This window comes from Lepisma saccharinum, chromosome 19, assembly GCF_977018435.1.
Source record: "Lepisma saccharinum chromosome 19, izLepSacc3.1, whole genome shotgun sequence".
Lineage (NCBI taxonomy): Eukaryota > Metazoa > Arthropoda > Insecta > Zygentoma > Lepismatidae > Lepisma > Lepisma saccharinum.
The window spans coordinates 54,569,627-54,641,715 of record NC_139247.1 but is presented as its reverse complement, the minus strand read 5'-3'; the positions used below and the strand labels follow the sequence as shown (position 1 = coordinate 54,641,715).

At 38.7% G+C, this 72,089-nt stretch overlaps 1 protein-coding gene across 1 annotated transcript; it reads left to right on the top strand.

The window, feature by feature from the left end:
• The first annotated feature begins 41,316 nt into the window (after positions 1 to 41,316).
• On the top strand, positions 41,317 to 65,605 carry LOC146003165 (uncharacterized). Its single transcript, XM_083141351.1, has 2 exons — positions 41,317 to 43,182; positions 65,504 to 65,605. The coding sequence occupies exon 1, from the start codon at positions 41,493 to 41,495 to the stop codon at positions 43,179 to 43,181; it is 1,689 nt and encodes a 562-aa protein (XP_082997477.1). The 5' UTR covers positions 41,317 to 41,492; the 3' UTR covers position 43,182; positions 65,504 to 65,605.
• The last annotated feature ends 6,484 nt before the right edge of the window (positions 65,606 to 72,089 follow it).

The following is a 72,089-nucleotide window of genomic DNA, read 5'->3' as shown; positions in this document are numbered from 1 at the left end:
CAGCTTTGCTGAGTTGCGCATAAATTTAGAGCTGTGAAAAAATACTGGGTCTCAAGTTCTGACAACTTCTGACAACATCATTACTGTAAAATTTTCTACATGCACCTACACTTTGTTTCGGGAATCTGTGGAGCATGGCCGCACATAATGGTAGCGAAAGGAAGAAAGCAAGTGGGAGGAGCAAAGCGGTGCGTGCTGCTGGAAACGGCTGCCCTGCGGGTCCGTTTCCCCTCCATGCACCAAGTTCCTCTCTTCATTGGTCGAGCCCTCTCGAGATGGGCCATATTGATGGGACACATTTCAAATGCATATGTGGAGCATGTAGGGAGCAACATTTTATTACCAAATATATGGAAAACACTGTTTGAAGATTACATCCCTGAGATGGATACCACCTAGACGAGAACATTCTTTGGCTGTAACAGTCATGTTCAGCATAGTTTTGTGCAGGGTTTCGGCTGGGATGGCCGCTATCTCCCTTCGGATGTTGTCGTTCAGTTCATTGATGGTAGTGGGCCTTGTGGTGTACACCTTGTCATTTAGGGGGAAGGGACACTTGCCCTCCTTGAGATTTCTGGAAAGGCTTCGCATAATAATTTTGAAATTGTAGCGTGAAAACATAATGTGAATTGCCGTGAAAGACAGCAGATTAAGTGCCTATGAAAACATTATTCACACCCGAAATGAGACGGCTTGGCCTAAGGGACATGTGGCTGCAGCAGGACGGTGCCACTAGTCATACAGCAGTAGTGTCAATGACAAGCCTTCGACGACACTTTCCGGGACGACTCATCTCGAGATTTGGTGATGTCCATTGGCCATCTAGATCCCCGGATCTAACTCCACCGGACTACTTCCTGTGGGGTTACCTAAAGGACAAGGTGTACAGCACAAACCCCACTACCATCAATGAACTGAAGGACAACATCCGAAGTGAGATAGCGGCCATCCCAGCCAAAACCCTGCACAAAACTATCCTAAAATATGACTGTTAAGAGCCAAAGAATGTTCTTGTCAAGGTGGTGTCCATCTCAGGGATGTAATCTTCAATTACTGAACACAGTGCAAAACTCCCGTTCTTTGGCAGTGTTCTTCATATATTTGGTAATAAATGTTGCTTTCTACATGCTCCACATATGCATTTGAAATGTGTCCCATCAATATGGCCCACCCTGAACTTGAACGGAGACTTGTTGGCATTCGCTTCCTCCACAGATTCCCGGGATAAAGTGTAACCGCTTCTGTGGCCGAGCGTGTTGAGAAGTCTATTTACTATCTCACTATAGAAAGTTCTAGATTCGAGTCCTGGTATTGGCGGATAGGCGTTCCTTTGTCGTTTACGAATTTCATCTAAGCACATCCTCAAAAGGCAAAGTATGTCAAAAGTACACTCTTTAGTAGTTGTATTGATACTATTATAAACCCGAGAAAGTATGAGCACCCCTCAGGCAGATTTGGCTACATTTAAACCTAGCTCAAGATGTGCATATGAGCTTATTGCTCAAGTGTGGTACTCTGTCTAATCCAAGATTTTTGTAAAAATGCCCTCGGGAATTTCCCGTGAAAGTATGACCCCCCTCAGATTGATTTGCCTACACTTACAAAAGCTACATCTGTGAGATTGTTGTCCATAAGCTTGTCAAAAATATGCCCCTTTTGATATTTTTTTTGGCTACACCTAAAACTAGGCCAAAAAGCCACCCACACCCACACCCACACACACACACACACACACATACACACACACACACATACACACACACACACACTCACACACATGTTTACTTCTGGTTTATTTCTCTTGCATCATGTTGTGCAACAAATTATTATCCAATATTATGCAACAAATTATGATGCAAGAGCTTTTGCATTATGTTGTGCAACAAATTATTACCCAATATTATGCAACAAATTATGATGCAACAGCTTTTGCATTATGTTGTGCAACAAATTATTACCCAATATTATGCAACAAATTATGATGCAAGAGCTTTTGCATCACATATCAGTTAGTATTGTGAGAGTGGCTGAGGAGTACAGATGTGTTGTTGCATTGCTCCTCATACAGGTCTGATATTTGACACATCTTGCTTGTTTGTTGTAATCCACTCATATTTGGAGTCAGGCTTATATCTGCCCCAGTTTGTTATACATGACACATGGTATTAGGTCTTTTTTTTCTAGGACATGCCTGTGTAGACATGCATTTGTGCTAGGGCAGTGCTTCTGTACTTATTCTACCTTTGTGCATGTAGGCTATCAGCTTTATACAACCTGTCATAGGTTTATTAAGTATAGAGTTTTGATTTGAACCCCAAGAAATTTTATATAAATACCAAAGCCAAAAATATTAACACACATACACACACATACACACTAGGTATACAAAGCACACTGCTGAACCCAATTGATATTTTTATTAAGTATAAAGTTTTGATTTGAACCCCAAGAAATTTTATATAATATACCAATAATAAAAATGCCAAATCAAAAACATTGTATTCAATGCAATAAGAATATATCCAGCCCCAATTGGGCTAAGCATCAAAAGAATTGTAATCCAGAAAAATGCAGAACACCCACAAAAATATGCCCAAAATGCCATAGAAAATATAGCATGGAATATTTCACATATAAACATATGGGTACTTGTTCTGCACAGTCATCAACATTGCCCCCACAACCATCTACATCTGGTCTGAGAAGGAAGCATGAAGCACCTGTTAATGCTAGAGCAGCAAAGCAGCCACGCTATGAACCCATCCATACCAGTTTTAATGGCCAACTTAGGGATTACCGGTTTGTATGAGAGCAAAAATGTGACATTAAGAATTTTTTGAACAGTATAAATCCTGATGTGCAGGCAATTCTAAATGCACAAAATGGCTCTTATAAGCTGTCACTCAAATTGTTTACACAATATAAGAAACCAAATGGCACAAAATTTACACAGCCCCACATAACAGAAACTGTAGCTGTATATTCAAATACAAATTCAGACAAAATAATAAGCAGTTTGATAGATCAATTGAATATTAAACACTCTGAACTTGCGGCAAAAGAATCGGGATGGAGTTTATGCGGAACTCCACACAAGCTCTATGTTAATATTTCTGAATTCAGCCCATTACAAGGATCTACATATCTGCCATTACCTGCCAATATTAAAAACAAAAGAGCCGTGGTTAACATAGAAAATAATGATGAGAAATGCTTTCTGTGGTGTATTTTAGCTGCTTTGTTTCCAGTTTTAAGGCATCCTGAGAGAATAACTTATTATAAACAACATGAACATGATTTTGATGATGCAATGGAGGGCTTAGAATATCCAATGTCTGTTCAGAATATTGATAAATTTGAAAAAAAAAAGGCCAGTGATATCAATGGTAAACAATTATCTATTAATGTATTTATTTGTTCTACTGGCCGTGGCAACTGCTTGATAGCACCTCTCAGAATCAGTACACTTGCTGATGATTCTGCTGTTCCGATTGATCTGCTCTTAATTGAAAGGGATGACACATATCATTACACTCTGATACACAGTCTTGAAGCTTTAGTAAGAAAACAACAAGGCAAATCCAATACAATATTCAAGTAGTGCCGAAGATGTTTAAGTGTATTTGATGGTCAAAAAATGGTGAATGGGGTTCGTGAAAAAATTGCAGAAATTGCTAAAAACAAATTAATTGAACATTTAAAATACTGTGGCATTCATAAACCTGTTCATATGCTTATGCCTAATCCAAGTGAAAATGCCAAATTCAAAAAATTTGAAGCCTTGTTGGAACACCCAGCATATATAGTCTGTGATTTTGAATCAAACCTCAAACCCCTTGCATTCTGCAGCCCAGATCCTGATGAATCTTCAAGTACATCATACCAGCTACATGAACCTTCTAGTTTTTATTATGTGATTGTACAGGATGGTGTGGTTAGTAAAGAATATTTATACATGGGAGCAGATGCCATCAAAGAATTTGCACATAGAATAGAAAATGAGTGCCATGACATAGCATCTAATATCTTATTAAAATCAAAACCTATGTTGCCTTTAACAGAGGATCAGATTGAAGATTTCAATAATGCAGAAAAATGCCCGGTTTGTGATTCTGAATTTTCAGATACAAATATCAAGGTGCATCACCATTCCCATACAGATGGTAAATTCTTAATGGCCCTGTGTAATAGCTGTAATATTAAGATCCAGAGACCAAAATTTGTCCCTATATTTTGCCATGGTGCATCCAATTATGATTTCCATCATCTGATCAGGTACGAGGGGTTTGACAAGCAGAATTTAAATATTTTAGCAGAAAATAATGAGAAATATATTGCTATTAGCAAGAAAATTAAAGTTAATGGTGTTCCCTTTCACTTAAGATTTCTTGATTCATACAGAATTTTATCGGCTAGCCTGGCAACACTGGCCACTCAATTATCTGATGATCAATTCAAAATCACATGTGCTTTGTTTCCAAATCAGGACCTGAAATTAATTAGGCGGAAGGGTGTATATCCATATGATTATGTTACAGATTTTTCTAAATTTGATGAGTGTTCTCTGCCACCACAACAAGAGTTTTACAGCAAAATCAGAGCATCTGGAATCACTGATGATGATTATCACCATGCCCAGTTGATGTGGAACAATTTAAAATGCCAGATATTTGGTGATTATCACAAGGCTTATTTAAAACTTGATGTCACTCTCTTTAGAAAATCTTCCATGGAAAATTATAAGCTGGATCCAATGTATTTTTACAGTGCTCCAGGCCTAGCATGGTCTGCAATGTTTTTAAACACTAAAATGCAGTTGGATCTCATTCAGGATCAGGACATGTATCTGTTTATGGAACAATGTATAAGAGGAGGCATGGTGCAATGTTCTCAGAGATATGCCAGAGCAAATAACAAATATATTCCTGATTATGACCCAGCACTGCCATCAAATTATATACTTTAATGTGGATGCAAACAGCCTGTATGGTTATGCTATGATGGATAAATTGCCATATGCAGGGCTTGAGTGGGTTGAAGATTTCAACATTGAAGATCTTCAGGATTTTGATGACAATGACTATGGGCTGTTCTTAGAAGTTGATCTGACAATTCCTGATGATTTACACAACACATTTTCTGATCTGCCCCCAATTCCTGAGGATAAGTGTTCACCTGGCTCTAAACAGAAGAAATTGATGATGACTCTAGAGCCAAAACAGGATTATGTCATATATTACAAAAACCTCCAGTTCCTGATGCATCATGGTGTTCAAGTGAGCAAAGTTGGAAAAGTTTTGAGGTTCAGGCACTCAAGATGGTTGAAGCCATATATTGATACAAACACAGTGCTTCGAACATCTACAATGAGCCAATTTGATAAATCTTTGTTTAAATTGATGGTCAATTCTGTGTATGGCAAAACCATAGAAAATGTCAGAAAACATACTGATGTTAAATTAATTACTGACCCCAGCCTGAGCAAAAAATTGATAGCAAAGCCCAACTTCAATTACAGAAGAATTTATGATGAGCATATGGCACTTTTCAACATCAAAAAAACAAAGATTAAGTTTGATAAACCTATTTATGTAGGGGCTGTGATATTGGAATTGGCCAAATTACACATGTTAAAATTGTATTATGATGTGTTGAAGCCTTTTTATGGTGATTGTGTAAAACTGATGTACATGGACACAGATAGTTTTATTCTTGATATTCAAACAGAAGATGTTTATCAAGATATATCACAGCCTGCATTGCTTGAATATTTTGATACCAGTGAACATACAGAGATTCAACCCCACAACAAAAAGGTGCCTGGCAAGTTAAATGATGAGACACTTGGTGATGTTATTGTGGCATTTGCTGGGTTAAGGGCCAAGATGTACAGCTTTGAAACATGTAGTGGTGTTGTTGCAAAAAAGGCCAAGGGCATTGGCAGAGTAACTGTTGACAAAGAGCTTGAATTTGAAGATTACAAAAATTGCCTCAAATCATGTAGCACAATCAGAACATCAGAATGCAGAATTCAGAGTGTGGATCACTTGTTGACTACAAATGTTGTAAGAAAAGTGGCTCTGGACCCACATGATGATAAGAGATGCATTTTGTCATGTGGCATACATACTTTACCATGGGGTCATTGTGATTTGAAAAGTGGTAATCAATGCCCAATTACAGAGCATGATTTGAAATAAATAAACATGCCTATGAACTTATTTGGGTTCAAAAAACAGGCTATTATGGACCTGCCAACACCACAACCCTCTTCTGATATAATATCTAAACTAAGTGCTTTGTTAATTATTCATCTGAACAGCATACTTACATATGTTGTTGATGAAACAGGTAAAACATTGTACATATTTAACAATAATTTAAATCATTACCAATTACCTGTAGGTGGTCAATTACAATTTATTGCAACTCCCGAGGGTAATGTCAAGGTTTCAATAGGGAGAAATATTTATAGAATAAAGCACTCAAACATGATTTCTGGCACTGTATATACTGTTTCTGCTGGTGACTGCTTATATATTGAGGTCCCGGGATCATATGACAAGCTTATACCTTTTTTTATAGAATTAAGAATGAGATATTCAATAATAAATAACCACTAAATCAAAATGCCTAATGATATATTTGGCCATACAAGGCATGAAGATCACAGTGATGAGATTCTGATGCTTGATGTCAGAGTGAAAAGATTAAGAAGTGATTTACAAGCTTTACAAACCACACTCAATGCCAGTCTTCAACTAGAAATTACAAATTTACAATCATAATGCATGGACCATCTTCTTAAAATTGATTCTGAACTCAAATTGCTGCTTCAGAAATATACTGATTTGGCTACATTGGATAATTTTCAAAATTTAGAGGAAGCTGTAGCAGCTCTTCAAGCCAAATTTAAGACCCAGGCCACCAACTCTGAGCAATTGAAACAACAATTGGAAGAGCAGATAAATAATGTCCAGACACAGCTCCAAACAATTGTCAAAAGCATAAAATCACAAGAAGATTTTGATCTAGTGATTTCCACTCTAAAGGAACAGATTCAATCACTCCAGATACCTAATCTGGACCCTCTGAACAATGCCATAGCCGAGGTTAAAGAAAAAATTGAGACACTTGAAAATTTTATGAACAACTTGCCATCTTCTGATGCTTTGAGTGAAATAACTCGGAGTGTTGCCAATATTAAGCTGCAACTTGAAACATATGAAGATTTTGGAAAAATTCAAAGTACCATAACCCATCTTGAGGGTACAATAGCAGCAGTGCAAAGTGATTTGACAAATGTACAAGAATCTCTAGAATCCCGCTTGCCTGGTATTGTAGACACCCTTGTCAGTGTCCAGCAACAGATCACAAAACTTGAAAACCTCAACACTGAATCTGAGCTATCTCATTTTCATCACTTGATCGATGATATCCAAACAAAACTTGAAATTTTACAACAATCAACACCCACTCAGGCAGATATAGCCCTGCTCCAAGATGCTATGCAAAGTGTGGCTGATGCTTCTGAATTAAATGATGTAAAATTGGCACTTGAATCTTTGCATAATACTGTATCAAATCTGCCTACATCACAGGAACTTAAAAATATTAAGAGAGCTGTGAATCGCATATTGAAATCAGAAGATATCAAGAATATCCAGACAAGGGTCCCGGGTTCGAATCCTGGTCGGGCTTGGTTGTTTGTGAATGTCCATTCATCAATTTCATCATTTCATCACTCATCCCCATCTTCGCAAATTAGCCAAGAGGCACAAAACGCGAAGTAAAATAAACTAAATCAAATCAAATCAAAAAAAAATCAAGAATATCCAGACAGAGACCAAACAACTCACTCAGACAGTGGCCACTCTACCAACTAATCAACATATTAATGAACTGCATGCCCTGTTTGAGGATATCAGAAGACAAGTCCATGATCTTACTGCTCAAAATTCAAAATTGGCAGTTGTTGAAAATTTACAGCAAATTGTAGCTAATATCAAGCAACAGCTAGGGACCATGGAATCCAATCAAGCAAATGCTTTGTCTGTTTTTGCCACCCAGCTACAAGAAATTGTGCAACAATACAAGAAACATGTTGTGGACATAAAGATCAAGCCAGGCCATGATGATGTTGTTAGGACTATCAATGAGCACCTTGAATCTGTAATAAGCAGATTGCTTACAGCAGAAAAAGAAATAACTGGCCTAATCGAGAATCCTAAACATACAGTAATTCTTGAATTGTACAGTATCCCCAACAAAGAATATGATTCACCATTTACACCAGGAGGCAAGATATATATGCTGTCCCCTGCACAATTTTATTACCAGTTTTTTGTTGGGGGCACACTTAAACCAATCAAGATCAAATATTGGCTACAACCACAGGCACACCACTACCCTACCTTATCAATAACAAATGCTGATAACAAAGCAAAGGTCACCAGTGTAGAGTTAGAGGATTTTACAGACCCCAATACATTAGAAACATCTTATGCTGAAGATGATGGCTCTCTGGAATTTAATATACAAATAGGAGACGAACTGTATTTAGAAAATCCTGTAGTATCAGCTGCTGAACACCCTATAGTTGCAATATTCTTGTTTACATACCATGTCTAGACAAATTATTGTTGATGAATTACACAGACAAGCCAGACATAATTATAAGAGACGCCAGTGGTTACAAAAGGCATAGATGATTTATGGCAGTGCGACTTGGTGGAAATGGCAAGTGGACAGCTGAAAAACTTAGACAAAATCAACAAGGGCTACAAGTATCTACTCACTGTCATAGATACATTTTCAAAATTTGCCTGGGCTGTGCCACTCAAATCAAAGACTGGAAAATGTGTTACAGAAGCCTTCAGGACAATCATCAATCTGAGTGGAAGATCATCGCGCTATTTGCAAACAGATAATGGCAAAGTATTTTATAATTCTGTGTTCCAACAATTTATTAAAAGCCAGTCAATACAACATTACTCGAGTTACAGTGATCTCAAGGCCTCAATTGTAGAAAGATTCAACAAAACCTTAAAAAATCATATGTATAAACAATTTACACTTCAAGGTAATTATAAATGGCTTAATATTCTTCCAGAACTTCTACATAAATATAACAACTCGGTCCATTCCACAATCAACATGAAACCCTCTAAAGTAACTTCATCTGAGGAGCAAAAATTGATCAGAACTGTTTATTATCCTAGATACCAGCCAACAACAAGAAAAGCCAAATACAGGGTGGGTGATCAAGTAAGAATCAGCAAATATAAGCACTTATTCAAAAGAGGCTTTACAAGAAACTGGAGCACTGAATTATTTACAGTGGTTCAAGTTAAACCTGCGACCCTTAAAACATATATAATAAAAGATCACCGAGGAGAAATTCTCAAAGGCAGGTTTTATGAAGAAGAACTCAGCAAAACTAAGCAGCCTGACACATATCTCATAGAAAAAATCATCCGCAGAAAAGGCAACAAGATACTTGTCAAATGGCTAGGACTCCCAGAACACAGCTGGATCGAGGCAAACAAAGTGATACTATGAGCACCTGGGATGTTATAAAGAGGCTGCCAGAGCCTGAACAGCAGAATAAGAGAAATGGAATGCTGCTGCCTGATAATATTAGATGTCTTATTGTTGGGCCATCGGCTTGTGGTAAAACTACACTAATGATTGATATTTTTTTATTGGCACCCAACTGGTTAGATTGGAAAAACAGGCACTTGTATGTCTTCTCTAAGAGCTTGGAACAATTAAAATATCAGCAGCTGATGAAGCTAGATGATGGATTGGATATAGCCACTTTTGAACCAGATGTTAAGCCACTCCATGAATGTCTTGATAACTCTGTTGTTGTGTTTGATGATATTATACTGGATAATCAAAACAAGGTTAGAAATTTCTTTACACAGGGCCGACACAAAAACATTGATCCCTAATATTACACACCACAACAACACAATTGCAGTTGGTGATCAAAAAATTGTCATTACTCCAGGGCAATATAATCTATCTACTCTAAATGCTCAGTTACCCAGAGGTATAGTTTTAACTCAAAATTCTGTCACTCACAGAGTAGAGATTGTGTCTGCTACAGAAACAGTGGATCTGGGTACTATAGGAGAGCTGTTAGGCTTTGAGAACAACACAAAACTTGAACCAGCCATCAAACACACTGCTATTAATATACCTAAATTCTTAGCCATAGAGACTCTGAATATTCACTGTAATGTGGCCGAGGGTATGATCACCAAATCAAATGGCATAGGCACTCACAAACAAACTGGCATCATTGCAACATTCAAACCTAATTCTGAATTTATGGAGCCCATCATCTACACTCCATCACCAACATTATATTTTCCTGTGTGCCATAATAGAATAGATTACATTGAGTTGATGGTCACTAATGAAAAAGAAGAATTAGTTGATTTTGCTGGAGCCACAACAACTGCAATCATAGATATTAATATTTAAATAAAAATACATACAAAAAAAGGAAAATATTGAGAGTTATGAGCTACAATCATTCCCCCCAAACAGGAGGACCTTTGCAAATTTAAATCAACCCAACACAGTGATTGAGGTTGATCTTGATGTAGGGGATGGCTTTATATACCCCCACAGAGCATATCTATACATCAAATTTGATGTTGTAAAGCTCGATGGTACAGATTATCCGGCAAATTCAAATATAAGATTGGTAGACAATTTTGTGCCACATCTATTCTCTGAAATTGAGATCAGAAAACATGGTGTTGTTATAAACAGGGTAGATTACCCCGGCATTACCTCCACAGCTTTGGCCACACTAAAATTATCCAAGATCGAGGCTTCTTACTACAAAATAGGTGGATTTGAGGCTGGTGATAAAATTATATCTAAAAGCCACACAGTGCTGTTCCCCATGCGCCTGTTGCCAGGATTCTTCTCAGATTACAAAGATATTAAAGGGAAGGGTGGTTTAAGAATTACATTTAGAAGAGCTGCCAATGATAATAATGCTTTGATGAGGTACAGTACATTAAACCCTACAGGGAAAGCTCTGCCTAATACCCTACCTGATGAAGGCAAGTGCATTATTCAGACTATGGAGCTAAGAATGCCAGTTGTTGAATATGAAGCCAGTTATGCTCTTAAATACAAAGCTGATATCCTAAAAAATCCACAGGTGCCTTTACAATTTTATACATATCAATGTGTGCAGAAGCCTGCCACTGGTAGCTATTATGAGTTTGATGCTACAAATTCATTCTCCAGTATACAATATGACATGCCAGATTTTGTTTCAGACTGGAAGACACAATAATCAGGAAAAAAATTCAAGTAAATTTGATAGCTGCAACATCAAGAACATATATCTTAAAAATGGCAGAAATGAGGTGTTTCCTAGAGAAAATTATAATTTAGACATGTCCAAGGATGATTTTCTTAAATTATATGAGGCATTTACAGCATACAAAAGGGTCACTACTGGCAATACCGACATGTATTACACACCAGATGAATTCAAAGCACAGAGACCCATGTTTGTCATCAACACTTCAAAAAGGAAACAAGTTGTGGTTAATGACAGGACAAACATTAAAATTATCTGTGAATTCCATGATACACTCCCCGATGACACCATATGTAGTGTTATTCTTAAAGGTGAAAAATCATATATTTATGATGTAAGAAATGAGAGGGTCACAGAGCAATTCTAGAAAGCCTCTGCATATTGCATTGTCTTAGTACTAGATATGCAAGTTGAGGCTGGTGTTCAATTGAACTTAAACCAGAAGTAAATATGTGTGGGTGTGGGTGGGTGTGGGTGGCTTTTTGGCTTAGTTTTAAGTGTATCCAAAACAATATCAAGAGGGGCATATTTTTGACAAGGTTATGGACAACAATCTCACAGATGTAGCTTTTGTAAGTGTAGGCAAATCAATCTGAGGGGGGTCATACTTTCACGGGAAATTCCCGAGGGCATTTTTACAAAAATCTTGGATTAGACAGAGTACCACACTTGAGCAATAAGCTCATATGCACATCTTGAGCTAGGTTTAAGTGTAGCCAAATCTGCCTGAGGGGGGCTCATACTTTCTCGGGTTTATAATAGTATCAATACAACTACTCTCTTTCTCAGATATGTTAGTCGGGACTGGATCTGATGATTAAATTGGGATCCTAACCCCTATATGCTTCCACTGTGAATCGAACCCGCAAACCCTTGATTGCATGGTGAGAGCGTTACCATCTTCGGGAAGTTCCTTATTCATCCTTGTCGCAATCAGATCACTTTAAGGAGACATTTCCAACCCTGCCTAGACCAGACATCATACAACCGAGGAACGGTGTAGCACACGCACTAGAAAAAACGTATGCGCACAACCATTCAGGAACTGACTGTTGCACTCCACTGAAGGAGACTTAAACGTAAATTTTTAAGTTGGTAACTGCAAGATTCAGCCCCAAAATTCCCACATATACAGTGCGTTCAATTTCTGGCGAGGTCGAGAGATCGGGAGAAGAGTGTGGCGGGTGGCGCTAGCGGAGATGCCGACATTTTCGACCAGTAAAGCCCCGCTTATTTTTATGGACATATCTTTAGCATGCAGATATTTATACTATTATTGCAAAATTAACACTAACATGTGTTATGAGAGTTGTTCAAAGTGAAGTCCACCTACATTCACACATTCCTGGCATCCTTTCATGAAATTTTTGCTTGGGTTCTAAAATTTAACGATACAGTTCTTTGTTTTAACGTGAACTTTGCGACTGGCATTTTAATCGCCTCACTTACACTGTTACGTGCCAGTTTCACACGACACAATGAATGTTGCAAGGAGGAATGGTTTCTCGGAATCGACAAGAGATGGCAGCACGCCATATAAAGAGGATCAGAGCTCATTGTAAAAACTTGGAGCGGAGAAGAAGGATTATATATATTATAGTAAATTGAGAAATATATAAAAGAAGAGTTCAAATACTATAATAGAAGTAAATAGAATGATGTATATAGTAATTTGGAAGAATTAAGAATATAGCCGCATATGAAACGTTTAGGAAAGTTATTAAGTGAGCAAATGAATTCAGAAATGTATTCTCATCTCAATTTCTTTTTGATTCTCTGACGAGGAGAACATCGTCAGCTTTTGCATTTGTCCGTTCCCCGGTGGCTGTGTGTCAAATTAGACGCCCCGAAGCACTTTTCGGTTGCGCTTCTTTTTTAGTCGCACTGGGCCATTGGCAGCGCTCGTTATTAGCGATCCTGGTTATTCCCCTTTGGTCGTCAAATAGGAGGTGGCGCTATTGTCAGTTTAGTCGACCCTACTCTTTCTACAAGTATAGCTTGTATTGTTTGACAAAGAAGCGGGGGGAAAGCGAGCACATAAATAAGATTACGCTTTAATAAAAGAAGAAGAAATTCAAAGAAAAAGAAGAAGAAGCCATTTCCATATTAAAAGAAGAAGAAGCCGTTTTCATAATAAAAGAAGAAGAAGCTTTTTCCATATTAAAAGAAGAAGAAGCCTTTTAGAAGAAGAAGAAGCCTTTTAAAAGAAGAAGAAGCTTTTTAAAAGAAGAAGAAACCTTTTAAAAGAAGAAGAAGCCGTTTCCATAAGAAAAGAAGAAGCTTTTTCCATATTAAAAGAAGAAGAAGCCTTTTAAAAGAAGAAGAAGCCATTTAAAAGAAGAAGAAGCCTTTTCGATTATACATATACATACATTTTCTCTGTATTTTGTTAAGTTCTCAGAATATAGATCCGCATTTCACTATATCCTTTTGGCTATAAAACGCTTTCTTATTTGGAATTCTCAAATAAAGAACCTATCCCCCTGAGATTAAGATATCTGTAGCCGTGGTAAATAACATGTAAGTACGTACCCACGAGGGACGTTGCATTACTGGCGCTCCTAACGTGGGGCATTACATAAGGGCGTAGCATTAGTGGCGACCAACGTTGCGGCTAGCAGAATTGTGACTGAGAAAGCAAAGAGAGAGAAAGCCAAAATGGAGGAAGAAAATAAATTCGAGGACGAAAACGGAGAAACTATAGTGGAGGAAAAACAAGAGAAAATAGAAGAAATGACCGTGATAGAAACATGCCGGAAGTTATATAGAAGGATGATGGAGATGCTTGACGGCAAGATAGAAGAAGAAGACGTTTGCAGAATAGAAGAAAACGAAGACAAGATAAAAGTAGCTGTTTCAAGAATGGAGGAAAATGACAGCAAGACAGAAGTAGATGTTTCCAGAATAGAAGAAAACGAAAACAAGATAGAAGTATCGGTTTCAAGAACAGAAGAAAATGAAAACAAGATAGAATTAGCCGTTTCAAGAACAGAAGAAGATGACAGCAAGACAGAAGTAGATGTTTCCAGAATAGAAGAAAACGAAAACAAGATAGAAGTATCGGTTTCAAGAGCAGAAGAAGATGACAGCAAGACAGAAGTAGATGTTTCCAGAATAACAGAAAACGAAGACAAGATAGAAGAAGCGAAGGTCTATATAGAAGATAGAAGTTGGAAGATGAAAGAGGAAAGTTCCAATGACGAGCAGGACAGCAAGATAGAAGAAGAAGTTATAAAATTAAGCGAAGTAAACAAAGAAGAGACAGAGAAGAAAATAGAAGAAAAAGAGGAAAGTTCCAATGACAAGCATGACAGCAAGATAGAAGAAGAAGTTATAAAGTTAAGCGAAGTAAACAAAGAAGAGGAAGATAAGAAAATAGAAGAAGATGAAAGAGGAATAGAAAGTGAGGAAAAATTTAGTTGTCAATGTAACGATGAAGAAATCCATGTCAAAATGAATATAAAAGAAGAAAGTTCCAATGACGAGCATGACGGCAAGATAGAAGAAGTAGCTATAAAGTTAAGAGAAGAAACCACTCAGGAACTTAAAGAGGTCAAAGAAGAGGAAGATAAGAAAATAGAAGAAGATGAAAGAGGAATAGCAAGGGATGAAAAATGTAGTTGTGAATGTAATGATGAAGAGATCAATGTCGAAATGAAGATGATAGAAGAAAGTTCCGGTGACAAGTCTCTGACGGAGGAAGAAAATAAGCATAAGCCGAGCAGAAGATGTAAACAAAGAAGAAAGAAAAGTAAAATGAAATTTAGATATATTTACGTAAAGACATGGAAGAAGAAGAAGAGAAAGAAATTAAAAATAGAAAAGAACCTGAAGAAAGTTAAGAATATGGCAAGAGGGGTTGACATAGATCGATGTAAACAAAGATGGAAGAAAACTAAAATGAAATTTAGATATATTCACGTAAAGACATGGAAGAAGAAGAAGAGAAAGAAATTAAAAATAGAAAAGAACTTGAAGAAAGTTAATAATATGCTAAAAAGGGTCGACATAGATCAAATGGATTTTGATGCTACTTCGCCAAAGAGAAGGAAGAAGAAGACGAGACGGAGAAGACAAGGAGAGCATGCATTTTATGAAGATGTAGAACATAAGAAGAAATCTTGGCAGAAACCAGATTGGAAGAAGAGAGAAATGAAAGTAATTTCTTTATTGGAAGAAAGTTGGAAGAGGAGGAAGAAGAATCTTGAGAAGAATAGAAAAGAAAATAAAAGAAAGAGAAGAAAAAGGGGAAGAGAAAGAAAACAAGATAGTGACAAGCATCGAGTATTTGAAATCATTGGAAGAAACAAATAAGACTGACTAGTGCAAAGGAAGGAGATGTTATGATTTACAGACTGGGAAGCCCACGTTTCTAGAATAATTAAAGTTGTCTGAGAAAGTTCCAGTTCACCAGAAGAAAAATTCGTGGCAGTATTAGTTTCGACAAATATTGATGATCTATTTGAAGGAAGAAAATTTTAGTTCTTTAATGTTAGTTCCTGTAAGAAGATATATAGATATGATAGTCATCGTTGGAGGAAAATCTATTCTGCAAGTGATATCTTAAAAAAGAATAATGACTGCTAATTTATGTCACCACCCCCATTGAACAATGAGACTGATAGTGAAAGATTAAACCTGTAAAAGAAGAGAGGCCAAAGAAAGTAATATGGAAAATGGATGTAAACTTTTCAATATACGAACAGAAGAGAAAGAAGATAGAACAGTTAAGCACAGAAGGAAGTTAATTACGAAGAAAACTCTCAGGAAAAAGGAGAAGATAATATGAAAGAAGATCGAATAGTATCAGTAAAATGAATTCTTTGTAAGCTTAGACGACTAAAGGTCATCGTGTATTTAGAAAAGTGTAAAACAAATGGGTTGTAATCCCAGAAGATAAAGAAAAATCGGTTGTATTCCGAGAACGGGTTGTAATCCCAAAAGTTAAAGAAGAATCGGTTGTATTCCGAGAAAAGGGTAGTAATCCCAGAAAATAAATATATCTAGATACATGCTGATATGAAATTAAGGCTGATGTGAAGAATTAGTGTAGCTGATAAAAACACTTAGATGGTCAACTTAGAGAAGAGAGAGAGTTCTTTGAAACGGAAAAATCTGAGCTAACTGATAATCTGTAGAGAGGTTGCTGAAAGAAGAAAAGAGTGAAACGGAAATTACTATTTTGGCATGACATCGTCAGGTAAGGACTATCTTGGATAAATTAGACGAGCAGACTTGCAGGAGGTGAACTATTGAAGAATTATATTTTGTATTTAAAAATAACTTTGGAGGTCACGAATATTTCAGGAACGTGGTGATAAGATATCTAGAAACGAAAATAGAAAGAAGAGAGAAATAGAGAGATGAGGAAAAATGCTGCATGCCACGAGATATAATTGCACAGAGAAAGTGAAAAGCAATGTAAGCTGTAGAAATGAGAACCAATGAGAAAAGTCAAACGAGATGTAGAGAAAGTGGAAAAATTTATCTATTTCCAAAATATTTTGTTTTTCAATATATAAATTTTTATCCTCAAGGAGGGGGATATTGTGTTACGTGCCAGTTTCACACGACACAATGAATGTTGCAAGGAGGAATGGTTTCTCGGAATCGACAAGAGATGGCAGCACGCCATATAAAGAGGATCAGAGCTCATTGTAAAAACTTGGAGCGGAGAAGAGGGATTATATATATTATAGTAAATTGAGAAATATATAAAAGAAGAGTTCAAATACTATAATAGAAGTAAATAGAATGATGTATATAGTAATTTGGAAGAATTAAGAATATAGCCGCATATGAAACGTTTAGGAAAGTTATTAAGTGAGCAAATGAATTCAGAAATGTATTCTCATCTCAATTTCTTTTTGATTCTCTGACGAGGAGAACATCGTCAGCTTTTGCATTTGTCCGTTCCCCGGTGGCTGTGTGTCAAATTAGACGCCCCGAAGCACTTTTCGGTTGCGCTTCTTTTTTAGTCGCACTGGGCCATTGGCAGCGCTCGTTATTAGCGATCCTGGTTATTCCCCTTTGGTCGTCAAATAGGAGGTGGCGCTATTGTCAGTTTAGTCGACCCTACTCTTTCTACAAGTATAGCTTGTATTGTTTGACAAAGAAGCGGGGGGAAAGCGAGCACATAAATAAGATTACGCTTTAATAAAAGAAGAAGAAATTCAAAGAAAAAGAAGAAGAAGCCATTTCCATATTAAAAGAAGAAGAAGCCGTTTTCATAATAAAAGAAGAAGAAGCTTTTTCCATATTAAAAGAAGAAGAAGCCTTTTAGAAGAAGAAGAAGCCTTTTAAAAGAAGAAGAAGCTTTTTAAAAGAAGAAGAAACCTTTTAAAAGAAGAAGAAGCCGTTTCCATAAGAAAAGAAGAAGCTTTTTCCATATTAAAAGAAGAAGAAGCCTTTTAAAAGAAGAAGAAGCCATTTAAAAGAAGAAGAAGCCTTTTCGATTATACATATAAATATATTTTCTCTGTATTTTGTTAAGTTCTCAGAATATAGATCCGTATTTCACTATATCCTCTTGGCTATAAAACGCTTTATTATTTGGAATTCTCAAATAAAGAACCTATCCCCCTGAGATTAAGATATCTGTAGCCGTGGTAAATAACATGTAAGTACGTACCCACGAGGGACGTTGCATTACTGGCGCTCCTAACGTGGGGCATTACATAAGGGCGTAGCAACACACAACACACACTGCAATTATACAAAGAAGTAGCACGGCAAGTATCCAAAAACCACACTCTTTCACACAGTACGAAATTAACACGCTCTTGGTTGAAGGTCTGTTCCTCACTCCATTCGCAGCTCTGTCCAGGGTACCTGTAGTCGCGAACGAAAGAACAACTCAAGCTCGGAGCTTTCAGATTGCAAACAACGCTCACGAAAACCATTGACTTTTAACGGTTTAGCCTGCAACGTAATTTTGATACAGTGTTGCACATTCGAAACCTCCAAACGATTCCGAGCGAAGCAAAACGTTTTCGAGTGTAAACTTAAGCGGGACTCTACTGGTCAAAAATGTCGGCAACTCCGCTAGCGCCGCCCACCAAACTTCTCCCGATCTGTCGGCCTCGCAAGGAATTGGACACACGGTATAATACTCCCTGGCACTTTACATCCCCAATACATGTCTTGCCCGAACCACTAGACGATGTGGAGCGTTGGCCATCGATAAAATTTCCTCTCAGGACCAAGGCACTTTCTTTATATCAAATATTTAAACACATTTTGATGCCTTCCCTGAACGTTCGGGGAATACTGATAAATGGCAAGGTAGAAACAAATACACGCCCTGAGAACGGAAGAAGAACCAGTCTCTGAAACAATGGTTAAAAGTCAAAAAATTCAATTGCATAAAGTGGTCATCATGTACTGCAACTCAGTCCTCATAACGTGAAATAATAGGAAGTATGTGGAATAAAATACCTAGGCCTATAGACATTCGTGTTCTTATACTTTTTTCAAAATGTTACATAAAATAGTTCACCTCAAAAAGTAAGCTAAAGTACATGAAAAAAGGTAGTTTATTAATTAGAAATTATATTGCCATGGCATCTTTTAAATGTTTTGTTTTGTATTTTTCTGCTACTTTTGGCTGACAGCGACGATGAAGATGATAAAATTGAGGAAGATACACTCACAAATGCCTAACCCTGGATTCGAATCAGGAACCCTTACTGTCGTAGCGTGCTGTGTTAACCACTCCGCCACGGAGGTCGGCTCCAAATCCTACTCATTATTAAGTAATTAGGTATATCAGCAGTGATGTGCCGTACACTACGTTTACGACTACATGCGTTGTCTACACGTAATCTAAGAGTAGATTACATAAGGTTGTAGTTTATATAGACTACGTAGACAATCTAAAGTACATTAAAATTAATTTTCGAGGATTTCATGAAAGGAAAGTGACATTTTCAACTATATTGGTTCCTAATGAACTTAAAAGAATCTAATTTATAACAAAATTTCTGTTCTCTTCTGTCATCAACTATGGAAGAAGATAAATAGTATGCAGAAAAAAACAACAGATGGCAGTCGTGAGGCAACATTAGTCTTTTTCCCATAAAACACTAGAATATTTCTATTTAGGATTTTTCCTAGATGAGAAAGTGTTCGAATTTGGAAGGTAGCGTATGAAAAGTTCTCCTCACACATAAGCAACTGATACGCAGTATAAGTTTGTTTTACGTCCGGCGCCCTTCACTAAGTTATTACCTTTCGCCATGTTGTTTACATAGATTACGTCATCTATGTGTAGAAAATAGTCTACGTGTAGAATGTAGACTGGTTGTTTACGCGTAAACGCACATCACTGTATTCCACCAAACTTTGTCATTGGATTGTGCATTTTTGTTATTTAAAGTCGCTTTTATGCCGTGGTAAATCGTGACGATGAGGATGAGTGATGACTGGATGAAATAGATCAATTGAAACACAAATAACATCAATGCCCAGGCTGGGAATCGAATCCGGGAACTTCGATGGCGAGGCCGACACAAATGCAACGTTTTCCTGCCTTGCTAAGTAGTGTCTAAACAAGTTGTAGGATAGCATTCAAGGTGAGGTCAGGAAGATTCTAGCTTAATTATGCATGAAAATTAGTTAGCTTTGAAAATTCATAAATAAAGTTAGTTCCAGCACAGACGAGCATGGCCACTTGTCATAATTCATTCGCATTTTTTCCTCACGGGTGAAAAATCATGAAAAATTAGGTCGACTTGTTCATTACGTACCCGCTGCGAAAAAAGAGAAATATTAATCTTTCTTTTTTTTCAGGTATTCCGGTAGCCGGACACTTTCATGCTTTCCCTCCGGGAGGCAATTTTCCAAGTATCAGGAAAGGGGAGGGGGAGAGGGTAGGAGGGGAGCAAAATGTATAGCGTTGCGAACATTCCTTTCATCACATGAGAAGTCCTTGGCATCGAATAGATGGCGCTCATTAGTTTTCCTTCTTGCCGGTTGTTGATTACGGCGTCAGGCGACCAACGGCAAATTCATTTACAATGCGATCAAAAAGTGCTTCCGTGTAAGCCGGGCCTGATTAATATGTTTATCCTCGGAAGGAAAGATTCCATGGAGTGGGGGGGAGTTAAACGCAGCTCGACTTGAAACAATGACGAAGAAGTGTATGATTGTCGTGCTTTGTAGGGTGTGGGTGTTTGGCACCATTTGCTGTTTTGTACCGATTATGTTGACATAGGTGGTGGCGATATCTCTCTCACAGGTAGAAGCGCCCTCACTGGTCACTTGAAGCCCACTAGAATTTGTTTTCCATTCTTTTTATTCATTTCCCCCCGTTTCCTTTTTGCTGCCATTCTTTATACCTTTCGTCTTTGTTCCTATGTCGTAGGGAGCTTTCAGATAGAAGCGACAGAAGACAAGCTGCAAAGATATTTAACGGAGATTCAGGCTGGAGCGACAAGCGACGTTGAGAATTCAAACTGAAGTACCTTCAGTCTAAAGCAAAACATTCACCACGCATGCGCGAGCAACAGACCAAGGCGACACGATGTACGGTGTTGAGAAAACTACCCAGTCCGAGCGACTCGCAAACGTCAAGCGGCAGATGCAGCTTGTTGTGTCGCTTCGGTTTCACAGGTTACATTTATTTCTGTGAGTTAAACGCTTGTCGCCTCGGTCTGAAAACTTCCTAATAGAGCTTGCTTGAATTGTTGTTTTAAGTCCAATTTATTGCACAATTAGTCTAATTGGCACTGGACCTACAGTTTAAAGTTGGATCCGAACCACTATCCAATGTGTCTTTACCGGGTTTCGAACCGCGACCCCTTGATTACAAGGCGACGACGTTACCACTACGGCATCGGGGAGGCCCCTAGTGGAGCTTGCAGACAAGAGACACGTAACATGTGCCACGTGCGAACAAACCTTCGGAAAAAAATGTTGCACGTGTCGTTCGGACTGGGTCTTTTTCTCAATAGTGTGCATCGTGTCGCCTCGGTCTGTTGAGCGCGCATGCTCAGTGATTTTTTTTCTACAAACTGGAGGTGCCCCGTGTTGCTTGTAGCTTGTCATTTTGGTGTGAAGTATCCATGTCGAGCGCTTTTTATCTATGGTCGCTTCTGTCTGAAAGTTGCCTTGGAGTTTATTTCTTCTTGCTTGCAATCTCGCATCCTGCTTATTTATTTTGCTACTTTTGTCTTTTTTGTCTTGCTTTCTACTGTACTCTATCAAATGTATAACAATGTGTCGCTCGATTATTTCTCTATTTCTCCCTTTATTTCTCTCTTTCTCTCTCTCCCCTCTCATATTTCCTTCTCTTCCTTATTTCTTCTTTTCTCTTTCTATCTTAGTCTCGCAGTACGCACTCACTTCTCTCTCTCTCTCTCTCTCTCTCTCTCTCTCTCTCTCTCTTTCGCTCTTAAAAAGTGTACTCTACGATGACCCGAAAACATTAGTCCGTGGTGACTGATTTCAGATGGAAATTTTTCTAGCAATGTCCATGATTGTAGCAGCTCTGGGGTTCACCCAATTTCTAAATAAGTGAATACCTGAGAGCAACTCAGGAATAAAGGCGACCGGAGCTTGGTGATGATCACGCCACTTGCACAAATTACCGAGATTGTAATAACAATTGTAGTCACAGAATCAACAGCCAGCAATGTTCAAATTGCCAAAATTCTAGCAAGTGATAAATTATACCGCCCTTTATCACGGTTAAACCGAAATAATTGCACTAATAAGATTAATAATGCATTTGTCAGCGGAAATGTTTAATATATGTATACGCAGCGTTATTAATTGTTATGTCATTGAAACTTCCGTTCTTGGCAAAACAATTAGGCAAGATCATGTCTTAACTTCAGCATAAGTTGATATCGGAGCAAGGCGAAATCGATTACGTCGGTGTGTTCCTGTGAAGGAAATCTTGCAAGACGGCGCATTAGTTAATTGGCTCAATGGCTCTTTGAACTTTGGGAGTGGAGACTTAGTCTTGAGATGTTTGGAGCTCCTTGACGATAAAAAATAACTGGGTGCTCTGTTCCTCCATTAACAGTAGAGACTTGGTAGAATCACAGTCCCCTCTTGACTTGAAAATTCCAGTCTAGTTCTTGATCTCGTCTCGAGTTATAAACATGTCTCGGCCAGTTTTACTCTCGGTATCCAAAAATACCGTGCGTTCATTTCGATCTTCAGCCGAGAGATCGGGAGAAGCGTGGCGGGCGGCGCTGACGGAGATGCCGACATTTGCGGCCTGTAATGCCCCCTTTTTTTATGGACATATGCAGACATTTATATAAATATTGCAAAACGAGAACTAAATTGTGTTATAAGAGTACGGTTTTAATTATAGTAGCTTAGTGGCTGTATGTGCTGATGATTTTGACACGTTCATCTCCTGTGAAACACGGCGTAGAGGTTTGTTTGGAGAACGTTCTAACGCTGCACCAATTTCATCGAGTTTTGCTTCGGTTAGAATCCGTCGTTTTTGCTTAAGTGTTTTAAAATTTAACGATCCAGTTTCTCGTAATTTAAGGACAAGATGTCTAACCGTATCTCTATGTGGAGGTGAAACGCCTTGGAATTTCTGTACAAATTGCCTACACACGTCTCGACACGAGTCTGTTTTCACACGTAAGTGTCATACATAAAAATTCTTTGTTCTAACGTGAACCTTGCGGGTGGCATTCCAATCGTCTCACTGACACAACACACATACACACTGCAATAACACAAACAAGTAACGGCAAGTAACCAAGAATAACACTCTTGCGAACAGTTCGAAATTAACACGCTCTTGGTTTACATCTGCTCGCCACTATATTCACAGCTCTGCCTTCATCTAGTCGCGAAGGAACAAAAAACTCGAGCTCGGAGATTTCGGATTGCAAGGAAGCTCACGAAAACCATTGACTTTTAACGGTTTCGTCTGCAGCGTAATCTTGATACAGTGTTGCACATTCGAAACCTCCAAACGATCCCCATCGACACAAAACTCTTTCAAGGATATAAACTTAAGGAGGACGTTACTGGTCAAAACTATGATGAAAATGTTTTATTAACATTGTTTCTAAAGCGTATTTATTTGTGTATATAAGGGCAGAACTTGGATGATTTACAGAATAACTTTTGCGTGTTATAACACAGGTTAGTACTCGTCTTTTGCAATATTTATATAAATGTCTGCGTATGTCCATAAAAATAAGCGGGTATTACAGGCCGCAAATGTCGGCATCTCCGTCAGCGCCGTCCGCCACGCTTCTCCCGATCTCTCCGCTGAAGATCGAAATGAACGCACGATATAAGAGTGCGGGCAGATGTAAAGAACATGCTCGTCTGATTGGCTGCTCCGTACACCTGGCGTTATTTCTGGCTTCCAATAGAATAAGAGAGGGGGAAGACTTCAAGAACATGCTCGTCTGATTGGTTGCTCCGAGCGTCTGTCATTATTCCAAACCTCCAATAGCATAAGAGCGAGGGAAGACTTCAAGAACATACTTATCTGATAGACAGTTTCGACGCATATGCAAAGTCAACCCGTAACTAACCATTCACGTCACCAACTTCCCCTAGTGACGCAACATCCTAGGGGATAGGGGAGGGATCACGCCGGAAGTGGTCGACTTTGGATCACCGTCAATAAAGTGGAGGCTGCAATGGCGTAGAAGATCACACACAACCATTCGAGAACTAGCTGACAGAATCAAGATTAGTGTGGGGCCTGTGGAAAAAATATCAAGGAGCATCTGTATGCAGACGGTTTCAGCTCGTTGGGTTTTTCGCTTACTCACTTAGGAGCTCGCATCAATCACTACATGCCTGCTGATACTTTCAGACCAAAGCGACAGGCGATGTGGGAACCGTCGGTTTACAAAAAAGGTATTCATCGCGCATGCGCAAGCAACAGACTGTGACGTCAGGATGTACGGTATCGAAAAAAATGGCCCAGTCAGAGCGACACGCAAGCGACAAGCAATACATGCAGTTTGTCGCATCTCTTTATTTCGAAAGATTGAATTAATTATTGAGGATTCGCTTCTAAGAGACACGTGTCGGTTGTCAAATAGCTCGGAATGCTCCTTGTAGCTATTTTCAACCACGTTTTCGTATGAAGGAAGTTCCTGAAAGCTGAGAAGTACGAAACGTCTCGCAATACAATACAGGTATGAAAGTGGGCTCGATTTTGTGCATGAATTTTTAAAAAGTGCCTTTTGACTGGTTGGTTGAATTACGCGCGAATAAAAAAAAGTTTGCAAGAGTGCAATTCCTGCGTACGACGTACTGTATTACGTGCACAGTAAGCACGAGGTGATGGCAAGTGTGCAAGTGCTTCTCGGCGATAACTTTCCATTTCTCTAAACTTAATAAAAGGTGTCCTAACAATTACGAACCTAGAATGACTGGCAGTAATTACATTTAACTTAAATTGTAGAATTTCGGCGGGAGCTATTGGTATTATTCGAAGTGCCTGTATGAGTGGAAAATGATGAATCTGATTGACCGTCACGCAAAGTTACAATTGGGTTAATCGAAGCGATTTCTATTTCCTATCGCGCACCTTTTGTGCGACGATTATCGAACCTAGTATTCATATGCCTTTCCGAGCACCTATAATTAGAGTGCGCGTCAAATCTCCTGCATATGGCCTTGAAAGGCTGAACAGCACCAGCGAATCACAGACGTGCGGTGTTGCCTAGTTCCGTGCTCTCCGTGACAAGACGTTTCTCTCAAAGACTCTGTCTCTTTTCCGTGTAAGACATGGCACCGTTGCAGTGGCTGCTATTGGCTATCGCCATATACAGGAAATTTGACGCGCACTCTAGTAAACGCATGTTATTTGCATTTAGTATTTTTTGAAAGCAACGCAATTTTACTAAACAATTTAAATACTGTTTAACTCTCGAAATATTACAAGTCGTTTTCTTAATTTGACGTTGTACGTCATTGTTATAGTTTTGCTGGACAGAACTTATATGAAGTAATGATTGAAAACCGCAAAAGCAATTTTGAGGCGTAAATAAAGTAATTTACGTGTTGTATAAATTGTTTTATAAATGACTCTATTTATTGTTCTCCAAACGTAGTCAAATTAACCAAAGAATTGTTAAATGGAATTGTTACGAACATTTGTGTGCAATGAAATATGATAGAATTACTTGTGAAGACATTAGATATGTTTCGAATTCTTGGCTGACATTAAACGAGCAGTTGTTGTTAACTGTTATGTGCACAACCATTTGCTATATGAAAGAAAATTAATAAATGCGTAATATTGTTGTAATTACAAATTATGTACAGTCATTTACAACCTTATTTGGACAAGCACCAGAAGGCAAAATTTTGGTTTGTGTAGTATAGTGGTGACGGTAGAATAGAATAGTGCATATTAAAATTAATTGTGTGTCACGTGAACGCATGCAGGAAGATCGCTCACTTGTTTTGACTATGCAAAATGGTCTTACGCATTATCACAACATATTGTAAATCATGGTCCATTGCTATCCTATCTTTATATTTCAGGATTGTTGAAGTGATTGAAAATTATTGGGCCCACACAAATTGAAGTTCTTAGTTAACTTTGAGGCGCCACGAACAACGTGGCACATACCTCCAACAAAAGAGATATCACGTCCCGGCCTCCCCATCTTTAATGCATGGTAGCTTCATATTATTTTAATGTAGCAAAGCGGAACGTTACATCCTATAGGGTAAAGCTGTCTTGTAATCAAGCTGTTCTGTGTCGATATCTAGTGGAGGCACTTATTGGTTTTGATCCCACTTTAGATCCAGTCCCGATTAGCCTTTCTGTGGACTCAAAAAAACAAACGCAAACAAGCAATCATTACATCCAAGACGTCAGCGCTGTTAGATTCCTTTCCTCAAAAACGAAATGGTGTGACTGAGATCAGTGAAGACGCTGTACCCTCATCTCCAATCCGATACTTCTGGTAAGAGATGGGGCAACAGCGGAGATCACGTGTCAAAAATTGTTATCAAACACAAAAAAGAGCTGTTCGTGGACTTTCGTGACGGTGGAATGTTTGCTCCGCGCGAGGGATCCGCAGTGCAGTTGATTGTGACAAGCCCCCCAACCCCCCCCCCCTTGCCCCTCCCCATTTTCCGAAGCCTTAACCGACCTAATCACATCGGAACTGACTGCGATAAGCACCAGATTGACACGCTTTGTACATTACCCCTGGGTTTCGGAGCGATACAAACTAATAAAACTTCCACACCGAATTGAATTGGTTTGTATTCGGAGGAGAAAGTGGGCCGACGAATTTCTCCCCTTTCTCCGTCCACGTCATCTTCGCTCTTTCTCCGTCCTTTCTCTTCCCTTGTGTAATCTAATTTATGATCTGATTGTTTTTCCAATTCGACTTCCATGCTTTGAATTGGGTTTTTCCTCCAGGTTTTACTTTGAAACATTTTCTTGCGAGCTGGAATATTAAAAAGGATATAACGTGTACTCGTATGAATGGATGGCTTGTTAATGTAATAACTTATTACGCTCTATAAAAAACATGCAACTGAATTGACACGCAAAGTGGTGGTAACATGACACTCTTTTTGGTGTAAACTCTATATTACCCGAGAAAATTTGGTCCTGTCAGGCTCATCACTTCTTGTTTTTTGATTTTTAAACTGGGAATGTTCGTTTTAATAAAAAGTTGACAGGTACCTCTGTATAAACTCAACTTTCCCGTCACAGGACTCACCTATATGAACTTCACTTTATCATTTGTAAGATAACAGGATGCTCCTATACTACGGCTTCTTTACCCACCCAACAAGACGTCGTGAGGACTTCGTTGGAGATTTATATTTTGTTATTTAAATAAAACTACGAATATTAAAGAAAAGGATTATTTCAGAAGATTGATAAAAAATAAGAAATGATATTTATGTCTTACTTGCAAATTATAGAAAGCCAGAAAGGCTAAATTGAAAGCATAGCAACCCTCAGACAGATAAAAAATGCCTAGTTACCGAGTCAACAAGCTCGGGTATAAGAGCGGGCCAATTTCGACAGCTAGTTAGAGACATATAGGGTCTCCACCCCATGTGTACTCTGCCCAATAGTCTCATCAACAGGGTCTTCACCCTTGAGACGTAGACGGAGCTATCTGCGGATCATTGCGGAAACTTGGAAGGAGGGCGAGGTCTTCACCTAAACCCAACCAAGAGCTTTCGTGTGATAATCATCAGCGAGTCAGTAATAAGGCGACCCAGGGTGTTCACCCAGGGGTACCTGATTCTCACCGCTAACGAGACTTTAGTATTTTTTAGGATTAATCAACGAAAGAAGATCAACGCAAAACTCTCCTCGGAATAGCGGTATAACAAGGGCCGATGACACACTAAACCGTTTATGAAGACAGCTAAATCTTTTCAGTAAATAAACAGATGATATAAAAAACTGTTCGAGGATAGAACAAGTAAATTCCGACCTGTATCGCCGGCAACGGACTAGGCGTTACTCCTGCCTTACTGAGAGTCCGATTCAAAGGGTAACGATACCTGTGGATGGCCAAGTGAGCCAGACACGGTTACGTGACAAAGTGATATAAAATTACATACTGTTGTCAATGTTTCTTTATTACCTTTGTTCATAAAATCATAAAGATAAGAAACACAGGGGGCAAGATTCACGTACTGGGCCTTTCAGGCCCCCTTAGAACGTGTGTTCTGACATGATACTCAGGTCCGTAACAGTAAAGTTGGTTGGTAATTATGTTTTTTTTTTAATATTATAATTACTACATGACTCCACTTGCATAAACAAAAAAACATTGATGTAACATTAATATTTTTTTAGGTTTAATGAATGACACTCGTGGAATAATTAGTTCTTAGCCCCCTCACAGATGAATACATTTTTTGTGCATTAACGTTATTCAGCACTCTCTTGGAAGCTAGAGGGTCGCTTATGATTTGTCACACACAAGAGATGTACTATGTAGACATTTTAGCGTAAAATTCAGACTCGACTAGGACTTTTTCCATGTCTCTGGAATACCGTGCTATAGAGTCGAATTACTTTCGGAACATCTCCAGCCGACTGCTCGAGTCTGTCTAGCGGGCCTAGTGGGCGTGCAGAACCTGAGCAACGGGCTTAGCGGTAGGTTCTGGGTTCAGATGACGTCAGCGGCTCGCTTGGTTAATTGGCTGCTTTGAGAGTTGTGACTCGTTCTGAAGCTTCAAATGCATAACAGCCAAAGATGTTACGGAAATAGTCTCCCTCAACTAACTGAGCTACTAAGCTAGCCCTGTCTTTGCCTTTGCCTCATGGTTTGCTGTGGCTGTGTTACCTGTGTGGAATTGTCCGTCAGTGGCACTGCAACGGGATCTGTTGCCTTTGAAACATTGTTCACGTCCATTGGGCCCATTTTCTCGCAGCGTGTAGATTTAAAATACCATATTGCTTGGGGTATGGGTGTGTCAGGGACTCGGGTTCGAATCCTGGTTGAGCCTGAATTTTTTTCCTGAACTTTATCCATATGGAATCCCTTGTTTTTTCTCACCTGGTGTATCTAGTAAAGTGAAACAGTGACGCAAGTACCTAACATGTGCTAAAATGTGTTGCAGCACATTCCGACCAAATGGATAAGGTTGCAAGGAGGCCTGTCAACCGATGCGCAAACTCTCTGCCCTAGCACGCAGAATCGACCTTCGCAAACGCCGTCATAACAAGAATAATAACAGTTGCAGGGGAAAAAATGGTTAGCATTTAACAACTTCTGGTTTCGCTGCGGACGCCATTTGGCTTGCGTTCAAAGACCGCCGCGAAGAGACCAAGCCGCCACAACACTTCCAGCGGGCCAGAGCACCCACAATGTGCAACGATGCCCCATTATCCCGGTTTCGCAGAGCCCTTTTCGATGCGAAACAGAGACAAACAATTTTTCCGGATCTAAAATAATATCGTTTTATTGCCCCCCTTTCTGACTTCTTGGGAAATATTTTTTTCTGTATTGTTTTCTTAATTTTTTTTTCTCTCCGCGTGTGTGATACGGCGGCTGGAGAAGAAAGGAGGGTTCATTCGTTATCTGAGAGAAAATGGGGGAATGGTATGACGTCCCCGAAGCACTTAAGGAAGATTTCTGCCCTTAGAGGGCAAGTAAAGGGAAATTTATTGTTAAGAACCCGCTGATGCATGCGAAATGGTAATACATACATTTCTTAAACCTCTGCTGGTGTAGATTGTTCGTTGGTTATTACTTCGGGACAGATTCAGCAGCTTTGATGCTGGGGGGCGGGAGTTGGAGATTTGCTAACATATTCCGCTGGGGGGCATTTGTCTCATGCTGAAAATGAAATGCAAATGTACGGGCATTTGCGTCAAATTCCCCTAATGTTTTCGTTAATGGTGTGACGTGGAGAATCGACTGTGCGTCTTCCGTTTCCGGTAAGGGCATTGTGTAAGATTTAGCAGAACTGCACGCACTTTTCTGTATTTTGGACAAGGGGAGAATTTTACTTTACTTTTTACTTTAAGTCACACAACTGATACAAATTCTACCGACCTGATGGTGCTATCGTCGTGTCCGTATTGGCACGCTTGCAATTATATTGTTAGTTTGGCGGGAAATCTTGGCGGGCAACGTTGGCGGGGAATGTTGGCGGGAATTTAATTGTAATTTCTCATACTTGCAGGTGCCATGCTTGCAAGTTGCTGCACACCTCATTGTTTGTGTCTTGAAGATATGAAATTGATCTATGATGTCGATGTAGTCAATTATTCCATGCCAAATAAACTTGGGTCTGAACCTTGACATCTCAGAAATTAATAATTTTCGGTGCAGTGGTATTACCAGTAAAGTTGACGAAAGCTGCCAAATTTCAGATTTTTTGGGTTCTTAGTTTTTGAGTTATTGTCTTTCAAAAAAGAAAAAAATTCCAAAATTTGACTACATTTTGAAATCTTTACACAGCTGTAGATAAAAACTATTTGACCTAGAATCTCAAATTAAAGTCATTCTCTTCTGCTTTTAATGAGCTTTAATTTGGAATGCAACATGACTGTGGTATTTGAATATCTTAATTTTTAAGAAACTTGAAAAGAAGTTTTTTAAAAAATCTCAAAAACACAATTTTTTAAAAAAAAACACATATTATTTGAAGACATCAATTGACTATTTGTGTGAAAAATTTCATAATTGGACGGCCATGGGTACCTATGGAAATTAAATTTTTGTAATGTAATGTGCGCTAAATTTGTTGACTTACATGTTATAACCACAACTATATGCTGAGTGGTTGATGTTGAAGTCGTCATGTTAGTCTATTTAATAATTTTTGGACTACAAATAACATGAAAATACTTAAAAAAGTATCACGTTTAATATCAGGTAAGCACATTGAAAAATGTACATGGGGAAGTCTTTAAATAACAAGAATTTTATTCTGAACTTCATGGAGATTTATGCACAACGAAAATTTGAGTTTCGGCACTCAGAAAGGTTCCTTAGCAACATGCCATAAAGGTGTCTTGACAATTGAGCAATATGCGGAGTAGCTCTTACAGCATGGCCGCTCCACTGTTGACTTGCATCGTAGGAGAGCTACAAAGAGTTATTAGTCTTTTGTGGTCTGATGGAGTGAAACCTTCTGAAATCTACAGCAGAATGAAGGTTCAGTACGGAGACAATTGTTTATTTCAGGGGAAATTGTATGAATGGGTGGAAGTATTTAAAGACGGGAGACGAAATATCAGTGATGAACACCAGAGTGTGAGGTCAGTTTGCGTGGCAACTGAGGCAGTGAAACAGCAGATCGATCAGCGAATCCGTTAATTTTGGACACTGTACCCTGACTTAAACATATTGTCTCCGTAATGAACCTTTCTTTCATTCTGCTGTAGGTTTCAGCATAGGCGTGCGCAGACCCTCTGATGTTGTGGGGTGGGAGCCTTGATGAAAGTTCATTTGGAGAAAGAAAAACCTCATTTCATCTCACTATTTTATTGTATTGATGGGTATGAAACAGGGGCGTATATAGAGTGGGTCCGGACACTGAAATTAACTGTATTAGAGGAATACACACTTCCGTGCACCGATGTTCTTTGCCCCCACCCCATTATTCCCCCTAATTTGCATATGAACATGGTTGCATACAGCAGACTCAAAACAACTGCACATAATATGTTCATTTCCAACAGTGATGGCCATTAGGGGGGGCGGTTGCTCCCTCACTTTTTGCCTCTAAACTATAGCCTCTTGATGCTAAGCCTTGTCTGCAAGGAAAAAGTAAACTGTCCTTGCCCCCTCCCCACTTTCGCTGATACCGATTTGTAATGCATGGGCAATTTATTCTTGCAAACACATATACAGGGTGACTGGTAATTAGATGTATTCCCTGAAAGGGGTTAAAGTAGAGACAATTTGCAATATATTTGACCATATGATACCCCGTCCGAAAATTAGTAGTTTTCGAGATAATCGAATTTCAATTGTTTTTTTTAAAAAATGACAATTTTCCACATAAAAAGATGAATTGAGAAAAAACTGCTCATTGTATGGAACTTATTTCAGCGTTTGCTGATAGCTAACAAATAAGTGGTTAGTTGAAAAAAAAGTTTTTCCCAAATAACAATCACATGTAAGTAACGGGTGGGTCTAAACTTACAAGTGATGATAAAAAATTGCACTCTTAGTTTACTTGGCAACGTATTAATAAAAAAAATGGTATGACACGAAGGGTACAAATTACGTAAATTACTTCCTTGATTCATCAGCTATCCAACAAGGTACAAATGTTGCTGACATTCACATTTGTGTACAAGAAATAACACTTGATTCATCTTCATGTGAATGGAATCAATGAACAATACAATTAAAGAACATTACACGTCTTGCTCAAAGTGGGCACCTCCGTTACGAATGCAGGCACGCAGGTTTTTACGGGTCATTTGGTCTCGTAACTCGTGATGTGATGGTGGCCTTGACGTGTTGACCAGCTGTTAAGATCCTCTCCCTGAGCTCTTCTTGCGAGTTTACCGGTGCCTTGTCATGTGGCTCCAAATGTAAAAGTCGCAAGGCGCCAAATCAGGGAATCGGTCCGCCTCGGCCAATCCATTTCTTCGGGTAATTATCATCCAGCCACTGTCGCACGCCCAGGCAGAAGTATGGATGGGCGTAATCAACAATCATTTCATCGAGCCATTTTTCCTGCCCCAAATCTTAAATGGCATCACTTATGAACATTTTTTGTGGAACGGGATGGCAATGTTGTTGGAGGATGTGCCTCTAGCTACAAGACGTGACATGATTTACCAGCATGATGACTGCCCAGCTCGATCCCCAGATCAATTTGACGCCTTGCGACTTTTACATTTGGAGCCACATGACAAGGCACCGGTAAACTCGCAAGAAGAGCTCAGGGAGAGGATCTTAACAGCTGGTCAACACGTCAAGGCCACCATCACATCACGAGTTTCGAGACCAAATGACCCGTAAAAACCTGCGTGCCTGCATTCGTAACGGAGGTGCCCACTTTGAGCAAGACGTGTAATGTTCTTTAATTGTATTGTTCATTGATTCCATTCACATGAAGATGAATCAAGTGTTATTTCTTGTACACAAATGTGAATGTTAGCAACATTTGTACCTTGTTGGATAGCTGATGAATCAAGGAAGTAATTTACGTAATTTGTACCCTTCGTGTCATACCATTTTTTTTATTAATACGTTGCCAAGTAAACTAAGAGTGCAATTTTTTATCATCACTTGTAAGTTTAGACCCACCCGTTACTTACATGTGATTGTTATTTGGGAAAAACTTTTTTTTCAACTAACCACTTATTTGTTAGCTATCAGCAAACGCTGAAATAAGTTCCATACAATGAGCAGTTTTTTCTCAATTCATCTTTTTATGTGGAAAATTGTCATTTTTTAAAAAAACAATTGAAATTCGATTATCTCGAAAACTACTAATTTTCGGACGGGGTATCATATGGTCAAATATATTGCAAATTGTCTCTACTTTAACCCCTTTCAGGGAATACATCTAATTACCAGTCACCCTGTATAACAAAACTAACGAATAAACTGTATGCGAGTGTTAATAACAAGAAATTTGCTAGGGAACGAAGTCGGATAGTTCAATTGCATAGGAAATATTGCATCTTACGTAGTTGCTTGGTACTTTATTCGGCTTGAAAATACTTAATTATGTAAACAGCCTAATATTGTTTAATAACGGTGATAAGATTCCTCTGCACTAAATTCCTAAGCAAGAGTATTAGAGGGGACTACTACCACCTCTTGCCCTCCCGTGCGCACGCCTATGGATTTCAGAAGGTTTCATCCCTCTGACCACAAAAAACTAATAACACTTCGTAGCTCTTCTACGAATCAAGTCAATAGTGGAACCTTTCTGAGTGCCAAAACTCAAATTTTTGTTGTGCATAAATCTCCATGAAGTTCAGAACAAAATTCCTGTTATTTAATGACTTCCCCTCGTACATTTTTCAATGTGCTTACCTGATATTAAACGTGATACTTTTTAAAGTATTTTCATGTTATTTGTAGTCCAAAAATTATAAAATAGACTAACATGACGACTTCAACATCAACCACTCAACATATAGTAGTTGTGGTTATAACATGGAAGTCAACAAATTTAGCGCACATTACATTACAAAAATTTAATTTCCATAGGTAACCATTGCCGTCCAATTATAATATTTTGCACACAAATAGTCCATTCATGTCTTCAAATCATGTTTTTTTTTAAAAAATGGTGTTTTTGAGATTTTTTAAAAAAACTTATTTTCAAGTTTCTTAAAAATTAAGATATTCAAATACCACAGTCATGTTGCATTCCAAATTAAAGCTCATTAAAAGCAGAAGAGAGTGACTCCAATTTGAGCTCTCTAGGTCAAATAATTTTTGATATACAGCTATTTAAAGATTTCAAAATGTAGTCAAATTTTTGGGATTTTTTTCTTTTTTGAAAGTCCATAACTCAAAAACTAAGAACCCAAAAAATCTGAAATTTGGTAGTTCTTGTCCTCTTGATAAGTGCAATGTATAAACAGAAAAAATCTGAAAAATTTGAATCCTTAAGGTTCAAAAATAATTTTTATCGATTGATTTCCATGGAATGAGCCTATATAAAAATAATTAATCCAATGAAAAAAATCGACCGTCAAGGGGTTAAATGGGCTTTGTATTTTATTTCTGCAATTTCACATTTTAGAAATAATATATATCATAAATTTATTTTATCCCAGTACTACCACAATCTGTTGGATGGTAACGATTTTTTTTATGTCAATGTAACATGTATAATATTACCAACTTGATGTTGGTCTTAGTATAATTTATTGTACCGTCATCGTTAATGGATATCTGGTATTGTTATTCCAATGTAGTTTGTGTTCTTAGTATATTTGAGTATGCATCAATCTTACTGTATTTTTATTGTGTAATTTAGAATGTATATATTGTTTTTCTATTGTTTATTTATGTATTTCATATAATGTTTATAGTATTTATATACTGAAAATTCCAAAGTAGAGCATTTTACACATACGCTCATAATCAAATATGACACAGCTAAATAAAAAAACATATGAATAAAATAGAAAATGTTTGTCAAGGACAAGAAAGTTATAAAAAACTGAACAGCAATATAAAATGTTCTAATTCTGAAGATGTATGTCAAAGAACAGAAAATTCAAACAAAACACGTATACATTCGTATACATTCAGTTCTTCTTATACATATCAAATTGTTGTATTAGGCACGTATTCTGTTTTTGAGCAGTACAAATAAAAAATTATGATTGTTGAAAAATATTAACCCTTACAAGACCAGGGCTTACAAATAAAAATGTAATTGGAGCACTAGGATTGTACGGTATTTAAAGAAATGTGTATTTAAACCCTTCGTGGGTTGCGCGAGAAACGTTACGTCGACGGTCGCACACGGTGTCAGAGACCCTGTTTTTAAAATATGCCAAATTAATGGTCTAAAACGCCAAATCCTCAATTATTACCATTAGATCTTTTCTTTCAACAATTGAGATTCTATAAAACTACAAAAATTGAAATTCAAAAAAATTATAAAAAGGCAATGTTCGTTAGTCGGGCGCTGAACGGCAGGCTGGATTTTGAGTATAAACTGGGTACACCTATAAACTCGCATGGACTCAGACAGCAAGGGGCTTCAACTAACCCTCCATAGCGGCTCGAATATCATACTATCACTGAAAACAAAATCGTGGTGTAAAGAGGAAGGTTAGAAAATCAGCTAGACAGAGGGAGGGTGTTGTCAAAATAATCATTGATAATTAATGACGTTAAAACCACACACCCGGAACTAGAGACAGTGCGCGACCAACGCTTGGTAAAAAAGCAAGAGGAACATTGTTTACCAAACTAAATCTCAGCCAGATATTGAACCAATGTCTCTTCCACTTTGCTGCAGAAATTAACGTCCAATTTGCAATTTTCGTCATAAATTAACCTTTAAACAACAGCTATTAAGCCGGAAACAAAAGCGGAACTTTTCGAATAGCGATTTTTTCTTTTTTTTTCAGTTACGCTTCTTGAAATTTACGGCTTCATCTTCCATCTTTAATTTTTTCCACCTTCCACAAAAATTGTTTTCCTCTACTTGCCACTACGAGGCTCCGATTTTCAACGTCTCATTAACTTTTATTAAGAAGTAAAGGGTTGTAAATCCCTTGGCTCATAAAGTTTTCATTTCTCGTTGCAGGTTGCGTCGAAGAAATTTCGATACAAGATGGCGCTGGCATAAGATTTAAACACACCCTTTACGACACGATCCTTTTAATAAACAGAGTTGAGGTGAGTAACAACAGATTACTTACTTTTTTATTGATGTAGCACGTAAATGGCAGCAGCACACTTCTGATGTCTCCGAAGTGGCTTAGTTTGTGCTAAACTTGGTAATTTCACAGGCGTTCAATATTTAATATCTGTTTATAATGCACTCTCTGAAGAAGATAGGCGATCAATCCAGAACTCGTTCAATGGCAGCCTAATGTTCGTCCGGAGGACATATAAATTGATGCAATTATCATACAGTCATATTGGAGTGTGACACGTTGGCATGTTGAATGCGACTGATTATGTACCCGTGCGTGTTGAAACCTCGGACTGCCCTTCATAAACCACAGGATAGTCTGTTCCTAACACTATGCTACGTTCCCCGGAATATACTCAAAGGATCAACTTACGTATATTCCTCAACGGCGAGCCTGAGACTTATAAGCCTACTATGAAGCCCTCAGGTTGTGGGAAATCAGATAAGGATATGTTAATGTTAATATATTACACTAGAACTCACAATTAAACTTCTTATTACAAACAAAAGTGTATTTAGATCATAATACTTCTTCACTACACAAATTAAAACAGTCACATTTCCAAAATCACTTGCATTATTCCAGAAACATCCATAATATCTCTCTCCTAACAACTTACAATCAAATCTTTTAAGGTTAGTCCATAACCATAAAAGACTGCCCAATTGAACAAAACAAATTACGTCATAATAGACAATTAACATTTTAAACATATTAAACACCTAAAATGATACAATAAGTGGGTGCGTATCAACTATTAGGCTAAGCGCACATTAGAACACGAACGAAATAATTCTATTGGACGAGAGCTGAAATTTGTAACTCAATCGGTGCTTCGTTTAGCCGAAAGTCTCGATCCCAATGGACGCATTTGAATTTGAATTCTAGCCATAAAATGAGACGAAGCCTAATTGGTGTTAATACGTAATTGGCAGGGTGCGAAATCATCGAAGATTGGTGGGAGGGGAGAAAGATCTTAATCTATGCACACGCGCATGCAAATATATTACATACATATTTATAATGTTAATACATCTAAAATAAATTGCGAAATATTAAAAAATACATTATTATCATTAAGTACACATAAAGGAATTAATATGTTTCTTTTTCTTTATACAGGGTGACTGGTAATTAGATGTATTCCCTGAAAGGGGTTAAAGTACAGACAATTTGCAATAAATTTGACCATACGATACCCCGTCCGAAAATTAGTAGTTTTCGAGATAATCGAATTTCAATTGTTTTGTAAAAAAAAAATGACAATTTTCCACATAAAAAGATGAATTGAGAAAAAACTGCTCATTGTATGGAACTTATTTCAGCATTTTCTGATAGCTAACAAATAAGTGGTTCGTTGAAAAAAAAGTTTTCCCAAAAAACAATCACATGTAAGTAACGGATGGGTCTAAACTTTCAAGTGATGATAAAAAAAATGCACTGCTATCCAACAAGGTACAAATGTTGCTAACATTCTCATATGTGTACAAGAAATAATACTTCATTCATCTTCATGTGAATGGAATCAATGAACAATACAATTAAAGAGCATCACACGTCTTGCTCAAAGTGGGCACCTCCGTTACGAATGCAGGCACGCAGGTTTTTACTGACATTTGGTCTCTTAACTCGTGATGTGATGGTGTCCTCGGTGTGTTGACCAGCTGTTAAGATCCTCTCCCTGAGCTCTTCGTGCGAGTTTACCGGTGTCTTGTCATGTGGCTCCAAATGTAGGAGTCGCAAAGCTTCAAATCGATCGGGGGATCGAGCCGGCCAGGGAAACGGGCCGCCTCGGCCAATCCATTTCTTTGGGTAATTTTCATCCAGCCACTGTCGCACGCCCAGGCAGAAGTATGGATGGGCGTAATCAACAATCATTTCATCGAGCCATTTTTCCTGCCCCAAATATTAAATGGCATCACTTATGAACACTTTTTGAGTAACGGGATGGCAATGTTGTTGGAGGATGTGCCTCTAGCTACAAGACGTGATATGATTTATCAGCATGATGGCTGCCCAGCTCGATCCCCCGATCGATTTACCGCTTAGCGACATCTACATTTGGAGCCACATGACAAGACACCGGTAAACTCGCACGAAGAGCTCAGGGAGAGGATCTTAACAGCTGGTCAACACACCGAGGACACCATCACATCACGAGTTAAGAGACCAAATGTCCGTAAAAACCTGCGTGCCTGCATTCGTAACGGAGGTGCCCACTTTGAGCAAGACGTGTAATGTTTTTGAATTGTATTGTTCATTGATTCCATTCACATGAAGATGAATGAAGTATTATTTCTTGTACACAAATGTGAATGTTAGCAACATTTGTTCCTTGTTGGATAGCAGATGACACAAGGAAGTAATTAAAGTAATTTGTACGCTTCGTGTCATACCATTTTTGTTATTAATACGTTGCCAAGTAAACTAAGAGTGCATTGTTTTTATCATCACTTGTAAGTTTAGACCCACCCGTTACTTACATGTGATTGTTATTTGGGAAAAACTTTTTTTCAACGAACCACTTATTTGTTAGCTATCAGAAAACGCTGAAATGAGTTCCATACAATGAGCAGTTTTTTCTCAATTCATCTTTTTATGTGGAAAATTGTCATTTTTTTTACAAAACAATTGAAATTCGATTATCTCGAAAACTACTAATTTTCGGACGGGGTATCATATGGTCAAATTTATTGCAAATTGTCTCTACTTTAACCCCTTTCAGGGAATGCATATAATTACCAGTCACCCTAATTCCTTTAAAGATGTCGACAAATTACAAACTAGTTGCATTTGCAATAGTTTTATTAAGTAATAGTTGAAATTATTAGGTTTTGCTTCCTATTAATGCAATCAATTAGATTTCATACTTATATTTGTCTTGCGTTCTTGTTTTACTTTTATTGTGTTTGTATTGCTTGCTATTGGTGTAGATCTGTTAATAATCTCTTAAAAGAGAGAGAGAGAGAGTGCGTTTTCGTATTATCCTTTGTAAGTCAAGTCAAAACTAATTGCTCATCTTTTGGTGTTAAAAAACAAAACTCTCCCCCCTCCCGAATTTTTTTGTGAGGGGAATTTTGAGGTTAAGATTGTTGGGGGGAATCCCCATGTTCCCTCCAGAATTTCGCACCCTGGTAATTGGCATTGCTCAACGCCATATTTGTTGTTTTATTACACTATTTGCTGTCAAACCAAACCAAGTATGAAGGCTTGTAACACTCTATTATGTATTGTTTTACACCAATTATGGTATTACGCCATTTTTGGTGACAACTAAGTTGCAGATTTTTAGACTGCATAGTCCTCTTATGAGGAAAATGAATATAAAACATAAATACTGGAATAACTTATATTTGTAACAAATAACAGCGTGGTGTGTTGTCAGAAATGGTGCCAAATGATATAAAATAATGAATATAAGTTCCATTTGAGCATGAGATAAATTTACAAATTCATTTTGCAGACTTGAGACTAACGAGGCATCTGGACTCAACAGGCAGTGTAATCCTCTGTGAGGCTAGGGTTGTGGTCTGTTCATGTGTGTTTGTGATTGCCCTTTCATCAATTTCATCTTATCACCATTCATCCTCATCTTGGCGATTAGCCAAAAGTGGCAGAAAACAAAATAGAATATGAAAACAACAATGTCAGAATCACCGAGCTCTGTGGTGGGGTGGTTAGCTCAGCGCGCTGCGACGCCAGAGGTGACCAATCCCGGCCTGGACCAGGGTGTTATTTGTGAGAGTCCCTTCATGAATCCTCATCCTCGCGATTATACAATGTGGCAGAAAAGCGAAGTAAGATAAGACAAATTAACCACTCATATGAGAATCAATGCTGTCATATTATTGTCATCTAAAATTCTCTCCAGAACCGCAACCTTACAATACGGTCCAAGTTCCGGGTCAGATGCCAAAAAAAATAACCAATGCTATAAATAACGAAGAAGCATAACCATTGAGAAACCTGTAATGGTCAGCTAGTTATATAGCCCTGAATCTTTTGGACCAACAAACACCTTCGGTATAAACCCAAGAGTGCCTTCGGAAATTGATCGTGAAAGAAGTAGAGCCATTTTTTACGACACTTAATCAGTCACAGAATTAATTACTTTCCTGCCTCCGTAATACAGGTTGGAAACGAAGGGAGATGCCCTTGTTGTTGATGGCCCACGGAGAGGAAGATGCTCCAAAGGTCCGGCCATAAGTTGTTCCTCGTTAAAAAAGAAAAGTTCCGAGCATCAGAGGGGAACAATCAACGTTCCTCTCAATATGAGGGGGAAGTCATCTTCTGGTTTTAGTGCAGCCATTCCCGTTTCCTTATTTCTAAAACTTGCAAGCGCCTCTTCGCTCCTTCAAATTTACCAAGATGGCTGTTGGTCACGCTAGACGTTAACGAAGCACTTCAAGACGTGGTCAATTTTTTCATATCGTGCTTATACATCTATATCATTTTCAAAAAGTAATTACGTATAAGGAGGGAGCCGCCGTTTCCTACAAACTGATGAACTGGCTAGTTTTTATATTAATGTTTTGCTGTTTAGGTTAATCTGGACGTAAACTAACGGATTGAATAAAGGATAAGCACGTGGTATGTGCAACGTCAACGATATGACTAAAGCATGCATACGTGATTAATATGTACTAACATAATTTATTGTTACGTTATGAGGAATCTCTTTCCTTTACGATTTACGACGTCGGCTCGATTCAGAATTTCTCAACTCAGGAGCTATGGAAATTCCAAAGAAAGCAGTACCATCTCAGGAACATGCCTTTGCCAATTGCTCATGACGTCCTACTAATTGCCTCAGGGGAGGATTACTTGGCGTTTGAAGTAGTTGACATTACGCACACATAACCTAACCTAACCTACATGCAAAGGATTTGCAATATACTCAAAATATATTAAAGCCAAGAAAAAATTCCTGTAAAGCGCAGTACCTTTTCTACAAATGGATATCTATACGCAGTATGTCAGGTAGCTATACAGTATCCACATGATTGCGGTACGAGGTTGGTATTAATATCGGTAAAGCAAATGGAATTCCTACCAATGAGATGTCTACGAACAGCTGATAAGCAATAATCTGGAGTTAAGATTCCTTTTGTTTACGTTGAATTATGTAACCATGGAGACGTATTAGCATTATTCTTCGGAGAGCACCAATAGGCATACAAAATTCCCAAGAAATTTGGATGTAGACACTACCTGCATTTCAAAATGAAAAGTGTGTTTGGTCTGCTTCTTGGAAGTAGTTAGACATGAAGATTTCGCAGCGAACTTCACATTCGAAATGTATCTGATTCTAACGCCCAAGATACTATGGCGCAACTGAAAAGCTTTGAAAGGGAAGTCAATATGTTATGCTTGCCACCGGAAGTGACGGAAAAGATCTTCAGCTACCTCAGCTTCTGCGAGGTAGGTAGACTGAGAAGATCTTGTCGGCGACTCAGAGACTTGGCCTCTGAGTACCTTAACCTGAGCTTCCTGAGGTTGCAAAGGGACGTTCAGGTTCAGATTCAGTCCGCGAGACCTTTTCTGGAAACGCCAAATAGCTGGGAGGGCCAAGTGCTCATCATCAGGCAGTTGACGTTACTGGAAATCTTGCAATCCGAGATCAACGTTCTCCACGCGACGTGCTGGAGGTACGTGGAGAACAGCATATGCTGCTTCTTTGCGGCCGAGATCTTGGACGAAATCCAAAGCCTCCTGTGGCTGGCCAAGGACGATAGCGTCACCGAGGCTGAGATAGGCGTCGACGTGGCTTGCAGCTTGTTCCAGTTCATCGACACCTTCATAGGCAACTTCTTCGCATACATCAGGCACCTCAGGAATCCTAATCTCTTAGCTGACGTCATTAGCGTTCTCAACCAATCCCTGGGCTGCAAGCTCGGGCCGATCAGCGTGCATCTGGACCCTGAGGAGTGCTACGTTTCGACGACGTTCAAGCTATGGGGTCGATCCATCTTTTGCTACACCAAGAGCGATACCGAAATCATGCACACGATTGAAGACGTCGTGGTGGTTGCTAGGATACTGATCCGTCTTGTGTCTCAGAGCAACAGGGCGTACATCAAGACTAAGTGGAAGACTTTCCTGGCAGATATGCTGAAGGAGGAGATGCTTATTGAAGTAATATGGCGCGGGTTCGTCCCCATCGAGAACAATCACTTCACATGCGGACACTCCGATTTCAAGGGCGACTGGAGGAGTGAAGCTCTCGACATATTCCTCGGTATCAAATTTCCTTTTAAAGATCCCGATGAGATTTTCATAGATCCAGGAGCTTCCACTAGCAGCGACAGTTCAGATCACAACTCAGATAAACGCCTGACCATACTGGAATCTTTGACGTTACCAGAAGACTCTCATTTGCTGATAAAGTTAGCCAACACAGGCAGCAGTACCGTTCTTCACTTCAGCTACGAAATATATGTCCACATAGCTCCAGACCACAGCCAAAGTAAAGTTTCTCCAGGAAATAGTTCGTCAGATCAAAGTGTAAGCACCTCCGCGGCTGATACCTTCACCAGCTCCATCTTCAAGCCTAAACATGGTGACAGTGGCCACAAGAATGAGCGTTTGATTATGGTGTCCAACGGAACTGATATATTCAACCAAAGCGAGGCACTGTACGGGATAACTAAACGACCAATCAATTCCGTTCTGACACAGGACAAAGACTTCCATATCAACTCCATAAAGGAAAAGATACCCAGTAGCTTTTTCAGTGGAAGTGATGGCAACAAGTCACTTTCTAAAATTTCTGAATCTGCACTACAGGATGGTACTCGGAAGCAGCCTTTGGCGTTCGAGAACTTTCCTGATGTTCCCTGCAAATCTGGAGCAAGTGTTTCCACTATTTCTACAAGATTTCCTCTTGTTCTGTTAGAGCACCATCAGTCGACTACTAATGTGAGTGACGTGAATGTGTCTCATTCACTATCCATGCCAATATCCTTTCACAAGACCGGCTCTGATGATAGCGCAACAGAAGGGAATGAGCAGTAAGGTAATGTACTTACAGGAATTTTTTTGTAGATTGAGAACTTGTATTTGGATGTGGAATAAACATTGTGTAAAAGGTATTATGACTTCTGCCTGTATCAAGCTTGAGTATTTCGCTTCCACTTGTAGAGATCAGCGGGCTCTCCGTGCGTTGCGAACTTCCCGCCTGCACGCTCAATTGAACTGAGAGGGTAAAAAATACTGTTGTGGAAGGCGTCCTTCTATCCAATTTAGCGCCCCCTGTTTCTTCCACCACCATGATTACAATCCCATACTGCACTGTCACTCACGAATCAGATGACGAGAAGTTCTCCACTGCACGAACGGAACCGATGAAGCCTCCTGCCTCTATCGCTGCTCGTTCTGCAATCGACACGTGCATACGAGAGCGCTCTTCCACAAATATGGAGGGTTGCCCAAGCGCACATTGCTTTATAACTTTCCATTCTCTGAGTCTCAACGGTGTCAAGCATAGGTTCAAAGCCCATCATCTCAAATGTCGTACCGGGTCAGTACGCCTAAGGGCTCTAAACAGTTCAAAGATGCATTGGTGACTTACTCCCCTTTCCACGGACCCCCTTCTCTACCTACTAATTACCCACAATGCTGAAAAGCTTACATTGGAAATTGTGGTGCACTTGCGTGTAACAACATGTGTTTCCAGTATTAGTATTTCCATTAATCATATAGTTTTCATCATTTAAGATGAATTCATTTTTGTCTCCTTCTCCTTGTAACCTTATTCTACATGGAAATTGAGTCTGGAAATTTTTAGACGTAAGATTGTCAAAGCTTTAATGTTGATTATTTTTATTGCATTCTTGAAGGCTTCTTAGTATTCTAATAATAGTACACTTATGTAATTAAACTATATGCATGGATAGGCGCAGGATTTTTACCAGAGAGGAGCAAGCAAGCTATTTTTTCCAAGGGGGAGCAAAGGAGGCATACCATCCCGTCCCCCACCCATGAATAAACACTCCCGCAGTTTGAGTCGTCATGTTCCTGCAACAACCTTTCAATAATAAACATAAATTACTGTGGAAGATTAGGTACAAACAGGAGATGTACTACGTAGAAATTTTCAGCGAATGCAGGCTCGACCAGGGTCTCTACCACTGAGCTACCGAGCCGGCCTGGTCTCTGGAGACACGATTCCACGCAGGTAAAACAGCGATAGCGATAAATCAGGTAAGACCAGGCCGGCTCGGTAACTAAGCGGTAGAGCAATGGAAGAGACCCGGGTTCGAGTCCTAATCGAGCCTGCATTTTTCGCTGAAAATTTCTACGTATAAATTACTGTGACTCACATTATATGTAGAATATATATTTTTAGGTTGACATTCATTTTAAAGGGGGGGCATGGTCCCTCCCCGTCATTGCTTCTCCTTCAGAACGTCTATGACTCTAAACGCTTATCTGATCTCGCTTAATAACTTGTTGTGGAGATAGCGTGGTTCTTTTCAATGTTGACGATCGTATATTTCATCTTAATACAAGTTGCGAAGGGTATGAAACAATCTAGCATTATATCTCTGACATGTAGGCTACTACATTACATGCAAATGAAATGAGAAGAGATTCCACTAATATAACTTTGATGTGTACATTGAATGCAATGGACACATCAAACATATATTGGTAAAATTAATCCACTAATTAGAGGCTGTAAATGAGCAAGTAAAATTGGAAAAACAGCAACGTGTGAGATTGAAGACAGCAAGTGTATAATTCCTTGAATGAAGAACGAAAAGACAACATTTCAAAATATGACCTTCGGTGTACACCGAAGAGGGAAGGAAGGAATAGCATTAAACCCTTCACAATTATATACGTACGAACTTCTACATAATTACCAGCTTAGATTGCCTTCTCTGCTGCACCTCGCGGCTATAAGCAACACTAACAATACGCATAGAGTGCTGCAGGGAGAGGATTTCGCTAGCGCCAAATAGTTCGCACGGACAACGCTAGATAGCGTACGGAATGCATGATATTCAATGTGACGTAGCGGCGCAGAGCATGATGGGAAATCTGGCCAAAACCGCATGATCAGGCAAGCCGCAGCAAGCGTGAAGCGAAACAAATGTTACGTTCATGAAAATGACCCGATGTTTATTTTTAATTGTATATTTTCAAATGAAGTTTCATTTTGGTAAATTAATGCGTTCTGTGTGTGTGTGTGTGTGCCATTGTTTATGTATTAATTGTGAGAGAACACGTTCATACAGTTTCTTCGGTGGTTAAGATGGCGTGATTGTTGCAATGCGGGGTGAAATATGAATAGTATTTGAAAGGCAATAGTGTGTTTAGGGCTAGCGTTATATTAACTTTGTGTTACTCTTTACATCCGCATGCTTTGCAACGCGTGTGGTTGCTGTGCGATCTCTAATAATGTTCACTGAAAATTTGAAATACTACTTATCAATCAGCGGATGCATTCGCAGTATACGTATATTTATTTATATACACTTTTCAGCATATATTCTATGCCTGTCTCAATACACATAGGAAAAATGACAATGATACGTTACGGCCTCAAATAATATACAGGGTGTCCCACGAACGGCGCAACTGGGAATTAATTTTCATTTTTTTCATTTGATTTAGTTTATTTTACTTCGCGTTTTGTGCCTCTTGGCTAATTTGCGAAGATGGGGATGAGTGATGAAATGATGAAATTGATGAATGGACATTCACAAACAACCAAGCCCGACCGGGATTCGAACCCGGGACCCTTGGCGTCGCAGCGCGATGTGCTAACCACTCGGCCACAGGGTCGGGCAAACAACTGGGAATTAAGAGTGGCGTTACTTTGTAACCGAAACCTGTACATACATAAGTCATACACCAAATCTTAGCCCTGTCCAAGTAGATATTTTTAAACATAGAAACAACAAACGGGGTGCAGTGTTGTTCATGCAGTGTTGCCAAATGTAAGTGAAAGTGTAAATTTATTTTTCCACAAAGCATGGAAAATTGCATGTCAAATATTCGTACGGAAATTTGGACGTCAATTTCCACCTTGGGTAGGTGGACTATTTCGCCAGCTATAGTTCAGAGAAGAAAACCGATCGTTTTCGCGTATAGCCAATCCTGAAATGCCTCGTATAGGCGTACCGGTCCAAATGGGTGTTTTAAAAAAATATGAGGTACAGTGGCAACACTGTTGATGTTTGAAGGCAACAAAAGGTGATGGTCTATGACATGGAAATACTGGAAACAGGAAACAGGAAAAAAATAAAATGAAAATTATGGTACACAATTTTGTACCTAGGTAATTCGGAACATTCCTATAAATTATCTTTTTCACGAGACAAAGTTTATATATATATATATATATATATATATATATATATATATATATATATATATATATATATATATTTATATATTTATATATATATATATATATATAAATTCCCTCCACCGGGAATCGAATTTTGGATCCTTCGATTACAAGGGGAAACCATTAGCCACTGCACTATCGTATTGGCCCGATTAATTCCATGAGTAACAGGCTTCATAGTCCTATACTTTTTCGTATGTTACGTAGCTTTATACTACGTAGTTTCGTGGCAATTAGCATATTTTTAAATACTCTGGTCATTGTTACGAGTCTTAGCAAAATGTGGAAGACTACATTTGGCATGTAATCGTTATGTTTGTACCTTGAATCACTGCCACAAAAGCAGTGAGCGCAATGCTTATCAACCGTGTTTTCAACACGCTCCGAAACGTTTGCCGGAATCATGGCGGCGGGCGTGTTTTCGCGCAATGAATTGTGGGGGAAGTTGTTCGCTGAATATCCATTGAGAGCTTCTTCGCTCGAGCGAATAACGTTCGAACAGGCAAAACGAGCGGTATGCGCTCGAAGCCTAGTAGTACACGTATAACCGCAGTTTGTCTGAGCTAGTGTGCCCTGAAATATGGATCGTGAAATGAAAGACGCAGTCCAATTGAAACTTTAGTGAACACATTCACAATATCCATGTTAAAATGAAGCTTCATCTATCTTACCAGTACACAGTGATATATGAAAATGAAATATATGATTGTGGGTTAAAACTGCCAATGCGTATATTTTACACATATGGGTCTACGATTATTGTCACATTAAAATGAGATTAAATTGTAAACGCTCGAGGGTGAGAGACTCGAACGAATACAAGCGAGCGAAAGTGGTGCCATGCAGGACTGTAACGGATAATATGTAAGTGAAATGAGAAGATTTATGTTGCATAATAATGAATTCATTGCTCAACCACTGGTTTCATTGTGCAATATGCACACTATAAGTAAAAACAGATCAGCATCGGCGCCAGGATTAAACATCTAGGGTTCTGAGAAAATGCGAAATACAAATTTGGAAATGCGATGTTGAAAATAGTGAAAACATGAAAAGTGCATGGAAAAGCCACTACATCAAATAATAATCAATCAATTGTATTAATATTTATATTTTTATAACATTTTTGTAAGTTGGAAGGAATGCTTGTTCGAGGCAAGTCAATGACATATATTCTGGTTAAACAGTATAAATACACAAACATAAATTACACTGTTATTGAACTACGTTGTGAAATTTGAAATATAATTCTTGCTTTGATCAACAATGGACCATAAAGTAAACGTAAAGCAATTTATCGAAATCAACTTAGAAAAGTAAACCTGTGGAACATACTCTTGGCTTACGACATTTTCCAAAATGCCCTGATTTAGAAAAATAAACCTGTAGCTATACATATGAAAACCATACACCCAAGTCCTAATACATGGGAGTTTCAAACGCGCGCAACCCACTTGCTGACTTCAACTCGCCGAAGGGTTAATCAACGTTGATTTATTGCATTAATTTGCTGCAGAACGTGTCCCTGCCTCATTGTTGTTAAATCGCACACGATCAATGCCATAATTATGTTGTTTCTGGACAGTTGTTTTAATATGAAATTAGTTTCACGCCTATGATGAGGCAGATTCCATGAATACTAAGTACCCAGCGAAATCTGTTTTATTATTGCATTATGTGCAATGTGGAAACCAGATTTACAAATTCGCATTTTCGGAAAAATGGTTGATGAAAATAGATACCAAGAGAGGAGGGGTAGGGATTCACCTCACTGCACAAGGTTGTATGGTAATCAGTAAATTGGTGAAAGTAAGAAGTCTCTGGTAAAATGTGCCGCTTGAAAGTTGTCCAGTAATCAAAACAATGTTATAATTGGCATGATAAAGTAAATAATAGCTTCCCATATGTTGCTGTAGGGTCTGACATTAGCAACAAACGCAAAAAAAAAAAAAAAAAAAAATTATGAGTGGCCGCGGTGGCTCAGTCGGTAACGCGTCTGACTATCATGCTCAAGGTCCCGGGTTCGATCCCCGGGCGGTTCAAATCCGGGAACTTTTCTAACGTTGGAAGCGGCCCCAGCGTCGAATAACATGGGTACCTGGGGGGAACCATGGGGGGTAAAGGCGGTCAGGGGCGTGGTGCTGATCACATCTCCCCCCACTCACGACCGGATCAAGAAAGTGTGGGGCGTTACCCCCACACTCCCTATACGCCTTCATAGCGTGGTGCTAAGCACAGGGGAACACTTTACTTTACTTTTATGAGTTTTCTTTACTGCATCTCGTAACTCTACATTTTATAAGAGTGACAGTGATAATGACATACGAGGGTTGGGGAGTAAATCATGGCAACCCAGTAAATGTTTGACAATCGAAGGATGTATTAAAAATTTGTGATATACAACTGAAAGAGTATCCATTATGGACATTTTGTTGGTACAAAACATACCCAGTGGTTCCTTCACCTTGGGGATGAGGTCAAAATCACACGGTGACATGATATGCGACCCTCATGGACATTGAAAATGCTGTGCGACGACAGATCACCCACTTCAGACATGGTGCAGAGGATGGTGCTGCCGAAGGTATTCGATGTCTTCCACATTGATGGCAGCGAGCTGTGGACAATGCGGGAGATTATTTCGAAGGTTCGTCATAATCAGACAAGTTTTCGTAACATGAGCATGTGTATGTCACAGGGTCAGACAGGTTTTTGTAACATGTGCATGAATACATGTGTATGTCACAGGGTTGCTTGGGTTTTCTTTCATGATTCCTACCAACAAAATATCCATAATGGATACTCTTTCAGTTGTATATCACAAATTTTTAATACATCCTTCGATTGTCAAAAAATTACTGGGTTGCCATGACTTACTCCCCAACCGTCGTATATTTGCTCTTATCAAAGATTTTTATCATTACAATAAAATTGTGAATGTTGTATGAAGAATGGCAGTCCCACCAAAAGGCTCGAAACCTGCAGGTGAGCAGTATAATCCAATCGTACGAGCTTGCACGCACATACAGGGGAAAATGCAGGTGTTCGCTTCTTTGTAACCACAATTCAAAGGATGAGACTAATTAATGAATTATTTCGGATGGATATTTTTTCCTCATTTTTCAGTTCCCTGCTTGTGGGAAACGAATTATAATGGTATTAGAGTGAGTATTGTTGTATTATCACGAATTATGCACAACAACTTCAGCTACAACCGTTTTCAAAAGAGCATACATAAACTGCTGTCGGGCTCTTTGTGAGTGGAAACTCCACGAGATAGTAATTAAATATGTCCCTTTATATGTGTAGTATTTAGTAAACTGTCTGGGTTAGAATGTGCACGTGGTATAAACAAATATGGAAGTAGTTTCTTGATGTATTGGTTTATTTAACGTTAAGTTTCTGCCAATTTTGGCTTATCGTGATGATGGGGTTGAATGATGATAAATTGAAATGGATGAATTATCACAAACATAGCATTTACGTACAGGTAAGCTAGCCATTTAAAAATGAGATCCCACAAACACTAAAATATGATCACGACGGCCGACGGGAACTTCTAGATCATAAAGTGATCAATGTAATTATTGAAATAGAATTTCAAGAGCAACTTTCAGATCAATTTACAGCACAACACATTATGTTGTTGATTCTATGCTATTCAAAGTTTCGCCTTCTATTCCTCGGCTCTTTAAAGGAAGCAGTGAGAACGGAAAGGTGCTCTCCAAGTGAGACACCAATCTCCACTTGGAATTTCTCTTGGAATTCTCACCACCAGAGGTCCGTGGCATGGAGTATCTTCTCAGGCTACACATCTTATTTTATAAGAAACACCACATTCTAAGAAACCGTGACTAATACTATTATTATTATTTATTTATTTACTTATTTATTAGACAAATTATGCGACAGAACTTTCTTCCATTGAGGCATATAGTATTTATATCATTTTGTGCATTACAGAAATTTTACCACATACATAAGTTACTGCGCCGCGATAGGTCAGTCGACCTCCGTGGCGAAGTGGTTAGCAGAGCGCGCTACAACGCCAGGGGTTCCGGGTTCGAGTCCCGGGTAAGGCATGGGTATTTGTGATTGTCTGTCCTGAAAAGTCCTGAAATAAAAATGTGAATGAAATGATATGAGTGAATGAAGTGTGATGGGAGAAAAAAGGTCGTTATGGCATCTGGCTACCATTCGATAGACCCGGGTTCGATCTCCGGCGGCGGGAGAACCGGAGTTTTTTTCACATGCTACATGCTCCGGCGCCCACCCAGCGTCGTATAAAGTGGGTAACTGGAGGAAACTCTAGGGGGTAAAGGCGGCCAGGGGCGTGGTGCTGATCACATCACCCCCCCCCCCCCCACCTTCGGCCGCGATGAAGAAAGTGTGGGGTCCTACTTCATGGTGTGGTACAAAGCACAGAGGAGCGCTTTACTTCTTTTTTTATACTTCTTTTTACATAAGTTACTTTGGAGTTACCTTACATATCGAAGGGACAATCAAAAGACAACCAATAAGGGCCAATATCAAAAGAGCCCTACTATCGCATTGGAAAAATGCGTGAAGAATTTGTCTGTATAGTGAATTAGTAACTTATGTGATGTGATCAGCACCACGCCCCTAGCCGTCTTTACCCCCTAGAGTTTCCTCCAGTTACCCACTTTATACGACGCTGGGTGGGCGCCGAAGCATGCATGTGAAAAAAACTCCGGTTCCCCAACCGCCGGGGATCGATCCCGTGTCTCTCACATGGTAGACAGACGCCCTAACGACTTTTTTTTTTAAAGGAATACCCCTATTCGGCAGTATCCCCCGCCATTCACACATATCCGTAAACTTTCACACCTGTCAATTTCCACTTTATTCACATTGTTTCTCATAATTCGGACGAACACAAACATCCAAGGCCGAGCGGGATTCGAACCCGGGACCCCTAGCGTTGCAGCGCGATGAGCTAACCACTCGGCCACAGGGTTCGGCATCGACTGAGCTATCGCGGCGCAAGTAACTTATGTATGTGGTAAAATTTCTGTAGCCTAATGCACAAAATAATATAAATATATGCCTCAATGGAAGAGGTTCTGTCGCATAATTTGTCTAATAAATAAGTAAATAAATAAATAAATAATAATAATAATAGTAATAGTCACGGTTTCTTAGAATGGAACCCTTTGATTAACATTAACTACTTCATGTTGAATTGTTGAATTGTTTGGATTTTTATACACTCTACTTGGATTATGTATAGGTATATTAACGTTTCAGAGATTGGATCTGTCTCTGCCTGCAGGGTAGTGTATTTTGCTATGTGGTCATTATATCAGTAGTTCCTGAACACAGGATGTGTTTGGGGAAGGCGTCGATACTCAAAGATATAAACTCAAAGATGAAAGGATCAATAGAAAGGATACAGCACAGGTTTATCACATTTCTTATATTATAAATTTAAACTTTTTAAACACACTTATGAGTAGAGCCCGGAAGTTTGGCAAAATGCCTCTTTTTATTTACTGCATATATTGATAAACTTTTTCCGGATATACGTTTTTTATGTTGTTTCGAATGTTTTAGAAGCCTTTTCATTTTGCCTATTTTGCCTATTTGGGACCCCACTGCCAATTTTTAATTATAATGCCTTTTTCTGCCTTTCTCAATGAAATTTGACCATTTTTTTAAAAAAAATGTTGGCATTTATTTTTCTTCCGTTTATTACGTGAATAATTTTCGCCTTATTTAAGTAATATTGAACTCACGCATGTTTCAACATTGCTGAAGGAGAAAAGTGTGAGAAAAAAGTATTTCATGCTGAGTTAGGATATTGCCTTTCGGTTAACATTTCCTTGTGCATGATTGACTGCTGAAGTGGAGAGGTTGATTTCGAACACAAAGAAGATATTTCTGAAATCTCCCTCTCGAACCCGAAAATTTCAGGAAGTTACGCCTGAGCTTAGTTTTCCTCCGCAACCAAGATGGGGAACCTGGATATCAGCAGATATATATTATGCTAAAAACCTTGAAAAAATCAGTGAGGTGATCGATGCTCATCCAGAAAATGAAGCGGCTTCAATTCGTGAAGTGAAAAACTCCTGTGCTATTCAGAACTGAAAAATGAACTGTCGTTTATTTTTGCACATTATGGTGCATTGCCAGAGACAATTACAAAGCTAGAAAAAAGAGGTGAGACTCTTGTAGCATCCATGAAAATCTTCGAGGAATCTATGCAGCAGATGATGGAAGTGCCAGGAGAAAAGGGGTCAGCTGTTGCGGAAAAGTGCAAACGGGTAGTGAGTGCAAATAAGGACTTGAAACAATTGAAAACAATTTGTGATATTCTAAAAGATGAAAATGCTGTTACCAAAATGAGTCCAGCTACATTAGCTTGTTCTATGTATGCTCCAATAACTTCTGTCGAAGTAGAAAGATCATTTTCTATTATGAAAAACATTCTCTCTGACAGACGACTATCAACGAATGTTGAGAACTTTAAAAAACACCTTGTAGTTATGTGAAATCAAGACGGAGAAAATTGAAATGTTCTTCCCAATGTAGATTTTAACATGTTGCCAGAAATTATATATAAAAGAAAGCGACTTCCAAATGTGCCATTTTTTCGGTTTATTTTGCCTTTTTTTTCATTTTTAGTGCCTATTTTCCACATTATAAATGCCTTTTTGCCTGCCTATTTTAACGAAAATAAATGCCTGAACTTCCGGGCTCTACTTATGAGTATAGTAACATACTGAAACACCTCGAACTAGACAGACTTGAAACTAGAGGTGAAACACGAATAATATATTTTTGGAGAGTATTTTAGAGGGAAAAAAACTTCAGGTACCTAATCTTCTTCGATTACTTTAAATTCCCACAATCTTAGGAAGAATAGCGCCTTTTTAGGCGGATTTGAAGCATGCCTTTAAAACATACAAGTATCTTCATTTTCTTATCAAGACTTATAATTCATATAGGTAAATATTCAATATTTGTTTTACTAGCATTTTTCATTTCACATGTAAAGATGATCAAACAAGAATTAATCTATGTAAATATTTTGTCTCTCTATGTATTTTGAAATGTGTCAATGTTTATATTAAATTGTATTTGTCCATTCGTGTAGTTTTAGGGCATGTTGTAACATTTTTTACTTATATGTTACTAACTAACTCGCTAGTCTTCTTAAACCCGAAGGTTTATGGCTGCAGCAATAAAAGCCGCCTTCTGTCCATATCCTGGGCAAGATCAATCCAATCTTTTCCATCCTTACAGATTTCCTTTAGGTCCATCTCAACAGTATCCCTCCATCTTCGTCTTGGTCTTCCTACTGGTCTCTTGCCATCAGGTTACCCAACAAGAATCCTGTAAACTCTTCTTTCCTCTCCCATTCGTGCCACATGGCCTGCCCACCTAAGTCTTCTTTATTTAATTACTCTAAGAATATCCCGACATGAACACAAATTATGAAGTTCTAAATTATGTAACCTTCTCCACTCACTTGTCTCCTCATCCCTTTTAAGTCCAAATATTTTCCTAAGGATTTTATTTTCAAATACTGTTAATATATGTTCCTTTTTTAATGTAAGAAAGCAAGTTTCACATCCATATAATACTACAGGCAAAATTACTGTTTTGTGTATTTTAACTTTTAGTTTCTTAGATATTATACGAGAAGATAAAAGTTTATGAAGAGAAAAGTAACATGCATTTCCTTAATTATGTATTATTGTATGCCTTATCAAATATCTTGTTTTTATATATTTTTAGTTATATGTTATCTATTTATGTAAAATTGCTGTAAAGTTAGCCATGTTGTTCTGAGCATGTGAAAAAGAAAATAATGCCAAAGAATGACAAAATAACAGAGTGATCACACTGCAAAAGTACACCCTGAAGACGGAGATAGAACAAGTCCGAAACGTTGGTGTGTGTATATGACAAACTAAGTACAATGGTTAAGAGTCCAAATCATTGACGCTGAGACGCCAAGGGTCCCGGGTTCGAATCCCGGTCGGGCTTGGTTGTTTGTGAATGTCCATTCATCAATTTCATCATTTCATCACTCATCCCCATCTTCGCAAATTAGCCAAGAGGCACAAAACTCGAAGTAAAATAAACTCAATCAATCACTCAATCAATCAAAATCCAAATCATTTGAATATGTATCAACCGGCACTGATCAACTACAAAGAAGTTAACCACTCTGTCTCAAAACACAATACAAGCTAAAATATCTATACATTCTTACTTGATATGCGAAATAATAGCTTATTGGTGTAACTTTGAAGGTATTTCTTTGTTGTCCATGGGTGGTTGCATGATGAGACATATATCCGTAAAACATAAATCCAGAAGAAGAAAATGTGACTCAGCTTGTCAATCCCCAAACTAAAATGCAACCTGGTATTACTTACGAAAATCCTTCCCTTTTAATCGACGTGTTAGAAAAAAGAGCAAGACAGCGATTTGTAATTGCAATCCCTTCCTTTGAACCAGTTTCCATTTCCTTGTATCTCCATAATTACTCATTTATTATCCAATTTATCGATTACATTACATTACATTCTCTCCGTCGAGAGAATACAGAAAAAGGACGAACATGGAATATGCATTAACCCATCTCCTTCGTTGAGGCTGGTGGGCCCATTATTAATACCTTTAAAAGTATATGAAGAATATGAACGAACCATCCCCCTGACGTCCACTTCACTACACGTAATTTTTTCCCCCAGTTTTTCGTTACATGTAAAGTGTTTTCTCAAAATCTTTATAAACTTCCTTGGTCAGCAACTTTAGTGTTTTTAATATGGAAACAAGGCTTAATTATATTACCATAGAACATCCAGTTAAATGTATTTTGGCATTTGACATTTTCTTCTATCTCGTAATTTTCTTATTTTACGCCGCTTCACTGTCTCTATAGGCTAATCGCGACGATAAGGTACAGTGATAAATTGTTTGAACTTTTGTTTCAATTCCACTTCATGCACAACAGTTAGATGTTGGATCCAAACCAATGTGCAATGTGCCTCAACCAGATATCGAATCCAGGAGCGCTTGATTACAAGGCGACGACGTTCACACTACGCCATCGGTAAAACCCTGGTTGAGTGATGATATTAAATTGATCAAGGGACATTCACAAAGAATGCCCAGGCCAGGATTAGAATCCCCTGTGCTAACCACTCCACCACGTAAGTCAGCTGAGAGAGGGTGAGAACATTCACGAGACCTTCCAGTGATGAACTTTGATCTTACCGTGAGGTGGGTACCAAACGCAGAACAATATCAGTTTCTGAAAACGATATGAAGAACTGCAATACTTCGAAACTTTGATCTTGTAAAAACTTTCGCAAGTTTGAAACTGTCGTCATCTTAGGCCGAATCGATTCCGACTACAAGGAAACTGTTTCCGGCGACATCAAATGCAACAAGTCTTCCACGGACTTTGTCGCCCGCTAATTCTCCAGTTTCGGCAACAGACTTGCTTGGATTATTGAACAGGCGTGCCCTGTCTTACGGTTGACGTCACTGAACCGACTGGAAGCTAATTCCGAATTTCAGAACTGGTAACGCCAAGATGGTCAAACATATTCATTCTGAATTAATTATTATTGTTTTCTGAGAGAGCAATAATTACTGATTCTTAAAACCCGAAAGGACATCTGCCTTGACTACTATCGGCATTCTCTCAGACCGCTCTGAATTTCTCTTTTACTTTATTTCTGTCACCCCTCCAACCACAAATGAACCCTTCTCCATACCTCTCAGTTGGGGTGCTGGCTACAACGCTGTCAATGTCACGAGGTCTTGTTTCTTTTTATTTTAATCAAACAATTTAGATTGAAACCCACCCCCTTTCTTTATTTCGCGATCTGCACTAATAACGGAGTTACTTTATGGTGTCTGACTTTTCAATCACCCTGTATATGTGTAGATTGTCAAACAGACAACAATTATTAGTCTGACGCTATTTTTGGTGCTACGGTTGAATTCTGGAAACTGCCCGACCCTGTGGCCGAGTGGAATGATTAATCAACCAACCCATCCCTGGCACAAAATATGGAACAATGTTCACGCACCACATTTATCGCCCTTGGTAAAATCTGCGTGGTACTGTGTGGTACAGAATATAGTGGTGACGGAAGAGAAATTACATAAATTAAAACTGTTACAAGACCCACTATGGGGTAGGTGTAAACAAAATGGTTCGATTTCACACTGGCTAAGTGAATGCATACGGACACGTGAAACATGGAAATATCTATGTGTGTTATTAGGAAAAATTTGTCGCACCCATCCCAATGCGTTTACTGTGCATAACATAATGTTACCTACGTTTTCGTATTTTCCATGTACTAAATTGCGTAGTGTACAATGGTTGGTTTGACATTATATATTGTTTGTCTGCATATATAAAGGTATAGATTTTCATGATCAATTTTTAATATATGTTAAACAGGAATATCATAAAGTGTCTCAAGATAAAAGAAAAATATTATTCGCACATTTTTTAAAGGTGCTGATGGAATGTTAAAAGAACTATTGTTATCCAAAACCTGTAAAATTACTGTATGAAAGAAAAATTGTAAATAAATATATATATAAAAAAAAGTGGTTAGCACATCGCGCTGCGACGCCAAGGGTCCCGGGTTCGAATCCCGATCGGGCTTGGTTGTTTCTGAATGTCCATTCATCAATTTCATCATTTCATCACTCATCCCCATCTTCGCAAATTAACCAAGAGGCACAAAACGCGAAGTAAAATAAACTAAATCAAATCAAATCAAAATTCTGGAAACTCCAAATCACAGGTTTTGATTCCAAACATTATCTATCACATAGCTGAAACGTTTGTTTTTAGATTTTCGGCGGCCATGTTGGCCGCCATATTTAATGTTATATGATAAAATGGACCTTTTTAACTTATTATTTTCATAGTAGAGATTTAAATTGAAACTTTCGTGAAAATAAGATACCATGAATGATAAATAACGGTAAAGAAGTAACAGGGCTCACGAATAATATTTTCGTCATGACCGTCATTTTGATGACGTCATTATACCTAGGTAGACGAATGGGAGTTTAACAACATGGTGTTTGGGACATTTTACATTCAGGAATAGATGTAATATCCTCACCCCAAAGGCATGATCTCCGCCCGAAATGAAATATTCTACCACTTTCTCTTATATTCCAGCTGCACTATATAGGTATATTACATACTACTACCTCTCTTCCGACAACATATAAAATGTAGAAATTTTAGGAATTTGTAATTTCAAAGAAATAAAGGATACATTGTTGCAAATTTTGACTGATTTTCTTCCTCTTTATATAAATTAAGTTACAGTTCCTTAACTAAACAATAATAATTGAAAACTGCTTTACAATATTATTCTGTAACCATGTTAAGTCACATGAAATTGAAAATTAAGGAATTGAAAATATTAAAACAGCTAGTTTAGAGTTCAAAATCAAAATGGCGGTCTCACAGACCCCTCCACATTAGCTGTGTGATTATCAACGTACATAATACTTAAAAGTTAAAATGAAGAAAATAATTGAGAAAAATACACGCTTTACTATAAATTTTGGGAAAGGAAATGAACTTACATAACACTGATAACATCTATCATCCCATATTACTAAAGTTTTTTTGTTACTATTTCATTATTTACTCTTTACATTGAGGATGGATGTGCTGCATTAACAAATGATTTACAGTCAGTCGAATTTTCACACAACTTTAATGCGTAACGCAACTCCCATGCTGCGTTTGGGATCGAACCAAGAATCTCTAGATTTAATTGGGTGATGTAGTTATTTCTCATTCATCTCTCAGATGGTTATCACTCGCTTGGCCTAAATGTGATAAATGTGAGAGGTTACATTTAAAGGAATGGCGATATAAATTAACTTAGTTTAGATATGGGTTTTATACTCTCCATGACTGAACCGATATGGATTGGTTTAGAAAAGGATATTACTTGCCTTACAAATAGATGAAGATTGTTCCTGCACTTGTCCTCTCAACTATCACTTGTCTGACCTCCCTGTCAGACGTCGAATCTATCACACACCATCGTCCAATAATCGTTCTCCACTTTGCTTCTCTCTCACAATCCGCAGACCTTACTCTCTCTCGTATTCTCGCCAACTGATCACACCTCCTGACAATTCCAACACTCATGCCATATATGCCTTCCAAGTCAATCACCCGACCTTTGCCTATTTACTTATTCAGCATTCCTTTCTCTGATACCTGCTATGCTAAGACTTTATACTTCTTACCCAATACCTTGGGTACGATACGAATGCATTGCTTTCATTAAAATGTAATCCTTTATGCATGTGTGACTTCAATTCAGTGTACTCAACTGGCAAATTTTGATGGCGATATTTTTTCCTCTCTCCTTTTCTACTGTCACTACCTTTGTCTTTTCCTCTCTTTCCTGTATCCGCTATTTTCTATCCTTGTCTCTTACCTTTTTCTGCATTTCTTTCTCATTCTGTCTCTCACTCTCGTCCTTGCTCCATTTCTCTGTCATTTCTGTCTCTTTCTCTCTCTCTCTCTATGTCTCCATCCTCATCTCCTTATTTCCTTTCTTCTATCTTTCTCTCTCTGTATCTGTCTCTTTCTCCTATTATTCTATTTACTTTCTTCCCTCTTTCTCTCTCTTTATCTATTTCTCTTTCCTTAGGTCATATTTTCCTTTCTTCTCTCTTTCTCTTTCTGTATCTGTCTCTTCTTTTCTTCTATTTTCTTTCTTCTCTCTTTATCTCTCTTTATCTATCTCTCTTCACTTATCTCCTATTTTCCTTTCTTTTCTGTTTCTCTTTCTGCATATCTCTCTCTCTCTCTCTCTCTCTCTCTCTCTCTCTCTCTCTCTCTCTCTCTCCTGATCTCTTATTTTCCTTTCTTTTCTCTTCGTCTCTCTCTGTATCTGTCTCTCTCTCTCTCCTTATCTCGTATTTTCCTTTCTTCTCTCTCTGAATATGCGATTTCTGTGTTTTCCTTCTCTCTCTCTTTCTGATAAACGAGAACACGAATTCAATTTAATTCTAATGAGTCCAATTTAATGAAATGATGAATTCTGCTCGCGAGAGTTTTGAACGGCCATTTCCACGTAATTAGTGCGGATACAATCAAGAGAGAGTGAAAGGGAGGGAAAGGGGTGACCCGCGCCGAAAAACCAGGTTACGAACGATTGAGTCGTACTCTGTGCGAGTGAATGTTATTGCCCCGTGCGCTTACACAATTAACTCAAGAGTAAGGTGCATTATTGGCGAGTACTGACAAGCTCTACGTCTGCCGTAGAGAGAGAGAGAGAGAGAGAGAGGTGGGGAGACAGAAAGGGTTACCGACTATTCCTTGAGGTGCTGTTCCCGGTTTTATGGGATCGCTCTTCGGTTAATTAGAATCTTGGCGAGGGGATTTCTTATCAGCGCCATTGTCTTGATTGTTTTGAATTTGTCGGCGCTGCGGTTGTGGCGGAACATCACGAAACAGATTTGTTTTTAATTGAAATCTGACGTCAAGAGATGTTTATGAAGTTATCCACGAGGTGCGCTCAATAATGAGAGTGGAGTAAAGGCCTCCTGTTTAGAAACTTGTAGACCAGTAAGAATCTGCATCTGGAAACTCAACATGGAAAAGTTAATTCTCTTTAGTGCAGCGGTATGTATTCAAACTGTGCGGCGTGCCTCCCTGAGGAGGCTCCGATGAATTGCAAGGGTGGCGCAAAAACTTACGATTTTTTTTCTGAAAATTTGAAATGTAATAAAGGAATATGTATCAATATCTTCTGAATTATTGCAACTCACATTGTTTGTCCCGCAGCAATGTCGACGGGAATACTGGAAACTACATTGATAGTACCTTTGAGCAGAAGTTTCTGATATTTTTTACAAAGTACGAGTAAATGTTTTGAAATATCCCTACAAGGGAATGATACCCAAATTTTGCACCTATCAGACAAGGTGCCAGCCTTCAAAAGGAAGCCGCTGATTTGAAAGAAAAATATTGAAGAAGATAGCATTGTCGATTGATTTATTGAATTTTGTATTTCAAGTCCACTTTATGCACAGTAAGGTTAATCGGGACTGGACCTACAGTTTAAAGTAGGATCCAAACCACTATGTGCCTCCACCGGGTATCGAACCCGGGACCCCTTGATTATAAAGTGACAACCCTACCGCTGCGCCATCTGGGAGGCTACAGAAAACATTGTTGATTGCTTTCCTACATTGAGCATATTGTTAAAAGAAACAGTACCATAATTAAATAAATAAATCACATCTGCACTTATGAAACACTTGTCCCAACTTCGTCTCCGCCTTGAAAAGTACAGGTCACACGGCTAAACTAGACCAGGAACCCATTCAATGCAAACCCTCCACCAAATTTTAACGCAGCAGAAGAGAAACAACTTATTGATCTATCCTCAGACTACTCAGTGGAAACTACATTCCTTCTACAACACTGCCTAAATTTTGGAGCTCCGTAAAGATCATTATAAAAATATATATTTAATTCCGGGTTGCGTATTTACAAACCCGATAGTGCTGCAGAACCAGAGGTATATAAAGCTTTCTTATTGGCTGTGTGAACCGGAAGTGTTTATGCTCCGTGTCCATTGTTCCTTGTTTCTTTGTATGGAAAAATAAGACTCGTGATTATATACTAATAAAGTTTGTAATCAGATTGTCGAAATGATGTTAAGAAATATGCGTTTATATAATAAATATAATGTTTAGAATGCTATACGTTGGATATACATAATTTTCTCAATTGTCATTAATAGTTACAATGTTTGCACTGATGTGACTTTAAATAGAAAAATCATTCACTTCAAGATGAGTTCTGATTTCTGTCTTCTAAAACATTGATTTAAATAATTGTGATAAAATATCAACCTTAGTATAAATGGGTTTCTTATCTTGTTGGAATGGATATTTGAAATCTACACTATGAATTTGAACCCTGCCATCTAGCGTTACCTTGAAGAAACACTGCATTAACTTCCGGAATGGCAGCCAATCAGAAGCCAAATATCGCTGGAGGTTCTGCAATACTATAGGGTTTGTAAATACGCGGGTTGGAGCAAATTTTGAGCGAATTCATAAATAAGCACATGAACATATTTTGTGTTGGTCTTTCATGATCATATGAATTTATCTATTAATGTTGAGGGGAGGCGTGCGTAGATTTTGGCAGCTGAGGGGAGCCACGACAGTTCAAAAGTTTGAAAACCGCCGCTTTAATGGTTCATTTTAGTAACGCTTCTATCGTTTTATTTGATCGAAGTCCTTCTAGCTGACTTCTGTGGCGAAGTGAATACAGTAACGCGCTACAAAGCAAGTGGTCCTTGAGTACACTTATGGCGTCTGGACTCGCAGCCAGCATAACCCTCTGTCCGACTTGTGTTGAGGTAACCTATGCATGTGTGATTGTTCTTTCACCAATTTCATCTTATCACCTTTCATCCTCATCTTTACAATTAGCCAAAGTGGCGAAAAATTGAAGTAAAATAAATAAATATGAGGTTACTATGTAAAATAATGTTTTCCTAAGATTAATAATTCGGTTTATGTTCTTTCTGGACACCGTTCCATCAGATGCACTAAAATTTAATACTGGTGACCAAAACATTGTTTACAACAAAATAAGTCAAACTTGGTCCCGGATTCGAATCCCGGTCTGGGCATTGGTGTTCATTGTTAATGTCCCATCATCAATTTCATAGGCGTAACTTGGGAACTAACTTTGGGGATTATATTGGCGGAGGGGGGGGGGGCAGAATCGAAGATTTTTATATCCCATAAAAATAGCATCGAGGACTATTTTATTAATTGTTACTTTGCTCCCAGGATTCCAAGGGGATAAAAAAAATTACCATTATCTTCCAAATTCTGGAAATGTCTTTGGTGGAGGGTCGCGAGCTAACTCGTCTCCTTAAGACACTACAGGATTTATGTCTGGGACCTTGGTGGCAAGTCCATGTGGTGGATTTATTCACCTTCAAGAAAGTCATCCACCAATTTGGTTCGATGAGCACATGCATTATCATCTTATCATCCTTGAAGATGAAGTCTGGGCCGACTGCGCCTCTGAAAAGTCGCACATGTTGTTGGAGTACCTCGTTTCTGTGCCTCAGGGCAGTAAAAGTACCTCCAGCAGAAACGTGCAGCTCTGTACGTTCATTGAGCATGATGTCTTCCAATACCAATATTCCATCTCGACCAAACTGATCCCTCTCCACTATATTCCTTCGATGAAATCGTGATCAAGGTTCTCTCCAGATGAATGTGCGACGGGAATCATTTTGCAAACTGAATGTGAACTGATCTGTGAAAGAGCACGTTCCTCCATTCGTTCAGGGTTCAATTTCGATGATCCTGACTCCACTGTAAACGGGCCCTTCTGTGCACTGGATCAAGCGGGACACACATAGAGACCAGCTGTCCTCAGTCCCCGGTACACAGTTTGGCGAGAGAAAATCTAACCCCTGATGTGGCTGCAAGCTTTGAGGACAGTTGTCTTGCAGGCATCGTCCGGTTTCGTCGTGCAGTTAAAGCCAGATATCGGCCCTGATGCGGCGTTGCTACTCGTTGACAACCTTGCTCTGGCCTACCATGAACATCTACTGTGTCTTGGAACCGTCGCAAAAGCCTGGAGATGACTGTGAGGCAGTAAACGCTGCCGTGACTTCAGTCTGTGTATGATCTGCTTCCAGACGTCCGATGATTCTTCGCTGACGTCCTTGTACCATGTTCTTACTGTAAGGGTGTTCCATTAATTTGGAACGATTTGAAATGTGAAATAAGGTTAAGTGTTTAATATTTTTTTTTTCTTTTTCTTTCAGATTTTAACAACTTCAGCCTTTGCCAATTGCAACCATGGAAAGATTGACAATCGAGCAACGTGTTAAAGTTATCGAAGCGTATTACGAAAATGGACGTTCAAACAGAAATGCATTTCGGGCACTTTGCAATTTTTTTGGTGAACATAATCGACCAACCGAGAGTGCAATTGGCAAAATTGTTCGTAAATTCAAACAAACTGGGTCGGTGGCAGATGTAAAAACGCCAATGCGTGCTCGTTTACGCCGTCCAGCTGAAAACATTGCTGCAGTGCGCGAGAATGTGGCCACGAATCCAGACACCTCTATTCGTCATTGCGCGCAGGAATTGAACCTCTACACAACAACGCTACATCGAATTTTGACAAAGGATCTGTCTCTGCACGCTTACAAAATTCAATTTACACAATAATTGAAGCCTGCTGACCATTTGAAGCGCCGTACATTCGTCAATTGGATGCACGAGCAAAAACAAGCCGATGATGATTTTTCGCAAAAAATCATCTTTAGTGATGAAGCCCATTTTCATCTTGGTGGGTTCGTTAATAAGCAGAATTGTCGCATTTGCGCTGATGAAAATCCAAGGAACATTGTTGAAAAGCCACTGCATCCGCAAAAGGTCACTGTTTGGTGTGCATTTTTTGCTAGCGGAATCATTGGCCCGTATTTCTTTGAAAATGATGCCGAGAATTCTGTAACGGTCACAGGCGAGCGATACCGTGACACGATAACCAACTTTTTATGGCCTGAATTGAATGCTATGGATGTCGAAGATTTGTGGTTCCAACAGGATGGCGCCACAAGCTACACAGCCAATGCAACAATGACTTTATTGAATGAGAAGTTCCCAGATCGCATCATCTCTCGAAACAGCGATGTCAATTGGCCACCACGATCGTGCGACTTAACCCCATTAGATTTCTTCCTTTGGGGTTATCTCAAAAGTAAGGTCTATGCCAACAAGCCAACAACAATTCAACAGCTGAAGGATGAGATAATAAGGCATATTGGTGAGATCGACGAGCAACTATGCAGAGACGTCATCAAAAATTATGACCATCGAGTGGACGTGTGCCGAAGCCTTGGCGGACATTTGGCAGATATTGTTTTTCACGCGTAATTGCCATGCCTCTAATAACATGATCCAAAAGTGAAATCAATAAAGTTTCACCAATAACACAGTTTTATTTACTGCTAACTTTGATCCGTCTTATTTCAGTCACGGGCCTATTTGACACTAGTAGCACTGTTGCCTATGCGAGCATGGTGAGTCACATGTTTATGGTGATCTTGCAGGTCTCCCCCTTCCAATTTTCTACTTTTTGGACACTACCGTATTATGGTAAAGGAGTAATGACCTCGCCTGTGACTTCCTCGTTCAACATTCTCTGGACCTCTAGGCAGTGTTAATATGACAGGAATGATCTTGTCATTCTTATTTTCTCTTTTCCCATCAACAGCCTATTGAGATGGGTAGATTCGGATGATCCTTTTCTCCTTTAATTTGGCTCCAATACTTGGAAATAACTCCTTCTGATAAAAAGTGTGAGGGAAACTTTGGTTGGAGCAAGGCGTGAGCCTTGAACATCACTTTTCGCGAACAGAAACCATCGTAATTTGACGAAATATTTGATTTTGGTGTCATGCAAAATCTTGTCATCTTAAAAATCCTGTCATCATATTCGGGGTGTAAGAGACGCCCAACTATCAACCTCACTTCCACGAAATACATTTTGCAGACTAACATTGCTCTGACGTCTAGGGCCTCCCCGATGGCACAGTGGTATCTCGTCACCTTGTAATCAAGGGGTCCCGAGTTCGTTATCAGGTGGAGGTACATATAGCGGTTCAGATCCCACTCTAAATTGTAGGTCCTGTCCCAATTAGCCTTACTGTGCATAAAGTGGACTTATATAAAACACGAACTCAATCAACCAATCAATGCTCTGGCGTCTGGACCCATGGGACTTGAATTGTGTGCTGCCCATATGTGTTGGTGATTGTCCTTTCATCTATTTCACCTTATATTTATTTTCATCTTTGAAATTAGCCAAAAGTAGCAGAAACGAGAAGAAAATAAATCAATTAATTCTTTCATTCTGTCATCTTCTTCGTAGAATCCAGGAGAACCAAGATTTGCAAGAGATTCAAGCACATCATCTTCTGCGCCATCAAATGCGTTCAACAACCACTTTTTTGCCTCCTCTGCAAGTACAAACACAAACTGGGATACCATTAATAGTTAGTGTGAACGCTGCCGCCAAAGTGACCCTCACACCTTTCACCAGGAGCAGTTACTTCCAAGTATTGGAGTGAAATACAAAAGCATAAAATACACATCTAACTCTACCCAGCCCAATAGGTTGTTGATTGGAGAAAGAAGAAAATGAGAACGACAAAAATATCATTCTTGTCATATTCACACTACCTACAACTCCAGAGAAGATTACAGTTGACATGTGGTTGCAGAAAGAGGAAATGTTCATGCATATGCCAGGATCGGTCCCTGTGACGTACTGAACATTGTCTTTGTAGTGCAGATGAAGAAAAATGTGAAAACAATGACTCACAGGACAGAGACTCAGATCAGAGTGACGAGGAATTTGAATAAAGTGATTGTATTGATGACATGATATTTCCCAAATGATTACAACCACTCTCAATCCGGATGACAGGTGAGCTGCTTCAATTTCAAAAGACCATGCGGAATTCACTACTTTGCTGTAATATTTATAATAATAGTAACGATAATGGTAATAATAATAATTAATATTTTTCACGTGTTATTTATTAACAGAAAATGCCTGTGGAAAATCTGATAAACGAACTCTAAATCAGGTTATGGACAGTACCTATTTCATGTGCAGAACCTCCAAAAGCGGCCATCTTGGATTTGGGAAGTCATGTATGGTCTCTGGCCCATTATCCAGCAAAACACCTATAGCAATACATGATTACATGCCTCCAAATGAAAGCATCCTTCATACACGGCTTTTCTTCGTGTAAGAACCGAATAATCTTACAAATGGTCAAATTAATCCTAAAGGAGTTAAGGAGATATGGTCGTTTTTGATTGTTAATGTCTACAGAGGGGACCATCTTGGATGCCGAGAATCCTTGCAGAAAAGGGCACGAAATAGTTTCACTAGATATATCTCCATAACAGTGCGACATATGAAAAAAACTGTAAGAATTAATTTTGTTCCTTTTTCAATTCTGAACTTTGTTTTCCGAAATCTCTATTAAAGGAGTTATGATGGATTTTCTTAGTTAGTGCATGAAGCGGTAGTCATCTTGGATTTATGACGTCAAACAGGCCTTCTGCCACAATTGAGGCAAAACATCTGGTAGTACGTTAGTGTGTACCACACTAGCAACGTCTTACCGGTAGTCATAGATTCCCTTCATTCAAAAGCCCACGGGATTACAAATGCCCCTGGACTATAATGGTAATATTCTCCCAAATTATATTTTCCACTTTGTAGCCAAGCGATCCCAGCATATTGTCACACAGGATGTGGCATCGAAAAATAACCTTATCTGGCATTATCTCGAAACACAAACTCTCCCAACGCAGTTTGTAAATCGTACAGGAAACGTTGTGGGGTGCAGTTGATTCGCAGAACACTCGTGTGGAGTCATTTGAGATCATTTGTAGCCGGATCTGCGTGACACGGTGCTGCATGAGGATTACTGGGAAAATCTCTTCTGCAGCTGCCTCGGTTCCCAAACGCGGACACGCGTGATGGAGGTGACCTGACAATCGAAATATTCGTGATCTTGGGCTAATGAAGGGAACCATGCACTGCTGTCACCAAACAATGACCATCAGGAAGACAAAACGAGAGAGGGGAAGAGATTTCAAACAAGTTCAATCACAAGGCAGTGATTCTCATCTGGGGCTGTTCCTGGAGGGGTATATTGATGGATAGCAAGAGGGTTTGTATATTAAAAACAAATATATGCCATTTCTTAATAAATCTCTTGCCGACTTCCGTGGCAGAGTGAGTAGAACAGCGCGGTAAGACGCCGGGAGTTACGGGTTCGAATCCCGACATTCGTATTGGTGTTCTTTGCCATTTCATCATAACTCATCGTCATCGTCGCGATTAGCGTTAAGAAAAGCGACGTTCAATAACAAAATTCAAAATAAAATCAACAAAATTAGAATTAATAAATTTTTCTAAATATCATATTTTAAACATTGTTTATTGATTGAATTGAAGTGTTGTTTTAAGTCCACTTTATGCACAGAAAGTGGGATCGGAACCACTGTGACATGTGCTCCCACCAGGTACCAAACCCGGGACCCCTTGATTACAAGGAGACGATGTTACCACTATGCCATCGGGGAGACCCAGACTATTAAACAGTATAACGTTCCCGGAGATATTTACCGCTGTTAAGTTGCCTTGGCTTAGAATGATGAATTGAGAATGAGTGATAATATGATGAAATTGATGAAGGGACACTTGTAAAGAATACCCATGCCCAGGCCGGTATTCGAACGCGAGACCCCTGGCGTAGTAATACGCAGTGCTAATAACGTCGGCTTATAATAATGAAAATCAGCTGCTTTGAGGCTCCTCAGAGCCTGTATTCGAAGTAAAGGTCTGAGAAATCTTAGCAATAAATACATGATAATATCAGAAATTGTTTTCTAATATAATTTCTAAGTAAAATTCTAGTACCTAGCTCCTAGTTTCTTCCATATTATGCTTCCGCTAAGGCATCTTACACACAGAACTTAATCACAAAACCAATCACCATTTCCGTTTGCTTTGGTCTAAAACAGCCATCAAGCATACCATAAAGCTTCACAATTCTCCATGACGAACCTATTTTTTGTTAATACAGTAACTTTCATAAATACTAGATTAAAAGGTACATTTAACAAAATTCTACATCCTTGGAAACCCAATGTGTAACCACAGGTGAGTCTATAATCGTTAACTGAGTAAAGAGTTGCTTCATAATCCCCTATGGCGTCCTAATATCCAGGCATCTGGAATACTTTTACAACAGTTCTAAACAGTTTTTCAGTTCTAAGTTCTTGAATATTATATGCAATTTTAAAAGAAGTTTTAAAAATTAAAAACATATTTGTTTTAACATTTATCACAAAATAACTGTACTATTTTGTATTTTAATGTACATTTCTGCTATTGTCGATATATGTTTTGAAAATAACTGAATTTCAACTATTGTTTTCAAATAAGTAACTGTACTTGAATTGTTTTTTTCTAAATTTAACTGACCTAGCTTTCCAAGTTGGTAATTGAGTGTGGTTTACTTTTCCAAATTAGTAACTGAAACAGAAACAAGTTTCCAAGTAAGAAAATGACATTGAGTTACTTATCCAAATAAGTGACTGAACTAAGATTATTTTCTAAGTAAGTAATTGAAGACAATTTACCTTTCAAAATAAGCAAATGAGATTGGGTTACTTTTTAAAACAAACCACTGAAACTTACTTACTTTTCCAAATAAGTAACTTCAGCTGTATTACTTTTCCAAATAAGCAACCATAAGTTAGTTACTTTCAAAAGTAACAAACGGAAGGCTGATTCCAATAATAGAGAATGACAATAGCAAAGGTAAGGGAATTCTCTGACAAGGGGCTCTCAGTACACTCCCCTCCGTTCCCCTTCCACAACATTAGCTTCAGTTTTGACACGTTAAAGGAAGAGGCTTGTTGTTCCGCCCCCGGGGGAAATAATAAGCTCTGAATTATTCATACAGCCATGACAGGTACCTCTGGCCCTGAGAGCGTAACTACATGGCTGAAAGGGTGAGATTCGAGCAGTCTTTAACAGAAAATAATAGGGAATAATCATATTATTTATTTAGAAAGATTCATATGCGACGTTATACTGTTCACATTTCCAGCTGGAGGCTGAGAAACAACGAATCAGCGATCAGTTGATTTATCTTCGACTGACATCGGACATTTAAAGTTTCTAACGGGACGAACCAAATAAACGTTGGAATCACAGCATGTTGCCAAACGTGCTGTAAAACGGAAGAGAGAGTTGATCAGCGCCGCCGGATAAAAGTTGCACAATAGTGCACAAAGCACGAAAAATTAGTACAGAAGATACACAAACACTACAAACAAGCTATAAAAACAACTGACAAAATAAACGTACGCTTGGCAACGTTGCTTCGGAAAAGCAATGTTTCCCCTACAGCTTTTACTTTGCAGCTGAGGTTTTTGACACTCATCGAGCTACACACCCTGGAAGCCAATTGGTGGACAGATAGAGCTATGTAGCAAAAAGTATGTCAGTCGCCAGTTGGGGCCGCGATCAGTATAATAATAGGAGGCAAGTGGGGATTTGCCACTAGACCAGTGTTGCCACATGAAGGCAAATTTCCCTTTTGCAGGGAAATTCTTACGGATTTTTAGCCAAAAGGGAAAAGGAAATTTCGATTAAAAATACCACAATTTAAGGAAATTTTAAGACATCTGACTTTACAATATTGCAGTTTAGTTTACAGTTGCATATCCATATTATTTTATTAATTAATTAATTAATTTGCTGTTCTTTATTATTGCTGGTCCTTTCAATCTATTTATATTTTTGTTAAGTGTATTGTACGTTGCTTTTCTGCATATTCGGATAAGAGTAACGATGACCATTAACGAATTAATGGATTCCTTTCCACGATTTAAACCTGACATCTGGCCTGGTCAGGAAGCAATGAAGCTGACATGTGAAAAAAATTGTTGAACATTTTTCATTCATGGACCAACGGAGATACTACCAATAATAATGATAATAATAATAGTAATTACTGCTACTGGTTCTGCTGCCATTTATTATTATAGCTGAAGGGAAAAAGTGGTCCAAAAAGGGAAATTTTGATCCTTGGAAAGGGAATTTGTCCCCTCAGATTGTGGCAACACTGCAGTAGACTATCCTAGGCTATAAGCTAGGGGCCGCAAATCCAAAGAGGCCGCAGAAAAATGAGGCGCTGAAGGGACAGGAGCGACAAAGATAATCGACTATTAAAATTCCTTAATGTTGTGATATTAGCAAAATATAACAACATGGCCGTATGTATACTTAAGAATGGAAGGGCCCAGTTTTCGGTCGTACCAAGCTATTAGACTTCTAATAGCTATTGTTGTTGTTATTATTAAATAAAATAAAATCCTTAGGAACATATTTGGAACTATAAGGGAGAGGAGTCAGTTGAGTGGAGAAGGTTACATAAGTTAGAACTGCTTAATATGTACTCATGTCCAGATATTATTAGAATAATTAAATCAAGAAGACTTAAGTGGGCAGGCCATGTGGCACGAGGAAAGAAGAGTTTACAAGAATGTTGTTGGGAAACCTGATGGTGAGAGACCTGTAGGAAGGCCAAGACGAAGATGAAGGGATAACGTTGAGTTGGACCTAAAGGAAATTGGTAAGGATTGAAAAGATTGGACTTATCTTGCCCAGGATAGGGACAAATGAAGAGCTATTGTTGCTGCAGTGATTTAGTGATTTAGTCCTCAAGAAACAATTTGAATGCCAAGAATTGAAAGTCAAGTGAATGGATATTGACAGTTGAAATCAACATCCTTGTTTCTAAGTTCGAGGCCAGTGTGGCTACCGTTAATGTAATTCGGTTTATTTTCCATTGGTGCGTATGCAGTATTAGTGTTGTGCATAGCAATGAATAGTGCATGTCGTACTTAAAAACAAAAAAAGAAGTTTAATGAATAATGTTTAATCATATGTGTGCATATCTTAAAGCTTGCAAGTGATATTAATACAGAGCATGCAATTACTGGAAGTGAAGTATCATGAAAACAAAATAATAATAATAATGCCGACAGGGCCCCAAACAAAGGTTAGCCTAGGGACACAAAATTTTATAATTCTCCCCTCCCCTGTTATGGAGTTGTTATCTCATAGATCTGATTGGCAGACACCGACGTAGGTGACCGAGCATAATTCGATTAATGAACTCGACATTCGATGACAATCGCTGTGCGTGTAATGAGTGCGTTGTGCGTGGGCGGAACATTGCGTGAATCGTGACACTCTGGGGAGATTGTCAGCTGGAATGGGCGTGTCTGATTGGCTGATTGTGTCGCCTGAAATAAAAGATCCATTCCAAATAGTTTAGCGGACCAGAATGGGTGTATATGGTACTCAACGCTTTATTGACCTTTTCCTTTTCTCAGAGGATTGTACAACAGCATGTCCTAAAGGCTGATACAACCGCGGAATCAATATTGGACTTTAATGTGCCGGCCGGTAAACTACTGCTTCAGACTTACACCTTGGGATAAAATCAGTACAAATAAGCATAGAACCATAGAATCAACCAGCTTAAAACTAGAGCTGAGCCAATACCGATTCAGATGTATCGGAATCGGTATATGTATCGGAATCGGTATTTGTATCGGAATCGGTATATGTATCGGAATCGGTATATGTATCGGAATCGGTATTTGTATCGGAATCGGTATATGTATCGGAATCGGTATATGTATCGGAATCGGTATTTGTATCGGAATCGGTATATGTATCGGAATCGGTATTTGTATCGGAATCGGTATATGTATCGGAATCGGTATTTGTATCGGAATCGGTATTTGTATCGGAATCGGTATATGTATCGGAATCGGTATATGTATCGGAATCGGTATATGTATCGGAATCGGTATATGTATCGGAATCGGTATTTGTATCGGAATCG

What these genes read in the sequence shown, in the direction of transcription:
- LOC146003165 (XM_083141351.1), top strand. Translation starts at nt 41,493, where the DNA reads ATGGCGCAACTGAAAAGCTTTGAAAGGGAAGTCAATATGTTATGCTTG.